The sequence below is a fragment of the Nothobranchius furzeri genome, chromosome 1 (genome assembly GCF_043380555.1).
Source record: "Nothobranchius furzeri strain GRZ-AD chromosome 1, NfurGRZ-RIMD1, whole genome shotgun sequence".
NCBI lineage: Eukaryota > Metazoa > Chordata > Actinopteri > Cyprinodontiformes > Nothobranchiidae > Nothobranchius > Nothobranchius furzeri.
The window spans coordinates 104482611-104554699 of record NC_091741.1 but is presented as its reverse complement, the minus strand read 5'-3'; the positions used below and the strand labels follow the sequence as shown (position 1 = coordinate 104554699).

The window sequence follows — 72089 nt, the reverse complement described above, 5'->3', positions numbered from 1 at the left end:
GGAACACCATTTCCCAATCAAAGCATGTATCTGCATAAACATATAAAAATAAAGAAAAGTCAAGTGCACCTGCATACTTTATTAAAACAAATATAAATTCTCCAAAAATAAATGTTCTCTTAAAACATAAAATGTGCAAAATTTTTAACTTAATGTAGAATGGATCTTTGTTGTAATGCCCTACTTGTATTCACTTTTTACCAAAATAACACATTATATAAACTAAAATAGGCTTCACAAAATTAAATTTTACTCCTCAAACAAGAGCCTGAACATTAGTCTGGAACATAGAGAGAAATTAATCTCTGTAATATCCTCTCCTGGCATGTCACACAGTAACCATCTTTACTGCTTCATCTGAGAAAGCGTAGCATCAATGTGCTTGTCAATGTCTTGAAGAGAAGCTCTTTTTCTTTGGCAGTGCAACGCAAACTGTTTGACTTTGTGATGAAGGTCAGTTTTCCAGTAAATTTGGCTTCTTCAGCATACTCATCAGCTGCCTTCTCCAACGCAGCAATGTCACTTTCTGCTCTGACCTTCTTATATATATATATATATATATATATATATATATATATATATATATATATATATATATATGTATATATATATATATATATATATATATATATATATATATATATATATATATACGTTATTACATACACATTATTAATACGGAAATATTACATATTACATACATTATTAATACGTATTATTATACCGTAAATCCTCTAATATGAGCCTGTATTTAATTAACTGCCGGGTATCATATTTTGGCTGGTGTCGGAGTCGGCGGAGGTTAATAATGACTGTTTTTTTAATTGTGGCCGAGTGGAATGTGGTGACAAACGAGTACGGGGGGCGGTTGTGTCATCCGTCTCACTTTTGATTTGCCAGTGATAGACCGCGAGGGTAACTTTAACCGTGCGGAGATGAAGAGGATGCGAAAATTTGATATCAAGTTCTAAGAGAACGTGCTGATTATGCTGCAGAACACTCTGGGGAGCAGTAGCAGGGGTTGTGTGAACTAGTCCACTTCACTATAGTGACTTTTTATGCCTGTCGTCGATTAGACGCTGTCACGTGATAATGACCGGCAAGATGCAGCCCTCAGAAAAGACAGCAGCCTGCGGTCAGCAGGTGACAAGCTCCTGCGCATCGGGAGGCAACGTGCTGTGCCAGAGCATCGGTACTGACACCCGCCGTAAAATGGACATTTAACCAAATTGTGACGTTTACCCTCTTACAATTTAACCTTCCCCTCACCCCCATCCTAACCTTAACCAGCTTGCGCATGCAAAGCTCTGATTGTTGACGCGCTCCAGACATCTGCATCCTGAGCACGGCCACAGTAACAGTGAATAAACCTTCACCTCTGTGAGGGATTTAAAACCTTGTTTGTTCTTCATGGTTTTATTACTACAGGTTTTCAACAGTAATAGTTCTGCATTAACATTGTAATATTGTGAGATTTTGAGTACTGTGCACAGAAACAACAACTACTGTACTAGATGTTTAATCAGTTGTCTAGATCCCAGGCCTTTCAGCTTATCTTTAATTCATGCTGTCTTCGCAGCGATTATAGCGTGCCTGCATGCCTCTGCAAAACAATGATCCCAACATGAGAAAGCCATTTAAAAATGGAAAAAGTGGGAAAAGAAAATGATTGGTTAGCTCATTTGTAAATCTTTAACAATCTATGAATTAAACATGAATATTAGGCTAGGCAGCTGTATTTATACAGCACATATCATACACAGAGGCAATTCAGTGTGCTTTCTATTAGCAAGAATAGCTAGAACATTATGACCAACATGCCAAAAGTACACAAATTAAATTTTGATTAAAAAAGTAAAGAAAAGTTAGAGGGTGAGCAGTTAAAGTGCAGAACAGTCATTCAAAGGCTGATGAATACATGAAGGTTTCACTGTTACCAGAGCTGGGGCAGATCTGAGGTCACGAGAAGGCGGATTCCATCTGTGAGAAGCACAGTAGCTAAAAGCAGCTTCACAGCTTTTTTGGGAAGACCAGTTAGGAGACCATTGCAATAGTCCAGCTGGCTGAAGAAGAACACATGAATGAGTTTCTCTAGGCCTTATCTGGGTATGAGACCTCTGAGTCTGGTCTAGTTATCGCCCTCCTAGAACTGCATTTTTCTGGACCGAGATGTTTGATGCTGTTCCTGGGATCTGCTTTAGCCACTCCGCCAGTCTGGGGGTCACTGCCCTGAGTGCCCTGATGCCCATGGGCACCATCGATGTCTTCACTCTCCAGGCTTTCTCAAGTTCTTCTTTGAGGCCCTGGTACTTCTCTAGTTTCTCGTGTTCCTGTTTCCTGATTTTGCCTTTAATTAAAAAAAAAATCGTTTTGTTTCTGAACTATGAAAAAAATAGTCAAAAAATATGGGTACTTTTTCAATGAGATGCTAATTTTAGTGGAAAATTAATTAAAAACAAACATAAAAAAATCTAAAATATTACTGGTACTTTTTTCATTCTGTTGTGGAAAACATTGAAAACTCTGCAAAGCTGCTTAAACCTGCATGTTTTTATTATTGTGGGCCTATCTATTATTAAACTGATCAGAGCCACTACAGAGTTATGTTGTGGTAACGTGAGAGGAACTGTGAAACAGTAAAGCTTTTGCTGTATGCTTCTTCATGTTGAATTCAAATAAAATATATACAAGAAATATATGATAATAATAAGAATAATAATGTTGTGTATATGTAACAGTGTAGTTAGGGCCAAAAGGCAGAATATACATTTTGTTTGTTTGTTGTTTTCTCATTAGAACTTCACGTTGTCCCACATTTGGCAAGTTGGGATCTGGTCGCCCTGACACACACGCACGCACGCACACACGCACACGCACGCACGCACGCACACACGCACGCACACACGCACGCACACACACACACACTCACACACACTTTCCAGGATTGCTTCTGCTCCTTGAAACAAGAGCCCCAGAGCTTTTTTCCCACTGAAATGACTCACAATGCATTCAATCACGCTGGAGATCACTGCCCATCTATTGAAGTAACAAGTCTAGGTCCACTTTAAAAAAGACATATGATAGAAGTTTAACTGTGTATGGAGATGTGATTTATTTTGTTTGGATCTTCCAGACAGCACTGTTGAGTTATATTGCATAGGCAGAAACACACACACTTACTGCACTTACACACACACACACACACACACACACACACACAGTTCTTCAAGGCGGTTGATGTGTCTGCATCTTATTTTCCTTGGGTATTGATTTCTTTCCTGGCATCGCATTGCACTCGTCCCTCATCATGATGCCCACTTCACCCAGAACAGAACAAAGTACAGCCAACACAACCACCTGACTGGAGGTTTTATATGCAATAAATAAACAAGAACAGGTTGATGTATCTTAAGGTGAAAATGTTGAAGCAAACTAAAACCTTCCTTATTTACCACTAGCCTCGCACTTCTGCCGCCCCCTCAGTAACCTTATGTACTGTTAAAGGTTCATTGTAGGAACCATAAAGTAGCCATGATTAAAACATTTTCACACCATCAGTAATAAAATCTCTGTACCCTCAGGTCATGTGGGTGGCAGCAGCTCAGGAGGATGGAAGGATCGATACCGGCCCCACCAGAATGCTGCTGTTGTGTCCTTGGTCAAGACCATCGACATATATACTGGACAATTCATTTCCATAGGCTCCAATAACACGTTTCTGTGGGTAAATGGGAGGTGGCCACCACCGCCATTTTGACCGTGTCACAGGTTCCGTCAATCCCAGACAATTTCACAAAAGGGAAGAGAGGTGAAGCTGAGGGTGGGGCTGTAAGGCTGGGATCAACTGACGACACCCGGTCGAACTAGCTACAAGCTAACCTGAAGCTAACGCGGAGGTGGGAGCTAAGCTACAACCGGAGTTAACAGTGCACAACACCAGAGCTTCTGAGTCAGAGATGCGCCGGGCTGACCGCTGCATAAAACCGGGTGGAACACAGAGGTCTCCCGAAAGCTGCTGAAAGCCGGCAGCCCGCGCAGCAGACAGAAGCCGCGATCAGACAGAGATGTGCCAAGCTACGGGGAGGGGAGAAACGGGTGGAAAACATCGGTCTCCCGAGAGCTTTGCAAGCCGATAGTGGGAACCCAGCTCCACCAACATGTTATATTTCAACCCATTTTCTGAAGTGCAGCATTATGTTAAATGCACTGGGTTTTACCCTATTACATTTAAATTTCATGGTTAAACAGTACATGTTAAAATCTAAGCTCAGCTCGGCAGTGACCTAAAATACATAAATATCATTTTACTTACCGATAAAAATGAAGTGGAGACTCCTTGGATGCTCTATTAGTGCAATTAATGCCACAGCAAGTCATTTTGTCCAACAATTGCACTAAGTACTAAAAATCCTGGAACAGTTTCCAGGCCAGACCGAGGCTCTACTGAGGCCTTTCCCCGGAGCTAGCTCTGTGGTCACGTGGGTCTGATGCTCGTTAATTATACAGAATTTTAGGCTTTTAATACACTTAAACAGAAGAGTGAGAAAAAAAAATTCACCCCCTCAGAGTTGTCATGAGTGTAAACTATCTATTAAACCAAAAACATGTTTTGGAACCAGGCTGTAAACATGTTTATTTCTGCTGTGAAATTGGTATTTTTAACATGGGATTCAATGAGGATTTGCTCGCTTCTGACACCAGCCCCCAGCAGATGAGGGTGGAACTGCAATTTTTGGTACTTCCGGGGTGGCCTCAATTTTTGAGCCGCATTGTGGGGGCTTGGTCAAGACACTAAAGACTAATTTATATGTCTCCGTCAGCTCCACGAGGGAGACACGCATAGACGGAGACAAATAACCCTCATACTTCTCTGGGGAGTGTTGCAAAGAAATTCCCCGCCAGGACACCAGAGGGCATAGCACTGTTCTGTGGTGTCCTGTCATGTATCCGGTCAAAGATAGCACGTTTACTGTTGTGTTTACTCATTCTCCTCCATGTCTTCATGCGCTCGCCACCTCTAAACCCAAGTTTCACGCCGTTAACTTCCACGAATAAAACCCTAGCTCCGTATCTTTTCACTCCCCCAGTCACGGGTGAATAAACTTTCATATTTCTAGAGTTTTTCCTCGAGGTATTCTTCAAGATTCTCTGTGTCTGCCGCTAGATATCTTGAGCTCTCTTTATGTTTTAGAGGGCGCAATGGTGGCGCTGTAGACGAAAGTGGCGTCCTGACAAACCACAAGCTTGCGTTCTCCATCTCGACGAACAAATGTTTAGAAAAGAAAGCTTGAATCCATTTGTCCTTGCGAGCCTGTAGGACTGACGATGGTGTTGCGTGCGTCCATCCCGACGCAAAGTGAGACGTATAAATTAGGCTTTAAAGGTTGAATATGGAACATGGACATTCTGGCAACATCTAGTGTTTAGAGGTGGTAGCTGCAACAACAGAAAACATTTTCCAGATGTGGGGTTGTTTCACTGCTGACATGTTAAGTGACCAGTCAGCACCATGGCCATTGACATAGCTAATTTCTAATAATATGTTTATTTTACAACAATATTTACCGTTAGAACATCTTCTGGGCTCAGAATCAGCTGCTTGACTTGTCAAGTCCACCATTTTACACAGTTCCAGCTTCGCCTTGCTGAGCGGACTTTTTAGTGCAACGGTGCCCTCTAGTGGCTGGTAGATGTAAACACAAACAGTGTTGTGCCTGACAAAATAAAATTGAGATTATTTATTTTTTTAAATATAGCTTTTAACAGAAAAACTGTACATTTTCTGCACACCCCTAAATGCCCGGTGGAGGTATTATAAATAAAGTTTTTTTATTCAAATGTGCCATATTCCACCTTTAACCCTCCTTGCCTGCTGATGGTGGTCAGAGGGACCGGTGGCGCCTGTGCTTGGCAGCCTCGCTTCCGGCAGTGCGCCCCAGGACAGCTGTGGCTACAATGCAGCTTGGCTCCACCAGTGTGTGAATGTGTGTGTGCATGGGTGAGCATCTGTTTTTGTTTTAAAGCACCTTGAGGGGTTCTAGGACTGTAGCAGATGCTATATCAAGTTCAATTCAATTCAATTCAAAGATACTGTATTAATCCCAGAGGGAAATTAGAGTTTCAGTACACACAATTCTGAGATCAGACATACAAAGGCAAAGAGACAAGAATTGGTGACTGTGGTCATTCGCAACCCGAGTCGCGCTACCTTAATAGAGACCCGAGGGGTTACATGAGGATTGGATCAGGTGGAGGGAAAAAAAGGCACTTCAGAGTTACCCTCCACAGGGAGGGCAGCTTTGCTATGCAAAAAACAAACAAACAAAAAAAAACACTTCAGGCAGAAATGCAACAGACTTCAGACATTACACAACATAAGTGTCCACTAGGTGGGGTGGTAGGGTTTTAGGGACTCTCCACACGTCAGCTGCAGCAGCCGCGATACACAGCGCTCTTCACCTCAGTCTGGAAAGGGGTGGGAGGTCGTTGGGTTTACAGGGCACAGTGACCCCTGGAACGATTCAGCGGCCTTCACAGCTCGCAGTGCCGCCCAGGCCGGGATAGGGAGACAGAGTTGCCATGGCGACGGCAGCATTCCACGTTTCTTCGGAGTGGGGTGGGGTAGGGGGTGGGGGGGGGGGGGGGGTATTAATTTCAGCCTCACAGGCTCAAGGGCACCAGATTCAGATAAGAAACTGTTTTGGGGCCAGGCAGAGATAATTTCTTCTCTGTCTTAGAGTTCCGTTGGTCCTCAACCTCTCAAAATCCAATAATGGTGTAAATTGATCCATCCCAATCCGTGCTGATTCGTCCACTCGCTCCTTGATCACACCCATCTTTTGTGCCAACGCATGAATCTCAGCCAAAGTTCCAAGCTTACGACTCATCTCAACAATTATATGAGTCTGTGAATTCACAGCGTGGTGCAATCCATCTCTGAGTTCCGGGAGCGAGCCAATATTCCTCGACAGCTTGTTAATTTTCCGGTAAGCCAGGTAACCTCCAAGGCCAAAGAGCAGGAAACCTGACACCAACACCACGAATATCCAGACGTCTTCAGAATCCTCTACAGATAGCTGAGATAGGCAAATCAGGTTCCACTGTTTCCAGGAGTCCATGATGTGCCCAACTGGATCTGTCCTAGAGGGGCACCCGGGAGCCCCTTCTCCTGTTCTCATCGTTGAGAAAATTTTGTCAATCGCGTTGAGTGACCAGCTGACCAGGTCCATTTTTAATAATTTCCAGTTTCCAGAAAAAATGTAGAAGCTCCGTACACCCAAAGACAGACAAAGAGCCTTGGGGATAAGATAGGGAGGAGAGGAGGAAAAAAGCGTCTGCACTCTCCAAGAGCCGGAAGAAGAAGAAATAAATAAATTTAAAAAATCTGGGCCATTTATCATTTATGAACTGTGGCACAGCTTGAAGACACATTTCAGGTGGATTTTCCAGCCACGCCTTCAAATGTGCTGGTGAGAAATACAGATGATGATTGATAGTACAACACTATGTTCAGAGTGTAGGTATGTGGTGAAGTGATGAATAATCATTAACACTGATGCACATTTACCATGACACTGGCGGAGGGAGTTTTTCTTTAAGAAGACGAGTGGCTCTGAGCTGAACCGGATTGGCTTGTGAGTGTCTGAGACACACGGTACACTGTCAACATACCCCTTAGCTACTGGCCATGGCCAGGGGTGGACTGGGACCAAAATTTGGCACTGGCATTTTTATGAAACGTCGGCCCTCGGCAGGGGAGGTTGCTGCTCGCGACTCGTCTATTCCGCCAAATAAGGGAGGAGGGACGCGGTGTTGTGTGTGATGCTCACGGACTTGTCTATATAACCGCATGTGAGACGGGGGCTGGGTTTGGGACAGCCCAAGTTGGGTAAGTGGCCCACTTGGCTAAGCGGCCCACCAGGACAGTGCCAGAATGCCAGATAGGCCAGGCCATGGCCGATTTAAATACAATACTAGGGCCGCACGTTCACATTTTTCACTCCTAGCAACTGGTGCTACAAAGGTTGTAAAACAAAATCTTGTAGCACCAGCATAAAACTTTTGTGACACTTTACAATGAGGGTCCCTTAATTAACCTTAATAAACTTACATACGTACAATGCTTAAAATTAATGTTAGAATTAGGTAATGCATTAATATGCAGACCCCCACCTCGGCATTTTGTCCTATACCCTTGAGGACACTTAATAGTGAACAATATTGGGAATATTAATAAAGGGATCTTTCGTTAATTAACCCTTTGGTGTCTGTGGTATAATTAGTTGTTTTGATATGTTTTAGTGTTAGCTTTTACATTTCACTCTATATTTTATTGTTTATGCCTTGTTTGGTATCATTCTTTTCAGCACAACCTCACCTAATTACATTAAGAGTCCTTTCTTCATTTTGTCATACTCTATTAGCACATTGAATTTGAAAGCACACAAAAAATCTAAATCCAAGTAGAAAATATGACAAACCATTTGTGAGTAAAAAACAAATAAGCTCAAATGTGGCAAAAATTGTTAAATCCAAGTTTTTTGCATGAAAATGGATTGCTACTCACCCCGACTCACGGCAATAGTGCTTTGTGGCGTTAGCGCGTCAGTCGAACAGCCCCCTCCTTTCTGTTTACAGGCATTAGCCTCCAAGTAGCGTTACCCTCCTCTGTCTCGAACTAAAGGAAAACACCCCTCTAAGCGCCGAGTTTTCTCAGCGATTTGTCGACTTTGAATGCCAGAAATTGAGATTTCAGCAGCTCAGTCGTCCGTCCGCTGCTGACATGAAAAGCTCACCAACCAACTTCCAGATGGAGCTGACTGAACTCCAGTTTAGCGACATGCTCAAGTCAGAGTACGACTTTATGGCTGCTGCAGGTTTTACCTCTCCTCCCTGACACACTGACCCAACTCTCCAGATTCAGCAGCACAAACCTGTGTGAGCACCTGTTGTCTGTGATGAAGATGAGCAGAACCACGCAGCTCTTCCTCAGCTCAGAGCCAACCCCACAGGTGCAGGTGTGTGGCTGGAGCAGGTGAGCATCACAGTCAGTCAGAGTGGAGCACACTCAGCTTGGATTATTTTGGTTTTATGAACCTGTATGGCATATTTACTGTGTGCAGGTCCTTGAGACAACTCTGGTCCTGATTTGGCGCTTTATAAATAAACTGAATTGAATTGAATAATTACTCCAGTGAAAATTCCTACTTCAGTGATTTTAGGAAGTATTTGTACGTTAGTTGAAACCCTTGCTACTAATGTTTGTGTATTGTACCAAAATCCTAAATATAAAATAATTCCTGGCTGTGGGAAGCTAGAAGTTATTATAAACCTAACAGTTGTGTCGGGCCGCGTACTGAGACCGTGTCCTCCTGGGGGTCTGGGTTTGGCTGTTTGGGACTGAAAGCTAATGAAATTACCCGGTTAGGATAAAAACTAAACACCACAGGTGTGAACATATTCCTGCTTTTCAGAAATAAAACTTCCTGTTTTCATTATGTTAACAGTCTCGTGCCCGTGTCTGCTGTTCTGCTGTGTGTTTACCTACTAAGTGTCTTTATAATCACTCATCAGGAACGGCATTTAGGCACAAATTACAAAGATGGTTCTATTAGCTCTGGAGTGACTCTGAAGTCATCAAGTAAAGCACCGCTGAGCTGTTTCCTTTGTTTTGCCCAACTTTTCCCAGCAGCTACACAAATGGATGCTGCTGATTCAGAGAAGACTTTTATGTGCTGTCTGAGTTTTAGCTGCTCCACGAAGCTGATATCCACCTGAGTAATGCCTTTTCCTAATGGATGTTTAAGCTACAGTTTTCTGACAATTTGCCCCATGTCGGCATAAACAGTGTGGCTTCAGCAGCTGAATGACTCTAAATCAGCTCTTTCACAGCATTGTGCGGAGTATCATGGGAGCTGCATCTAATCCCACAAGTTCACAAACAACTGAGCCGCACTAAAGTAACGGGACCTTAGATATGCAGAAAAACAGGAAGCTGCTGTTTTTGGAGAGATGTTTAAAGCTAATCTATCAGTGTGTGCAGACAGGGCAGAGACACAGCCCAAGAGCTAATGTCCATCCGTCACCATGGTTACTGTCTCAAACTGCTTTTACATCCTGACGCAATGTTTCAGCTGTGAGTAAAACCAGATGGAAGTGAAACCTTTGGTCCTGGTCTGGTGGGGGCCACTGGGTTCTAACACCACACCAGGACTGTTTTATATGGACTGTGCTGTGACTGATGGCTGTAATGTGGGATTAGACAGATTAGATTAGATTATTCTGTTCTTAGCAGACGTGCTTCATGCAGTGACTGAGAATGGGGGTCAACAAGGGCACAGTGGCAGGGTGGGTGGATGGAGCAGGGTTCAATGACCTTTACATCAGTGATCCCCACCTACCGTCCCCGAGCGTCGGTCCAGCATGTTTTAGATGTTCCCCTAATCCAGCACGCTTTATTCACCTGTTCAGCAGCTCACCGAGCTCTGTGGAACCCAGCTAGTCACCTGCGGATCCAATCAGGTGTGTTGAAGCAGGAAACCATGCTGGATATCGGCCCTCGAGGGAAGGAGTTGGGGGTCACTGCCGGGTTTGTCCTAACGCCATCAACCTGTTCACACTTACTCCAACTGAAGAAGTCAAACAGAAATAAACCACAGCAGACATAACTGGCTTTCTGAGTCAGCTCTGGGGGGGTTCTAATGTTTCTGTGTGCAAATCAAACTAAAGAGTGGTTATTAAACAAAGACATTGATGGTGTCTTCTTTATGTTTCCTAAGTCCAAGTCAAGCTAAAACTATCTGTGAGGGTTTGTGGACTGGAAACACCTCCCATTGGCTGGGTGCACACGGTGCAATGCTAGGGACTCATGACACGTACCGCCATGGCCCCAAAGTAGTCACCACAGAAAAGGCTCACACACTCTAATACTCTGTTGGACCTCCTTTAGCTGTGCCCATAACACACATTCACTGTGGCGTTGCTCCCATGAGCTTCTGCAGCATCACCAGATTTATTTCCATCCAGTGTTGCATTAATGTTCCACCACGATCTTGCATTGATGGTGGTAGAGTCTGACCGCTGCACACAGCCTTCTCCAGCACATCCCAAAGATGGGGACAAGGTCTTGACTCTGTGGTGACCCAACCATGTGTGAAAATGATGTCTCATGCTCCTGACTATCTGAGCCCGATGAATCCTGGCATTGTCATCTCAGAATATGGCCGTGCCATCGGGGAAGAACTAATCCATGGACGGTGTGTTCACGGATTGGGGTTGCAAAGCCATCGCTTGGCCAAATCTTGCCGTTGCTTTAGCAACCCCTAACTACCGCCTGGCTCCGCCCATGATTATTAGTACTTTAGTTGTCGCTGACTGAGGAGGCAGTGCCTCCCCTGCCTCCACTGACTGCATGTCTGCTTAGTTTACGTGTATTTATTTGATTATATTTTCACATTTTTAAAAACAAAACACTATGAAGTCAGCCGGTCACTAGCTGGACACGAAATGCTTGTTTCTGTCTCTGGAAGGAGAGATGACAACAGAAATGATGGAGATGGCTCTTCCTCGTAACCCTTCCTGTGCACACAAGCCCTTAGCTGATATTTGCCGTAGTCTAGAACATTAACATTACTGAGGTGAACTTCTCGTCTGACTGCTTCTTCTGAAGCAGAAAATGAAGTGAAGCCATGGGCTCTTTCTAGTGAGGAACTCCCAGATGACTGCCTGGGGCTCTAAAAGGTGTGTGAGCGAGTGGGTTTTTCTCCAACTGAACTCGGCTCCACGGCTTTTATTTTAGTGTGATTTACACTTAGAGCATGTAAACGGAGAGTATAGAAGGGAGAAAGGTGTAGTTTAAGTTGCACGAATGGATAGAAAGTGAGCATTACCTCTTCTACCTTTGGTAATGGTGATGTCCTCACATGAGTGAAACTTCCCTCCGCGATGCTGCGAGACTTCTGCCTGCAAGCGAATGAACAGAGTGACTAAATGATTTAATTCAGAGTGCACTCATTTAATTAAACATATGGTAATACCTCCGTTAGCGGAGCGACTTTAGCTCTCTGACAGGTTTTCTGGTGTAGCCTGGCTGTGGAACTCTTTGATTTACATGTCCCTCATTCAAAGTGCAGCTCAGAGACAGGGTATGCTCATCAGAAATACTTTGATGTTTCACTGGATCCCACCCTCACTGAAATCCTTGATATTTCCTTAAATATTATATTTTGGATATTCAACCCAAAATAGACATTTTTTTTTCTGCTGACATAGTTCCCAGAGTTAGATAAGTGGTAAAAAACTACTTTGTAACCAGCTCATTCTCCTGACCCGGTTGTACTCCTTTAGCTTTAGCTTAGTTTAAAACACAGTAAGTGAATGGATACCACTAGCATTGTGAGTCTACCTGAGTATTGTTGCTGACCATGTCCATCCCTTTATGACCACAGTGTACCCATCTTCTGATGGCGACTTCCAGCAGGATAATGCACCGTGTCATAAAGCTCCAGTCTTCTCAGACTGGTTTCTGAGTGTGTTTGCAGGAGAGGGAGCGGCAGCTGCACCCTGTCTGCTAATCAGCGGGTCCACTACTTAAGAGGGATGGTGAACACAGCTCGATGCCGGATGATTGCTACTGCTTGGTAGTTTCCAGCCCTCGTTCTAGTCTCCAGGTTTTTTTGGATTACTCTAGTGTATTTTTGGTCTCGTGTGATTTTGTATTTTGGCTCACCCTCCTCAGGTTCTCGATACATCAGGATTACTCACCCAACTCCATTGGACTCCGGACTGTCTCGCTCTGCAACGTTCACCATCCATCCGTCCTGACCGACCCGCTCTCACTCGACCCCACGCTCCCTCTCCAGCCCTGAACACTCCCCTCTTGGATCTACCCCAGCTCACTACCTCCACTCACTCCCCAGTCCCACTCAACCCCAGTAAGTCTTCACTCTGAACTATTCAGTTTAGACTTACTTCCCAGGACTCACCTATCTCTGCTCTCCCCTCCAGACGCTGCATTCCCGTTCCCAGTCCACTGGACTTCCCAGTGTGCCTTTAGTTATCGTTGTTCCAAAATAAAATATTATTTTTCCCATCCATCTGTGTTTGGGTTTGATTCTGCATGTCTTGGGTTAGACACCTCCCCCAGAACATGACAACGATGGGATTTGTGGTCTTTACAGCAAAAAGGACTGGCGGGCCAGTTTTATTATATATTTGATATCTGATCTTGTGGGCCAAATCAGGCCCAAGGGCCTGAGTCTGACACCTGCGCTCTAGAAAACTCTGAAACTTTTCTGTTTCACAGACAGAGGGCCGCTGTGTTGCTGTAGCTGCCAGTGATTCTTCTCTATTTGCACCTTATAACTAGCCTCCATTTGTAAAGTGTCTTCAAGGATTCAACAACCCCCCAAGGTGCTTTACAACACAATCAGCCATTTACAGAGGCAAGTTATAGTTGGAAGAAGAGATTTTCAAGGAAGAAGCTAGAATGGCATCAAGCCTGTGAGTCAATTTATTTTTTACAGCGTGCACCAGAAACATTTTCACAACGATTTAGGAAGCCGCGACTTTCCCAGTTCCTTCCTTTTCCCTTCTCCTCAGACTGTAACTAACGTGGTGGGATATCTGAATGGAGCCACAACACCATGTCCTCGAGCTCAGAGAGGACCATCACCCGCGTGTGTGTGTGTGTGTGTGTGTGTGTGTGTGTGTGTGTGTGTGTGTGTGTGTGTGTGTGTGTGTGTGTGTGTGTGTGTGTGTGTGTGTGTGTGTGTGTGTGCGCGTGCGTGTGTGAATATGCGTGTGTGTGTGTGTGTTTAAATCTTTTATGCAGCTTTGCTGATGTTTTTCTTTGTATTTTTTAAGAATTATGATGATTTAACTGGTAAAAAAAAAGATTCAGACTTGTTAATTTTTGTTTGTTAATTTAATTATTTATTTTGCATTTTATTCTTTACGTTGACATCTTATTGCAGAATTGAGTCATTTTAACCCGGGTATTAGTAATGTAATAACCCAGACTTTTGGGTGTTACTTTCGGGCAGCCTTAGACTGATTCGGTGGGCGGTTTGATTCTGTCATTGTAAACTGACTCTCTAGTGCAGGGGTTCCCAATCCTGGTCCTCGAAGGCCTCCAGCACATTTTAGTTTTAATTCTGCTTCAACACACCTGATTTCAATCAGCAGATGATTAACAGGCTTCTGCAGAGCTTCATGAGATGCTGCACGGGCGATTCAACCAGTTGATCAAGTGTGTTGGAGCAGAAGAACCTCAAAACCTGCTGGATACTGGCCCTCCAGGACCAGGATTGGGCACCCCTGCTCAAGTGAAACCTTCATGAATCCAAAAGTTATATGTGTGGCTGACACGGGTAGCCTAGTGTTTACCATCTTGGCCCACATTAACATTTGCTAACAGTCACTAGGACCTGCAGTCAATACTGAATCATGAGCAGGGATGAACCATATCTGACATGGTCTGCGTCTGTGTCTTCCTTCATGTGTCTTCTGGTGTTTCTCCTTCCCTCTCTAGATTCCCTTCTGTGTCTCATAGCGCCCTCATGTGTCTTTTGTCTGCGTCTCAGTTAAGTGTCTTATGTTGTTACCCTTTTTAATCATTCCTCCCAGGTCAGCTCCAGCCTCTTTGTCCCCAGCTCAGTGTGTGTGTGTGTGTGTGTGTGTGTGTGTGTGTGTGTGTGTGTGTGTGTGTGTATGTGTGTGTGTGTGTGTGTGTGTGTGTGTGTGTGTGTGTGTGTGTGTGTGTGAGTGTGTGTGTGTGTGTGTGTGTGTGTGTGTTATGTCCTCCTCCAACTAGTTTGTGTGAGCCCTTCCCTCTGTCTTTAGATAATTTTTAACCATGAAGAATTACTCACTTCAAACGGGGGTCTTTCCTGCTGCCTTTAAAAGGGCGGTGGTGAGGCCCCTGTTGAAGAAGAGCAATTTAGATTTTAACGAATTAAACAATTATCGACCAGTATCCAACTTACCATTTTTAAGCAAAATTTTAGAAAAGTTGGTTTGAAATCAACTAAATGATTTTATAAACACTAATAATGTCCTAGAGAAATTTCAGTCTGGTTTTAGGGTGAACCACAGCACCGAGACAGCCCTTCTGAAGAGTTTAAATGATTTTAGAGTAAATTATGATAAACAGAAGTTGACAGTGTTGGTCCTACTGGATCTAAGTGCTGCCTTCGATACAGTAGACCACACTATTCTTTTAACTCGTTTACAACTGATCGGCCTCTCTGGTGCTGTACATAGATGGTTCACATCCTACCTCACAGACAGGACTTTCATGGTGAGTTTGGATATCTGTTCCTCTAGGGTCCATGGGATTACATGTGGTGTGCCCCAGGGTTCAATTTTAGGCCCAGTGCTTTTTAATATTTATATGCTCCCTCTTGGCGGAGTCATCAGGAGACACGGGGTTAACTTTCACAGTTATGCTGATGATACACAGTTGTACATCTCTGTGTCTCCGCATGACTCTCGGTCAATGGATGCACTTTTTAACTGTATTTTAGACATCGAATCCTGAATGGCAGAGAACTTTCTCCAGCTCAACCAGGACAAAACTGAAGTTTTAGTCATTGGTCCTGAGGCCCAGAGAGAGAAACTTTTACCAAAATTACAATCTCTGTCTTTTAATCCTTCTGAACAAGTGAAGAACCCGGGTGTGATTTTTGACTCAGAGCTGACTTTTATCCCCCACATTAAAAACATCACAAAAATAGGTTTTTATCATCTAAAGAACATCGCCAGAGTCCGCCCTATTCTCTTATGGACCAATAGTGAGATGCTGATGCATGCTTTTATCACCAGTAGAATAGACTACTGCAATGCCCTGCTTTCTGGTCTTCCCAAAAAGAGCATCTCAGGCTTACAACTTCTACAAAATTCGGCAGCACGTGTCCTGATGAAGACCAGGAGGCGGGAGCACATGACACCGGTTTTAGAATCATTGCATTTGCTCCCCGTATGTTTCAGGATCCATTTTAAGGTTCTCCTAATGGTTTTTAAGTGTCTTAATGGTCTTGGGCCTTCTTATCTATCAGAACTGCTTTTACAATATGAACCCTCGTGGCCTCTGTGCTCCTCTGGCAGGCATCTCCTGGTCATCCCTAAAGTCAGGACACAAACTCACGGCGAGGCGTCCTTCCAGTGTTATGGCCCTCGCCTCTGGAACGAGCTGCCAGAGGACCTCAGGGCCGCAGAGAACGTTCATGTTTTTAAGTCAAGACTCAAGACCCATCTTTTTAGGTTAGCTTTTATCTAAATATTTTCTACAGTTTTATTTCTTGTTTTACATGATTATATTTTATTACTTGCTTTGCATGTTCTTTATGATTATACTTTAGCACAGTTTTATTATTTAAATTATTATTTTACTATCTATATCATTTTATTTATTACTTATTTTCTAATTTTTGTCATTTATATTAGCTCTTTTATTACATTTTTACTCATTTTAATCCAGTGTTTCCTCTGTGGGGGCCCTCTGCCCCGGGGGCGGTGGTCGACTGTAGCTTCCTGGGCGCTCTATAGGTGGGGGTCTATGCTCCCCCTCCACTGAGCGCCCTGACTTAGTGTGGAAGACCTGATGCTGCCAGGACAGACGGCTCCTCTGATGGCGTTTCCTTGCGTTACCATACTTGGCTCATCTGGACTCAGCCTAATAAAATTTTTACTTGTGTGTGTGTGTGAGTCTGTGTGTGTGTGGATGCATATGTTTGTTAATGTTTTTAACCTGTTATGGGAATCTGGGGTCATTTTGTAAAGCACTTTGAATCACACTTTGTTTGAAAAGCACTTTAGAAATAAAATTTGATTGATTGATTGATTGATTGATGATTGATTGATTGATTGATAATTGTTGTTTAGTTTTGTGTTTAGGTATTTGCCCCCCTCTGTTTCTGTTTTCCCCATTTAGATAATTGTTGTCACCTGCCTTCCCTCCAGCCCTCACTCCACACACCTGCTTCCTGTTTCCTTAATTGTTCTCCCTGTGTATTTAAGCCCTGTCTTGTCTCTGTTTGGTGTTGGTCCATTGTTTGTTGTAATTCTGTCAAGTCTTCTCGTGCCTCTTGCATTTTTGGATCTCCAGATCTCTATCTGGATTTTTGGACTGTTGGCTCCCAGCCTTTTGGATTACTTTTGTTACTCCGATAATAAAGGATTTTACTTTACATCTTCCCCAGCCTTGTGTAATCCTGGGTTTCTGCATATTTGGGTCCTAAACACCCCCAAATTGTGACAATATCGAATTGTATCGGCTCAGGGTTTCATCGTATCGTTATTGCATCGTATCGCTGGCAGCGTATGGAGATACAAATCAAATCGGCCTCAGATGTGGAGATTCACATCTCTAACGTAGATGCCCGTGGACTGGCGCTGCCTATTGGAGCTGCCGTAGTGGCCAGCCGCCACTTTAGATGAGTCTCTAATCGCCTCCTGTCCATTCTTTTCTCCTGAGGAAGGCGCTTACACAAGTTAAAGACACACTTTCTTACATTAACATGGAGGATTTTGAAATCTAAGTGCGCATGTGCAACTCACTCTCAGAAAGCCGTGGGGCCCGAACACTCCGGTCCCAAGCCCAGTCTTTAGAATAGCACAAATGACTTTACATCCATGTTCTGTTGGACAACAAGCCTGCAGCATGTGGCACCACGTAGGAAGAAATAATCAAGCCTATTTGTGCTCAGTTTACTTACGTTTGTGAGTCTTTGATGCTTGAATGAAGTGTGATGCTGGACATCTCGTGCTTTGATTCTAGCTCAGTAAAATCCTTTCCATGGGGAAAAGCCCAAAGTAAAGGAAAGATTCGGCCTACTTCTGCTTTCTCATCTTGTGTCGGTAATGAACACAGTCGGGATCTGTGATACTTCTTCATGTCCTCCTGCCATTTGTGATTCCAGCTAAACCTTCTCCATTTGGTTCTTGCTCCATCTCCTTTCTGAGGCGTGTTTCTCTTTCACCTCCTCAGCCTCTCCACAAACAAATCTGTTTTAGACATTCTCTCTCTTATAAATATCCATCAAGTTGATGTTCCAGCGAACAAAGACAGGCAAAGTCCACACGCCAATGCTCATTTCACTCCCTGCAATCAATTTCAAACTAATTAAGGCATGTAAAGCATTTTAATTTCGGATGGGATATTGAATTCTGTCAAGATAAGATCTGCATTAGGTCGTATTTAGAGCCTCAAATCTGATTGGGTGTGTGTGTGGCGTGGGCATGAGCCGGAAAGAAAGAGACCGAGTGAAAGACGGATAGGAAAGAGGCACAGAGGAAGAGGAGCTATGATGCAGAGCAGCTTGATGGTGATGATCATTACGCAGGTATCATGATCATTTAGACCTAATTATTTGATTTTAATTCAAAACAAGTGGTTTAAGTGCATCAACTACGCGTTTAAAAAGAGCCATTTTACATATTCATCTAATAAACTGTGTTTTAGGCGTTCGGCAGGTCAGTAAATATCTAAAGTCAGGATGTTTCCACTAGGTAAAAGGTTCATTGCAGTCCAAATGTCATAGATGTGGTGTACCAGAGGTCAAGTTTTCATCAAAATGAACAGAAATGAACTTTTAGTTTGCAGACACAAACTGCGTCACACATCCAGGGACGTGTTACATCTGTCTGGCCTCCAAACCAGAAAAACAAGGATATACGACGTGCAACTGTCCAAGAAGCCACACCACCTTTACTCAAGGTCTGATGCTGGAGACGAGACCTTTTAATTTCACTCTGAATGAAGTTCATCTTCCTTGAATCCTAACGGACTTTACAACTTCATAGGTTGTTATAATCAGATCAGGTGTTGAATGAACAAGATGTTTCAATCCTGACGTGTGTGAATAATGTGTGCATTCATCAATGATGTGTTCAAATGAATGTTTTTCCTACAATGATTCATTTCAGATGTTAAATTACACCAGATCAGGATGTGCTGACTCAACAAGTTAATCTATCAGTACACTCATACACATTATAATAACATTATTATTAATGTTTAACATTCACGTCTCATAAACGTGTAAAAACATTTGCACTTCACACTAAGAGTGAACCTCTCTGAATATCTGAGGGAAGGAGTGACTTCTGAGGCCTTTTTGGTAATGCTTTTAAACGTGCCAAACTCTGATTTGACAGATTAATCAGCAATGGAGTCGAGAAAACAAGAATTACTTCCTGATCTAGTCGGTTTCCAGCTGCCTCCTGGCTCGACCAAACCGGTCAGCACGTATTTGGAGTCATCATCTCTTTTGACCTCAGGTCGAAACATCCCTCTGCAACGCTACGAGTGGTTCCAGACACGACGGCTCCACACCTCAGACAGACATCTCACCTGCAGGCCCTGGGCGCATCTCATGGCCGATGAAAGCTGAACTCAAAGGGAGGTACGACTCTTTGGGCACTCACGGTCTCGACGTCTGGTGAACTCACCACTCGTGCCGCCTTCGTCGGACTGCCAGGAGCGACACACACACAAGGGTATCGTGGACTCTGCACACTGGTGTCGGATGCTTTTATAAATAAAGTTTAGCTTATTAAGCCATACAGCCAAATATATTTCACAACCCAGACTCCAGCATCTCTCACAGCTACTTCAGAAAGGTTTTGCTAAAACATCTAGTTTCCGTTCCATCATTTCATCCACACCTTGTCATGTACCATCATTAGTTTAGGGAAATAGAAACAAATTCATTTTTACAAATGACAAACTTGACTTTCTGCATTAATATGAAGTGTGTTTATGTTCCCTGAATGAATAAAAGAAATCTTCTGATTAAACATTCAAAGACCAGTCAGACTGATATTTCATGTTCATATGGAATCATCACATCTTATCGGTCATGTGTTACATATGCAGTCAGGCATCAACAGGAACTCCAGTTATGAGGACGTGTATGCCCTAATAAGCCACGAGTTTTCTGTTGTACCAATATATGTTGTTAGAAACACACAATATATTGCTGTTTATTTATAAACCTATAATATTTAGTACATTTTTTGACATACATAGGACGCCATGTTTTCTGCACGCAATGCACTCTGGGGGTGATGACGTACTTTGGTTGCACTTGGAAGAAAAGCCGTTGACGCTAGTGTTTGTTTACGCGCTCACTGTATTAATGATGAAGTAAAAAGCAGCACTGTGCTGCTTTTGGATGTCATTTCCAGTCAGAGGGCAACAAGGGGAGGGATGTGAGTTTACATAGCTTTCCCACTGGCAAGAAGAGGAGAAAGCAGTGGGAAGATGCCTGTGGACGGACACAACTTCCCAAAGATCTGTGGCTGTGTTCCCAACATTTTTCTCCTGATGCGTTTGAAGCTAATAGTGGACCACAACTACTTAAAGAGCTCACCAGAGTGGCTGGGTACAAGAGAAGATGGAAACTAAATGCTTTAGCCACCATTTTCCCACACAAGGAGCCTAAACGCCCTCGGAGAGACGCTGGACGCTCTCCTGAGCCGACAACCCGCTCCTGCAGCCGCCGCTTCTGACACGCCACTCGTGACGGATGAAGCTGAACATTCACCTCTCCCGTCAGTAAAAAAAGCAGTAAGTGTAGCAGCACAGTGTTCTCCACATATATAATATCTGCAAAAATGATTTCAGTCGTTTCACTGAATATCCTAATCATCTATGAAGCACACGACAGCTCTGGATGCTAATGTTCTCCAAAATCATTCATAATTGAATAAGTTTCATCACACGATAGCTTACCGTTAACTTCTGCTGACAAAAATGTAAGCTCTTGACAACAAACACTCCCCCTCTCGGTTACCATGGAGACGCGTTTGCCGCACACGCGCCACCGGTTTTGTCCTGCTCTCGCTTCATCTCGCCCTTCTTGCTCTTCATGTTGATGCTCTTTAGTGAAACATGGTCAGTGATGTCCTCATTAATGTTCCACTCTGGTTCAAGTTGAAAAGGCTGAACAGATGACATGTTTATGTCGTTGAACAGTCACTACAGGGTCCCAAAGCCGCTGGTGCAACCGAGGTACAACCATATGACGTCACTACCTAGAGTGCAGTGCGACGCTTACAACAATGGCGGCCTACGAGTTAAACTATTTTTACAAATTTTATAAAAATGAAGACATCAAGAAGGTTTTTCCCCACTTTAATGTAACTGATACAAACATTTATCTTTTAAGAACCATAAGGTTTTGTAACCTGGGTTCCTTTTAAGGCTGCATAGGGCACTCTGGGATTGTGAACCCTGTTCCTTTAAACCAAAGCCGTTGCACCAGACCTGGTCTCTAATCAACACAATTCTTGGGTTTTTATCGTTACTTTAACAAAATCCTTATTTAAATAAAAACTTTAAGAGGAGTCCTCTAGACCAGCGGTTCCCCGCCTGTTTCACTGAGGACCCCAACCCCACGTCCCACACACCAGATTAATGACCAACTGTCTCCAGACACACAGAGCTACAACTCTTACACAGCTTTGATCATACTATCGGGTGTGCTGTTGGGATTTGATGTGATTTTTACATATTTAATCTTGGTAACCTCACAGCCTCAGCACAGACTCTTGTGGGGTTACAGACCCCGGGTTGGGAACTACTGCTGTTGACGACACCACTGCAGGTGACGATGGGGACCGACACATCAGCCATGAACAGGTACTCCTAAACATTGTAGTTCATGTTAATGTGAAGGGCTCGAAACTACCATGCATCACATTTTAGCTCGGTATATCTGTGTCTTCCAAGGTCTGGCAGCCATCTTGAATGCGACTAACTCCGCAAGTCAATGACAACGAAGGCTGCTTGTGGTGCTTGGAATGTTTTACTTCCAGGCTGGGCTGATTCCAGTAATTCATTCCAATTATATTTGCAAGATATTGAACAACATGTGAGCATGAGCTATGACATCACAACATGTTAGCCCAACATGTGTAGAACTGACTGAGTTATGGGGTGCGGGCAGCTCTGACCGAGACAGGACGAGACTGAACAAGTTTGTTAACAAAGCTAGCTCGGTTCTGAGCTGCCCACTGGATTCAGTTGAGGAGATGGGTGGAAGGAGAATTGTGGGGAAGATGACCTCCATCTTGGAAAACCCCTCCCACCTACCGCATCCCACTGTGGAGACCATGGACAGCTCCTTCAGAGGCAGACTGAGACATCCCAGATGTAAAACAGAACGCTGCCGTAGGTCATTCATCCCCTCTGTGGTGAGAGTGTTGTTGAGGGTCTGACCTCATGAGGAAATTACTGTCCAGTGATTTTCTCCAAAAAGACTGTGCTTAAATTGCTCTGAAAAAGCAGATAATAACATCAGCACCAGAGACTTCATTTTCCATGATGCTTTGCATAGGGAAGCAAGTTGATGACGTCACCACAACAACCAGCTCAAAAACTTTAAGTTTCAGCGAAAAACGAAACTTAACTGTTCTTATGCCCAGTTAGCTGGCTGTAAAGGACACGCTGTTGCTGCTGCTCTGATCAACGTGAGCCAGCGGGAGGCTGGCTGCTGGAGCAGATCGTACACAGAACCGCTGAAAGCAGGACTTGGAAACCCAAAAAGCAACTCCAGCTCCATCAAGCTCGCTGTAAGTTACAAACTCAGCACAAAAGAAACTTTGCTGTCTCTGTCCAGCCCGTGGAGAAACACTCGTGGAGAGAAACAACGGAGGACCATCAGATCTGCAGCGTGAGGAACGAGGGGACGCCTTGGTTCACTAACAAAGGAGTTTGATTTTATTTTATTCATCTTCCTATCTCTCTTCTCCTCTCGTCTCTTCTAGACCACAATAAGCAATTACACCGCGCTATTGCTTCAAAATACCCACGGTTTTTCTCTATCTTCCATATCAAATACGTTAACCTACCGTGAAGTAAGATCTTTTGTTTATTGTTATTTAATCTGGTATTGTCGGTAAGCTGTGGTCAGGCTGCCGACTCTGTTTAGATTAAATAATTTACGAGTGACCTTTGCTGTTTAAGAGTCTAAACTTTTGAAGTGTTGAAGTTGTTTTACTGTGATTTTTAAGCCACTAAGGGCTAATTCTTTTTTTTTTTTTTACTGTGAGAGAGAAGAAAGGAGACACACAACTCATTCCTCCAGCCTTATCAGACACACGCACACACTCACATGCATGCGCGCACCTGGTCTGATTACAAAGCCCATTCATACGCCTTTCACACACACACACACACACACACACACACACACACACACACACACACACACACACACACACACACACACACACACACACACACACACACACACATGGTCTGATTTGATACACACATCTTCAATTATATAAAATTGGTTTGCATTATTAATCTCCTTGTTTAATTAAATGTTATAAAATTCAGATTGGTCTCCAGTAGATTTGTTGTGTCGATGTAAAATCTCTGCTCCTGACGGATTCCACGACTTCAAGAAAGACTGATAAGAGTTTTGGATTCAATTTTCCCCGGTTAAAGGGGTGGTGCCCCGTAGATTCCTAAAGAGTATCTTAATTAATTAATACATCGGTAAATATTCCCATATTTACAGAATTTATTGAAGAATCCAAAAGTAAGTAAAACTTACTAATTATTTGCTCCTAATTACCCCAACAGTGTAGAACTCCCCAGTTCAACTGGTACTGGCATTATCCTGGTACACAATACCACCAATGCAAAACTCAGTATGTGTTCAATACCAGATTTGTATTGCATATGTATGTCTTTTGCAGTACGCTGCAGAGTGTTGGGACCCACATTTTTTATTGTTATTTTGGGGGGGAGGGGGGGCAGTTGAAGGTTACAGTACTAGATTACCACCTATGTGCATACACATGTACCTTTGTTATTATTTCTTTTTTCAAATTATTCTCTAAGTGTTGCTGCTGCTGTAACAGGTGAAATCCCTCACTGTGGGACCAATAAAGTATTTTCTATTCTATTCTATTTCTATATAGATTATGGTTGAGCCTGTCTGGTACCGGGTGGACTCCAAACTTTGGATCGGTTCAAAGTGAACATCTAAATTTCGCCTTCAGAAAAGTTCAAACTCATCCAGAGCTTCAAAAGATTTTTAGCTAATAAAACACAGATGGAGATGTTTCACCTTTTGGCGCCAAACCGTGAAAAACCAAAAATGCAAACCCTACAGGACTTTCCCAGGTTTCATGGTAGCATGTGTGTTTATGTTGGAAACACATTTCTACCTTAAACATGAAGCTCTGATCATCTCATGTGGCTCTCTAATCGGATATAAGGTGGCACTGCAGATGGTAGAAAGTGGGCCTTTGACTTTACCCCCCCCCCCCCACACACACACACACACACACACACACACACTGTCACTCAGAGGATCACTCAGAAGTTGGCTGCCCTGTGCTGACTGATGCTCATTAATGAACACACACCATATATCGCTGCATCTCTCCTCATTTTGGACTGTACCTGTGCTAATGACCGGTTGACCCCAATCAATTAAAAATGCAAATCTGAACAGTAGTGATTAATCACACTAAATGTAGCAATTACAGCTGTGTCACAGGAGTGAGCTGGCCTTTCCGGTCTACTGAGCAGGATCAGTGCGGGAGTCGGCCCAGAAGAACAATTAGGGACTCCTCCACGTTGATCCAGACACTTCTCACATCTTGTTGATTCTTTGACCTTGACCTAGGAACAGTGAGTTGTTGTGCATTCTGAAGGGTTTATTGTATTAATTACTTGTAAAACATTCCTATAAAAAGTAGAAAGAAAAGGTGAGAGGCAAAACATCTTCATGAAACCAGACAAGTCCTTTTGTTTCATTCCAAACCTCCAAAACTAGGTTGTTCAAGCTGAGGTGTCTTCTAGCAGACTCCGTGTTGGAGGGTGAAAGCACAGCTGTAAGTAAGAAAATAAAGATGGTATTTCATGGGAGGACAGACGGACAGATCTTCTGCTAAGTGGTTTTCCTGTTGCCTTTTGATTGAATGATTAGGAGTTGAGAGATCAATCTTTATACCTAATAAATAAAACATACATGATGGTCTTCTGGCTCAGGCGTCACCTTAACTAAAAAGTAAAATGATGGTGAACTGGATTATCGTGATTATCCCATCCTCCTCTGATCCAACATTTTCCTGTCACACACCAGCTCTTTTGTCCTCTAACGCAGTCATGGACTCTTCTGGTTCTATAAATCTGTCTTCAACCAAGTCAGGAGATGCTGCTGCCCCATTTACCTCCCCCTCCCACCTATCTGTCTCTAGAAGTCAGGTGAAGAGGCAGTTGGAGAGACTGAACAGGAACAAGGCTGCAGGTCCAGATGGTGTCAGCCCCAGAGAACTGAAGGCCTGTGCAGAGCAGCTCTGTGGGATTCTGCAGCAGTTCTTCAACCTCAGCCTGGACCAGGAGAAGGTTCCAGTCCTGTGGAAGACATCCTGCCTTGTTCCAGTTCCAAAGAAAACTCGCCCATCAGTCAGTGACGACTACAGACCGGTTGCCCTGACATCCCACATCATGAAGGTCCTGGAGAGACTCCTGCAGTGTTGGGCAAGTTATTTCAAAACTGTTATACATTATTTATTACTTGTTACCCTCATTTTAAAGTAATTCATTACATTACAATATTACTGATTTTAAAATGTAAGGCATTACACTACTTTTGCATTACTCTGTTACTTTCAACAAAACAACTTCAGTATGAGTTTGGTAATCTGATGCCTGGTGAACTCATGACACATCCGGTGGAAGGTGATGTGGTGTCTGAGCTGGGATTGCTGTTAAAAACAGAACTTTAGAAGGATTGTTTATGAAATAAATGAAACAACAATCTGTACTCTCAGCACGCTGCCATCTTAGATTAACTGAGCAGGGAGTGAGGTGGTGGGGGATCCAAGCCTATATTTGCCTTGGTCCCCAAATGCCTTGATACGGCCCTGGATGTGGAACTGACTTCTGGGGTGATCTGATTCTATCACATGTATAAATATTAAATGCTTATTTATTATTGCTTTTCACTGGTAAAAATGAGTATTGGGGATAAATCTACCTACTTTTTGTCTTTTCAATCACTTTGTTTTGTTTTCTTGATTTTATTTGAATAATTTCCTGCCCTTTCTCTCTCTAACCGTCCTGCATGCTGCATGTTTTCTCTGTCTTCCAGAAAAAACAGTTTCCTAGATTTCCTACTTTCTAACTATCAGCCAGAGGGATCTTCACATGCGCTGCGCTCCAGCAGCAATGAGTTAAAATCACCGGGGCCCAGATTAACTCAGATGAGGCAAAGCACATCAGAAAAGTACAGAATACCAGAGAACATGCGCTGATATGAACGATCGCAAGTGAATTATTTTGTTTTAGTGGAGCGATTTTGTGAATGTTACTGCGGCCGCGTGCAGGACGCAGCTGAGCCGTTACCGCTGCGTCCTCTCTGCTCGCAAAGCTGAGTCCATAAATGACATCATATATGTAGATACTGGATCTTTTTTCGGGTTTCCCGCAATTTGAATTTTTAAGGAACACATCTTGATTCTGGGTTTAAAATGCATTGTAATTACTGCGTTACTGACAATTGTACCGAGTAAATATTACCATTTCCTTTCCCTGTGATGCCTTACATTACCACATTACAGCAAAAAGCAATGCATTACAGTAATTAATTACTTCTGTACCGCATTACTCCCAACACTGGACTCCTGTTGGTCCACCTGAATAAGCAAACTAGGACATATCAGGACCCGCTGCAGTTTGCTTATCACCATGGAGTTGGAGTTGAAGATGGCATCATCCAGCTGCTTCACCCAACCCACTGTCATCTGGACAAAGCAGGCAGCACTGTGAGGGTCATGTTCTTTGATTTCTCCAGTGCATTTAACACAATCCAGCCTGATGTACTTTGCCAGAAACTCCCGAAGACACAGGTGGGGGCCTCAACTATCGCCTGGATTAAAGACTGCCTGACAAACAGACCACAGTTTGTGAGGCTGATGAACTGCACATCAAACCAGGCGATCAGTAACATTGGAGCACCACAGGGGACTGTACTCTCACCATTCCTTTTCACCCTGTACACCTCAGACTTCCAGTACAAATCAGAGACCTGTCATCTACAGAAATACTCGGATGACTCTGCAGTCGTCAGGTGTATCAGAGATGGACAGGAAGCTGAGTACAGAGAGCTGGTGGAGCGCTTTGTGGCATGGTGTGGAAACAATCATCTGACCTTGAACGTGAACAAAACAAAGGAGATGATTTTAGACTTCAGAAGAAACAGGGTGGAGTCAAACACTGTTTCCATCATGGGAGAAGAAGTGGAGGTGGTTGAGGAACATAAATACCTTGGAGTTCACCTGGACAACAGACTGGACTGGAGAAAGAACAGCGAAGCCGTTTACAAGAAGGAACACAGCAGACTGCACTTCCTGAGGACGCTTAGGTCCTTCAATGTCTGTAGCAAGATGCTGCAGATCTTCTACAAGTCTGTTGTTGAGAGTGTAATCTCTTCAGCCACCGTCTGTTGGGGTAGTAGTATCTGATGAAGGGACCTGAAAAGGCTCAACAGCCTAATAAAAAAGGCTGGTTCTGTTCTGCGGACGACTGTGGAACCACTGGAGGAGATAATGCAAAGAAGGATTCTCCAGAGAATCAAGAAAATGATGGACAACCCTGAGCATTCTCTTCACAAGACTGTCCGACAACGGAAGAGTGTCTTCAGTCAGAGGCTTCTTCAGTTTGGCTGCAACACTGACCGCTACTGGAGATCCTTCCTGCCAACAGCCATTGTAATATACAACAACTCTTTGATGACTTGATTATTACTATTATTCTGAGCTACTACAGCAATCAATTTCCCTCTGGGATTAATAAAGTATTTTTGAATTGAATTGAATTGAATTGAAATGGGTTTTCCATAAATGGAACAATACCAGCTTAGTGGCCTAGTGGTAAGAGTGTCTGCCCTGGGAAGGGGAGATCGTGGGTTCAAACCCACGGTCAGGTCATACCACAGACGTACATATGGGACACAGCGCCTCCCAGCTTCACACTCTGCTTTTAGAGGTTGGTTTGGAGGCCTAAACCACTAAATGGTTCCACCGCTCCCCCAGGGGATGGGTCCAATGTGGAGAACAGATTTCCCACACCAGTGTGACAACTGGAGGTACATGCCTGATCTCTACATGTTTGTAACTACAGAGGAACTAGAAAGGAGGTAGAACTTCTGCAGGAACCCTCCTACAGGCGCCTTTATGTGTAGTCAAGCATCATATTTTGCATTTTTGCCAACAGATTTGGGACAATGAAATAAAATGGAGGCATGTATTATTGTCTTCTTACTCCCACAGATCTGTTTTATTTCCATCCTGTCTGGGCTCCCTCTTTATGTCCCCAACAGGACAGCAGCTGCCCTGACATTTCAATCAATCCTAAGTAAATACATTTTTGGGGTGTGAGTGCGTGTGTACATCTGTGACTGCTATCAGCATTCTGGTGGTCCTCACTGCCCCGCCGACCCCCCCCCCCCCACACACACACACACACACACACACACACCAAAGATCCAGACAAACAGCAAATATAACCTTTAGTTGTCCAGACGTGCTCACACACGTTCACCAGGCTCACCAGGCTATCACACATCAGACTGCAGAAGAGTCAAAAACCTCTGCAAGATGAGCTCTGACTTTCTTTTTGTGACTACTTTATAAAAGCTAGTCCAGTGTTAGTAACTACCCACGGTGCTAGGGACTGGTGGTCTCTTAGTGCCTACACCCCCAGCAGGTCCCTGAGGTCCAGTGTTAGTAACTACCCATGGTGCTAGGGACTGGTGGTCTCTTAGTGCCTACACCCCCAGCAGGTCCCTGAGGTCCAGTGTTAGAAACTACTCATGATGCTAGAGATGGGGGGTGTTGACTATGTGGTTATGGGAGTATTATGGTTATTCTGGCAGGGATATTGGCATGGATGCAGAGCTTAGAGTAGTGAGTGATCTGGAGTGTAGGAAATGGAGTCCTGCTGGTGTTCTGGGGCCCCCCTCACCAGATGGTGATGCTGTGAGTTGATGGCTTGATGTGTTGGAAGAGAAGAACGATGTTGTGGTCAGAGAAACCAAACCGCAGGTGAGTGGGTGCACTGGTGGCCCTGGAAATGTGTCCATAGCCCAAGTCCAGGATGTTTTCCTTTTCCACTGGGATGGCCACATATTGGTGGAACTCTCTTAACTGCTGAGCCTGCAACTGTTAAAATGCACAAACGCTGGAGCCTTGGGGTGGGCAGTTAGCATTGTATTAGCTATGTCAGCTACTCGTTCTGCTGCCACAGTAGCATTGGCCCTCAGCGGGATGCTAACACAGGTGACAACCACTGTTGGGAATTCGCTAAGAAGGAAGGAAGAACGCAGGCATGCTCAGGCCTGCCTATAATACCCTTTCTGATGAGCAGACACACTCTAATACACCCACCCTCAAACTAAACAGTCTTTCTGCAGAGGTTTTAAGGACACTCATATTGTCACACAGCAGATCATACACTAATGTCCACATTAATAGCCTCTTCATATTAAAAGTTTTTCAGTCGTCCAGCTAATGGTTGTGGAACTGCAGTATGTTAGAGGAAGAGGAGAGCTGCATTAATGCCGTTTTAAATCTATTTTTCATTCCTTTTGATCTGACACCCATGGCCACAGACGGTCATTTACTCGGGACTAATTATAGACGGAGAGACGGACATTCAAATGATTCCAGCTGACTCTTGCGAGCCAGACCTCTGTGTAGATTGTCAGGAGTTATTATGGGATTGTCTGCACTGCAGACAGGGGCGCCGTAAGGCGGTGAAAGATTAGGAAGATTCTAAGGGCCCACAGCTGTCAGGGGCCCAAAAAAGTTTCAAAGTTGAATAAAAAAAATTAAGTTTAAAAATCACAAGTACTTTGCTTTGCAGTATTTTTTCTCATTTAAGAAATTAAATAATCTTTTTGTCTTTATGAAATGTTTTATGCAGCGGTCCCTACTTTATTTTGACTAATTAATTTGACACCCATCCCCCCCCCCCCCCCCAATGGCATAAAATGGTACAGTCCACCTGGCCGAGGGGCGCGTAGCAGGCGAGGCTAGCAGTCAGACAGCAGAGTGCACCGAGGCTGCAGTAAAAATATATCTGCAAAAACAAAGTCTGGGTCACAGAAAAGGAAAGAAAGGAGAAAGAGGACAGGCAGAAGAGAGGGCGTCAGTATGTCACACTTTTTTTTCTCAAAGAAAGGTGGGTTTAGTTAGTGAGTGGTTAAATTCAACCTGTTAGCTAGCTCTGATATCCACAGTGAGAGGAACTATGTTTAATCTAATTATGGTAAATGGGTTGTTGTCCTTGTCCCTACCAGAATCAGCGGCTGATGATATGTCAGCAGGTGTCCCCTCACAACCCAATGAACCTCAAGAAGGTGAGCAATGTAGCATGTTAGCTATCAGCCTCATTTAAGAGGGTCTGTGGGAATCACTTAAGGCTCTCTTCTCTATCAGTACTATTACAAAGGAATATAAAAAGGCTATTTTTGGTGATAAACACATTATTTTTCCACATAATGATAATTATATATATATATCAATCAGTAAAAATGTATAGATTGTTTTGGATGCTGCGCAGGTTGAAGCATTGTTATTTAGTATGTTAATGTAACATAAATTACTGTGATATTATTACAGTGAAGCACCTTTTTGAAGGCACCATACAAGAAATAAACCCTCTTCATCTACTAAACACCTTGAAATGAAATGTTTTGAATCTGACTGAATTATGGGAGGTTTTACAAGATGTAATTTGTTTATGTAGCTTTTAGAAGACAAGCCGAAAATCAGTAATTTCCAAATAATTCATCAGAGAGCAAAAATGAAACAAAAGCCATTAATAATTGTAATAAATAAACTTAATATAACATTGAACACAATTAAATATGAAATCTAGTATTGATTGTTATCGAGTGATAGGTAATTTTAGTGTTATCCCATATTACCTTAAAGGACGACACACACAGAGAGAGAGAGTAATGCGAGAGCTGGGCGCAGAACCCCCCTCCATGGAGCTAACCAGGCCCCTCTGCTCCTGGGGAGAGCCTTCAGCTCACCAGCTCTGCATGCCCGCATCCTCCACCAAGATGTTAGGTAATATTTAATCTCCATAACCCTGGAACCTGAAATAAACACTGATGACAACAAGGGCGACATTTTACCTTGAGTCCCCAAAATAAAGGAGAGTTAACGCAGGGAAAAACCTCCTCCGAGGCTTTTCCCACGTCACTCCCATGTGCTCCCAGTTCGTCAGGGGCTTTATTCACAAAGGATGGAGGAGAAGGCGGGGCCTTCTCAGGTTTTAGAGGTACAGAGGTTTCCTTGGAAATCTACAATCAACATCCTGGAAATCTACAATCAACATCCTTGACTGCAAACGAGCTTCTCTGCTCAACCTTTCATAAACAGCCACAGTTGGCAAACACAGAGATTCATGAAGTGTTAATAACACAAAATGGGCATCTTTTAGGCCTCAAAAAGGTATAATTATAAAAATACCCAACATCGAGCATTATTAATTTTATTACTGTAAATAACAAATCTTGCTGTGTACAATCAAGGCTGAATATATTTTTAGCCGTTTTTTTGCTGTTGGGAAAAATGGGTTTCTAGAGACTTATATACGTATTCATGCAAAGTTATCCAACTTTGAAATTTTATGTAACCCTAACCGCCTCTGGTTTGAACTGTGTGCTTATTCATTTTGTGTCTATGATGAAGACATGGAGACTTAAAAAGAAGTCACCTTATGAGCAGGGAATCCTTAATTTTTGTCAGTCATACAGAAATACTTGATTTCAAGAGGAAAGACAGCTGAAAATGTAGTTATGTAAATCTTTGACACAACATGGAAATTTAATTAGATATCCAAATTTGAATTTTATCATCAAATAAAATTTTAGAATAAACACATTTTAAGGGAGTAAAAGGGAAAAGGAGATTAACACCTTTCAGCGTGTGCGTTTCCTGCTTTTTCCAGCAGTGATATTGCTAATTCTGTTGAAGGAAATTCATTGTTTAATGAGAGACAGCTGGTGAAAATGATATGTAAATAAGTAAGAATGCATGTAGACCTACATAATTAAACAAAACTGAAATACTAATATAGAGTATATATATTATATTTTTTTCTCCCTTCGAATCTGGGAGGGTGGAACCCCAGCTCCAGCTATGGACGAGCCCCCAGGGGGCCCAACTTGATATTTTTTCATGGGACCCAAAATCTCTGGCAGCCCCCCTGACTGCAGAGTAAAGTGGTGATGAGTATACAGGTATCTAGTTAGGACTGGGTCACGGCATATTCTCCCAGTCACAGCAGTGGTGTTAGTGTTTACCTGAGCTGTTGAATACAGATGTGAAACAAACATCAGTATCTTTGGACATCATGTGATCTGCATGTTTTCTATGTTTTCCTGCACTAACAGGCTTACGAAGAAACTCTTTACACGAGGCCTGTTGGAGCAGGACGCTGCTACTGTAGTTTAAAATGTTGAATTATCTATAAACTGTATCTTAAAAACTCTGTTCCATTGAGAAGGTTTTGTTTTCATTATTTTTTACAAATGTTTGATCTGATTGTTCATAGAAACTAGAGTTGCATCTTCTCTAATGTTATGGTATGTTTCTGTTGTGGGGGGCACACAGAGGTTACACTCACACCCAGGCCTGTTATGTCACGGTGAGAGCAGGAGGGAAGGCAGGTGCACGCACTAATCTAAATGGGGGAAAGAAACAAGCAGGAGGGCAGATACACCTTAACCTATAAAACACAGATAACTAAACTTAGAGACTGAGGGTAAATATAAACAACTAATAAGAAGAGGGATGAGGAGGACTAATATAAAACCAAGTAGGGACGAACAAGGAGTGATAGGAGACACATGAGGAGGATGCAGGACGCAGAACATGACTGTTAACTGTTTCCATGGAAATGTTGGTGACGCCTTGCTGCTTCCTGCCTCGAACAGAGAGCTGATGTTAGTATGGAAATGTCTCTTTGCAGCAGTCTTACAGCCAACAGGAGCGAGCGATTTGCGTGTTGCAAGGACTCCCTGACACCTCCACACTTTACATTAAACCTGCCTTCATTAGCATGCATACACTTGCTTCTCGTGAAGTGCTGTTATAAGATAGTTAACTGTTTTATTTTGAAGTAATGCTATCTGACTTCAGCACACGTTGTTGTTACTCTACCCACCTGTTGGTAGGGTTAGGGTTACTATCTGGAGGTGACAGAGTAGAGCATTACTTCCTGTCACAGATTGTGTGATGCTACTCCATACAGATGTGTGCTATACATGCATTCATTCTGAATATTGTGATAAATTAGGCAAAACTATGTGTCTGTCTTCATTTGTGAATTAAGTTGCTTCTAGCACCCTCTGCTGTCTGTATGGAGAATAGCACCCCACAAAGTGGGGTAGGGTGGATTAGTGTGTGTGGTGGTGGGGGTGGGGGGTGTCCAGGTCACTAAATGGGCTAGGACCGCCCCTGATTGTACCAGTGTTATTTTGGTCATTGATTTTAACCTTAACAAACAAAAATGCCTTTAAAGATGCTGGCTGGTATTCATGTGTGGCACATGGTGAACAAAATCACTACAAAATAAAACCTAATGAGGCATTTGCATAATATTGTACATCATGATAAATGGTTATGATAAAAATTATAAAAACGTAAATGACTTAAATTACCAAACGATATGCTAGCATGTTATAAAGCATGTTGACCCAGTCACACCGTCCTTCTGACACCAGTTCTTGTGACGATTCAGAAAACGACAGAAGTACACACGCACACACGCACACACACACACACACACACACACACACACACACACACACACACATGCACACACACACACACACACACACACACACACACACACACACACACACACATGCACACACACACACACACACACACACACACACACACACTCACGCACACACACACACACACACACACACACACACACATGCACACACACACACAAACTCACACACCCACAAACACACACACACACATACACACACACACACCCACACACACACACCCACACACACACTCACGCACATACACACATACTCACACACACACACACACATGCACACACACACACACACACACACACACATGTACACACACACACACACACACACCTGCACACACACACACACACACACACACACACACACACACACACACACACACACACACACACACACACGCGCACACACACACACACACACACACATACTGGTTTTTGTGGTATAGCCAGACATTTCTCTCAAACAGGCCCGGTGGTGGTTTACATGGACCACCCTTTCCGAAGGTCCTAGACCAATGGGATGAAGATAAAACCACTGCAAAAAATCTGAAAAAAATTTAGCTCACTTTAGGTCTTAAATATGACCTACACAACATTTTTTACAGCACCCTGACACTGTTGTGGTTAGTATGGACTTTCTGTTTTGTGGTTTTTAAGGACCAAAATAGAACATTACAAGGACTTTAAAGGGACAATTATGTCACATGTACCGCCCATCTAATTACCATAAACACACAACTGGTTTATGAGAACAAAATAAACATTAAGGGGACTTTAAAGGGACAACTGCATCTCATTTCAAGCCCTTTAAATGGGGATAATTAATCAATCTGACAAACAGAAATCACTGATGACTGTTTATTCATCAGGTAAAAATAGAACATGGTTTAAACCAAATAACAATAATTGAAACAATAATTGCCCTGCCGTATGTCTTAGAAAAAAAAGTAAAGTGCACTCTTTAGAGCATCAGTGTTTACAATCTTTGTAGTGAGCTAATGAAATCTTGTACCACTGAAGAAAGTACAAATGTTGCATTCAGTTTTAACAATCATGAACAAAAAATAAATAAAAAAAATAGGCTAAACAATCTTAGGGAAAAAAATAATGTACACTCTTTGGAGCACCAGGTTTTAGAATCTTTGCATTGAACTAATGAAATTAAATGCTAGCTTAATATTTGTGAACATAATATACCAGCAAGAACCATCTCAATGCAAAAAAAAAAAAAAAAAAAAAAAAAACTTCTGTGACTGATTTATTTTTGCTTCAGGGCTTGCCTCTTGGCAGCTATGCCACGGTTTCTCACAAAGTCCCTTATATTTTGCACAGTTCTGTTGGCTAACACAGGGCCCTCAACCAACTTACAATGGCTGCATTCAGTTTTAGAGGCCAGTTTTCCTTTACTTATGTGATTTTTGAAATGTCGCATTACAGCAACAACTTCAGCAGTAGACCAGGGTTTCTTTGGTCCTCTTCTGAGTTCTTGGTTAGAAGATTTTTCTGCAAAACAAAGGTAAAAGGCATTATTGTCATACAATAAGTAATATACTGCCATTACAAACTACCACAGATTTAGACAAAGACAAACTGATGTCTCTGGCAAAATCACTGTAAATAGAGATAAAAGATATAATATATACAAATGTGCGTTAGGGGATACTCCAAAATAAAGTTTAGGGAGGTTTTGCTCAGACTCGTGAAAAGCCAGTTGCAGTAGCCTAATAGGAGATGAAGGTGTGGATAACAATCTCAAGTTCTCCGCTCACATGATTCCAAGATGGAAGCCCCATCTGCATGACAGAAAATAAATTAAATGGACACAGAGGTGGGAAAGGAGGAAATGCTTCTACTTTTTTTGTTGATGAAGTTTCATTGCCGCTGTCATTTCAAGGTTAGGAAAATATGAGTATGGTGCCTGGAAAGAAGGGCCAGGCAAGGAGTTTATACCATTCAACTTTTAAGAGATGCGCCTTGCAATCCCAGAATGCTTCTGACAGTACCGCCGCCTGGATCCTAAATCCTTCAAGAAGGTAGTAGATATGGTGGGGCCATCAATCCAAAAGGTACCGTTTTGTTTATCTTTCTGACATACAGACAGGGAGCTGCATCTGAATACATCTTTTAATCATGTGAGCAGAGAACACGCTTTGATTGGCCACCAGAATATTTCAATTCAGGCGGCATTTCACGTTGTGTGCACAAGGTGAGTTTCTACTCCCTGTGAAGCGAAAATTATCAAACCGGTTTGATTTTCACCTCAGACAAAAAAACTCAAGAGGAAATTAGGCACACACAGCGAGGTATCTGCTAAGCAAACAGTCATTCGACGCCATTTGCTCAGCATTTTGCCCTTGTGTGCAGCAGGTTTAAGGAAAAACGCGTAATTTGGGAAAGCTATGACACACACACACACAGACATGAGCTAAAAAATGATCCCAATATTTCAACAATAAATCCTCCTGGGACTGGTAGAATTTCCATGCTATCCTGGATTGCAAAGAACGGGTCAAACTAATGAGTTACTCCAGCATCAGGAAGATTAATTCTGTTAAGCTATCGGTTAAATATTTTCCAGAGTTAAAAACATAAACATGCAGCGGTAAAACTAGCAGCAAATTAGTTTATTATCTGTCGATTATTGAATTATATTGAGACAGTATCATGGAGCCAAGACCAGCTGAGAGCTTTTCAGCTTAGAGCACCCAATGGAGCACATAAATGAAATGTTTAACAAAAATAAGCAAACTGCACCGAGTTTGGTTCTGAAGACAAACAGACTCATCCCCGGTGTCCAAACCGGGTCACTGATCTTCTGGGTCAAATGTTTCAAAACATGTCTGCACCTCCGGTAGTGATATCCAGCTAGTAGGGTTGGGAGTTCGGTTGAACTTCTCCGGTAATCTAATATCCGTTCTTTTTGCCATATCACAGAGAAATAAATCCGATTGACCAGCAGAGGCTTCTAAAGCTACATCTGACTGATGACACATTGTCCTCTGCTATAACACTAACACAGAAACACCAGACCTGGGGGTTGTTTTCAATAGCCGTTTTTGCAGACCTCCTTGAACATCACCAGTTGCCCCGGGCTTAGACGTTGCTTAGAAACTAGTTTCTGTTGTTGCCACGCTAGTCAAAAACATCAGATTTTAATTCCAGCTGTGAAAATCCAAAAACATTTTTCACCTGAGATTTTAATACTTATTTACACATGCCATTCAAAGGAATTTTGGTTCTGGCCAGTATCTTTAGCTTGGCAATCTTAGCTTGAGAATTCAAGGATGCAGTCAAAAGATGTCTTGAGAAGCTGGACCGCGGGTAAGTTTGACCTGACTTCATATTGCTTTCTCAATTAGTTCCGGGAATCAATTGTTCTATGAAAATGACACACAAACACAGCTGATACAGTCCTATAACATTATAATTGAAGACCTATTGTCCTTCAAGGCCGCTACAAGACTGATTTTGTTAAACAACTTGGGATTTCCTTTGTCCTAGGACACCAGGTTGGAAAAAATAGGTAACCCTCACATCTCTGTCTGCAGAGTTCTAGGAGATCACAAGATTCTTTAGATGTAGCAGATTGTCGCTGAGACTAGTTTTCTTCCACAGGCGCAAAATGTTTCTGCATTGGCACTTCAGGCTGTTATTAAACCAGGAATTAGGGTTTACTGCAGGAACTGATCTGGTTCTGATAGGAGAGAATGTGGTCCAGAATGGAGAGGCAGTGCTTGTTGAAGTGAGTAGTTAAAGAATCTGGGTCATTATCAAATGAACAAGAAAGCGGCAGGTAATTAGCTAGCTGTGCCCTTAAAAATTGACACAATGTCAGCATTTAGACCCAGGGTAAAAACAAATGGTAAATGGCCTGTATTTAATATAGCGTCTTCTAGTCCTGGAACCCCCCAAGGCGCTATACAACACAATCAGTCATCCCCCCATTCACACACAAATTCACACACTGGTGGGGATGAGTTACGACGTAGCCACAGCTGCCCTGGGGCGCACTAACGGAGGTGAGGCTGCCGTGCACTGGCACCATCGGTCCATCCAACCACCACCAGCAGGCAAGGGAAGGTCAAGTGTCTTGCCCAAGGACACAATGACAGCAACAAACTGAGCAAGCCTCGAACATGCAATCTTCTGATTACAGGGCAAGCACTTAACTCCTGTGCCACCGTCACCCCAAAAACCAAGGTCTGGACAGTGCCCCTTGGTGTGTGTGTGTGTGTGTGTGAAGCCAGAAACATGCTAGTGAGTCCATGATGCTGGAAAAGCTCCTGGCAAGGTTGTCTGAGGCATCATTAATGTGAATGTTATAATCACCAAGAACCACCAGTCTGGACAGCTTTACAATAGAGGATAGGAAGTCACTAAACTCCTGAAAGAACTGTTTGAACTAGATGGACCATAAACTACAGCACAGTAAAACATGTCATGCCCGATTTTAATTAGATGCAGTTCAAAGCAAGAAAAGGGGCCTGAGGTTGTGGAGATACAAGAAGAATTATCTCTAAAAACAATAGCTAGGCCTCCACCTTGACCAGAACCACACAGCTGGCCAAGGAAGGAATAAGCACACGGGCAGGGTTCAATCAGAGCCAGAATAATCAAATGTTTGCTGCTAAACCTTAGTCTAATCAGAAAATCCAGGTTTTTAGAGAGAATCTGATCTTTAACCAGGAAGGACTTATTGTTAATGGAGCAGGTATTTAATAAAGTCATGCTGATGTGGAGAAATCAGCATCTACAGATACAGCTGATGTTGAGTGGATGCAAGTTAGAGTTAGATCTACGGTGTTTGTAATATCCACTCCTGTAGGGAACAGGAAGAGAAACCACTGAAGAATTAAGGTAAACAGCCTCTGTCAGTGCGCCCTAGGGCAGGTGTGGCTACATCGTAGCTCATCCCCACCAGTGTGTGAATGTGTGTGTGAATGGGGGATGACTGATTGTGTTGCGAAGCACCTTGGTGGGTTGCAGAACTCCAAGAGGCACTAGACAAATACAGGCCATTTACCACAGACCTTAGAAAACATGGATGGACAAACTGCCACCTTGCTGCCTGGCGGGAATGAGTAAGTGGTGCTCAGGTCAACAAACAGAGAAGAGGAAGCTAGAAGATCAGGCAATTTTTTTCTAGGCAACCCACGCTTAAAAAGTCTCATTCTCACATGGATTCCTGCTCGTTTACCCCATTTCCTCCAACATTTCCCCTGGATCAGGCAAACATCTCTGGAAACACTTGGGTTAAAATGAGTGTTTGGCTCAGGGCCAGCAGAGTGCATGTAAGCATAATGGAAGATAGATCCTCTGTGCGTCTTGGGTAATCACAGACGAACGCAAGGATAAAGAGAGTCTGGAGATGATATGACATGGTAGTCGGGACACTACTGAAGAGGATTGCACAGACAGGGTTAGTAGAGAAAAGTTTGAAAATGTGGCTGGTAACTGGCTACTCCAAGCACAGGTGCCATCTCGTTACCGGTCAGGGCACTGATCGGCTATAGCGGGATTGCAGAGTGTAGCCTGTAGGTAATGAGTGAAAAGAGAATTTTGGCAACCCACTGAATTTCACTGTGTAGACCATGGAAAGATCATTTAGTGGTAGAATCAGACATCCAATATGGTCTTCTCCTCTGCTTCTTGAAGTGTGCAGATGTTATTTCTTCTCCACCGCTACTCATCTTTTCAAGGCTCTTTGTCGTGTCTGACTGCCATAGCACTTCTTTGCATTTCTAATGAAAACTTCAGATTTTTATAAAGCTATTGATCTGGTGAGCTGGTCTATGAATGAAATTGCTTAAAAAAATTCCACGTTAAGAGCTTTCTTGTGTCTGGATGAAACGCACACGTTGTTGACACATGTTGACAGCATCCCTAATCTCTAAGCAAGTTCAGGAGTTGCTGCTAAGACAGGCAGCGGCAACCCTACTGCCACAGCCTACTCTGACTCAATATTCCTCCAGATGTTTCCAGCATATGTTCATATATCCTTTGAGGAGATTCTGGTATACCATCATTATAAGTCACTTTGGACAAAAGCATCTGCTAAATACATAAAAATAAACAATACATTTAGGCCTGCCAGGTTTGACTGGCATTCTCCCCCAACATCGAACCCAATTCACCACCAGCTATTGGTAAATTGACAGCTCTGCCCCTCTCTTCATGCGAGTGTTTAAGACATGAGACCGCAGATCAAGTGAGTCCACAAATAATTGAAAGGTACCACCGCCTGGAGGTAACTGAACTGCGACCTACGGTTTACTAGTGCCAAGAGCATATATGTAGACTTTTATGCCTGACCATGGTGTTCATCATGAAAGCCAATGATGGCACCGCTCAGATTTAGATCAGGGCGGCCATTCCTCCTAACCATACTTTACAGGTCTCACTGTTGTTGCCCACATGAGCATTGAAGTCCCCCTGGTTGAGGGAGTCACAGGAGGGAGTGCTCAAAGTCAAGGGATAGCTGAAAACAGAACTTCACTGAAAATGTACAGAGCTGTGTTGCTCACTCTGTTTATTTTTGGTTTTAGCAACTGAACAGTTAGCATGACAACAGCTTTAAAATTTGTAAGCACTTTGATTCATACAATCTCTAAACTAAAAGGTGTCTTACCATCCAAAGTTTGGTTGGCATCCTCTATTGAGGATGTTGACACAACTCCTGTCAAGAGAAGATATCAAAACATCAAAAATGCTTGTCCTATAATAGAAACACAGTTCTATTGCATAGATGTAACTTACCAATGTTATCTGTGTCAGGGGTAGTCTGTGGCATCCTCTGTGGCGTCATCTGTGGCATAGTTGGTGTAGAGTCTGCAGCTTCCACAAGTACAGTGTTCCGAAATTCGTGTGCCGATCTCTCAGACTCACTGTCGTCTGATTCACTCTCACTTTCCATCGCTTCAGTGTCACTCAATGCAAGTTCATCTGATAAGATAAAAATTTAAGTGATGAATAACCTGCACTTGTATAGCCCGTTAGAGGACTACAAAGCGTGTTAAAGTCCCATTGTCATCATCACACACTGGTGAAATTAAATCTTTGTATTTGACCTATCCCTATGGGGAGCGATGAGCTGCAGCGGTGGCTGCACTCATGAACCAATGGGTGGTTTAACCCTCGAATCCAACCCTTAAATCTGAGTGTCAAATAGGGAATAATTGGGTCCCATTTTTAAACTCTTTGGAAAAAACTGCTGAATTCTTTGCTGGGATCCGGGATCAGTCATACAAATCCTCCAAATACTTCTTTACCCACTCAACATCCTGAGCTACTTCTGCCCTAAATGTCTTGCATGAAATCAAAATGATGGTCTAAAATTTGAAGCACTACATACAAGACTTCAAAAAGTCCTTAGATATCCGACTAAAGTTAAGGTATCACAAATATAGTATACACTACACGTGTGTGTGTATATAATATATATATATATATATATATATATATATATATATATATATATATATATATATATATATATATTAAAAACAAAACTTTTTTCTTTATTTACATTAAGATATGGTGATTTGGGGTAGGTTTTAATCATTGAAATAAGACACTATTTTCCATAAGATCATTTCATTACCAACCTTCAACATCAATGTCATCAAGAGACTTTCCTTGCAGAGTGGAAAGTTGTCCTTTTTCCATAGACAAAAGCAGCTTGGAAATCTTTGCCAACTGTGTAGTTGGAACTGGTAATCTGTAGAATTCCCTGTGAACACGGATGTCGTGACCCAAGAAGTCTGCAACCTGGTCAAGTTCATTATTTTTTAAGTTCAAGACTTGTGAGAGTGTGGCAACATGTTTCCGGAGGTGTGTTGACCTAAGAAACTCTGGGTGCTTTGCCCCACACTGGTTTGCATAAAAACGCAAACAATCCTGTCCTCTGTAGTGACTCTGTGAGGTAGGTCTTGCAAAAAGGAAGAGGTTTGTGGGACTAACACCACAATCGTCTCTTTTAGTGGTCAGTAGTGACAAAGCATCCACCACCTTTGGTGTGAGAAGAATTGCAACCTTCCGGCCTCTCTTTCCCATGATTTCCACTCTACTGAAATAGTTGCAGAGCTTCTGTTCAACCTTGGACAACCCCATGGCAACATCTTCATGGAGCTTTGTGTCATCTCTCTTCTGAAAACCTTGCAAGTGCATTTTTGAAACTTCTCCTGCTCGTCTACGATTGAACACAATCACCTGTGCAAGAGTAACCTTTGCAAGTTCTCCATAAGTCTTGGGAGTGGCCTTCTCAGACAAGTTGCAAAAGGCGGTTTCTCCAGCTTTTTTAAGGTACTGATGAAGACATTGAACATCTTCTGTGAATGGCAAGGTAAGTGGCTTATTGTACTTGGCCTGACTCAGAGTGTTCAAGGCAGTATGGGACACTAACTCAGACCATTTGGAGTTGTATAGTTTTTTGAAAACCTCTGTAGATCTGATCAGTTCTTCACTTTCTGCTATTAGCGCTCGACAATGGATGATGTCACAGACTTTCTGCAATGTATGTCCTAGTTTCAATGCAAGGCTTGGTATTTGGTATGAACATGTTTCTTCATTGAATCCTGCCACAGTCTTTATTGCCTGCACAACTTTCTGAAAGTTTGCAGGTTTCACAGCATCCTCTAGATTATGTATAGAGAATTCGGTGCGCAGACATAACAAGAGACGTCCAACTTCACGAAGTTTCTGTCGTATGTACTCATACTTGGTAGGGTCTTTTCCATGTTTGTTGTAGAGTGACTGGGCAAACTGAATGATAGTAAGGTCATTTCTCACAACTGATGCTACATCATCCTGGTTCATGACACTGAGGAGTTTCCAAACTCCCTCTGAAATCTGCTGACACATTGTCGATTCTTGAGCCATAGCCAAAGCCAGTACTTTGGTTCTTCCACATTTTTCATTAGGATCTTCATTTACTGGCTTACAGGGACATCTACGGACATGTCTCCACAAATCCTTTCGAATGTACATACCCTGGCAGTACATGCAATGAATAAACTTTTTAGACTCCACTTTAGCTTTTGGCATTCGCTTTACTTTCAAAGGTCCTTGTCCAGCTTGTAAAACCTTTGTGTTATGTCTAAAATTACCCTTGTTTCGCATTTTTCCTACAAGGACTTTGCGTTTTTTGGAATCATCAGGCAGCGAAAAGGCATAAGCTATTTCAGCATGATCTTTGTGGGTTCTTAAATGACGAGAGATTTTGCTTTGTGGCTTACCACAAACAAAGCAAAAGTTTTTGTTACTCATTTGTAGAGTGGATTCCTGCTTGTCTTGACCCTCCAGTTTTTTCTGTGAGACTCTGTCTTCAAGAGAAGTGGCTGGGCCTAATGTTCCAGCTGCGTTGTCACCCATTTTATCTCTGCAAATAGGAGGCCAACATTGTGATGGGCTTGGTACAGGTTCTGAAATTGTGTGACACTCCTCAATCATATTAGTATCAAGTATTGCCAGGTTTCTTTCTTTTTGTCCAACAGTAGACTGTTTAGACAAAAGTGAAACTTTTGAATCTTCATCTTCATCTTCAGAATCTGGTATATAGTCCTCATCTGAATTACACTGATCGTCTGAGATGTCATGCGATTCTGGCAGTACTTCTGTGTCCTTGTCTGATGAGTGGCCAGCTGAATATTCAAATAGCTCCTTTTCCTGGAATTATAAAACAAGAAAATTATGTACTTAGTGACACTAGGCCAGAGCGAGATTTAAAAAAATGTGATGTGGATAATAACCTGGGATGAATGCTGGAGTTGGTCTTGAATATTTTTTTTTAATCGTTTAAGGCAGTAGGCATGCCAGACTGTTGAACAAACTACATACATAAAACATAAATACATTTAGAAATAAACAAAGCATAACATCAAAATGTAACAGCAAAATGTTCTTGGGCAAGAAATGTTATGGCCTAGTACAAACAAAATAACTTACATTTGCACTGATATCCAAGCCATTTCATGGAAGAAACCGGTCCCACACATTGAGCACACTTGTCCAATGATGACAAAGTTGCACAAACTAGGTAATGTTTTTGACACTGTGGGAGGAAAACACATTCATGTAATTTAGAGTAAAACATCTGTTTGCTTAGGAAATATTTAAATTGTCAGATAATCAAAAGCCTGTTTCTACTAAATGTAGACCTATTTTAAACTCCCATTCATCTTCCAGATCTTGGAAAAGGTTGTGGCTAGAGCTCATTAGACTCGAACAGCTTTTTTAGGTTCTCTAATGACCTTCTGACCCACAGTGATGCAGAGGACAGTTCTGTTCTGGTTCTGCTGGAATTAATCTGTCTGAGCATTCCTTCTCTATAGCCATCTCCAAATTACGGTCCTCCACCTCCCTTGCCCATGGTGTCCCACAAAGGTCCTGTGCTGGGGTGTCCACTTGTCATTAAAACATAAGAAGCTGGAAGCCATCCATGCTCTAACCTCCTTGAGGCAGTCCAGGAGTAGCTTGACTGAACTTGCATAACTCTGTCTCAAGGGAAAATTGATTTGCAGGTCATTCAGGTCAGAGGATTGCCAGAGAGCTGGGACCAAAGTTTCAATGGCTACCATCAGTATTACACTACACAGCCAGGGACTCAAACATGCAGTGCCAGATGCATCCCCCTGCTTAAACCAGTACACGTGCAGGGCCCATCTGAAGTCTGCTTGAGAGAGTTTGGATGATCCAGAAGAGGATTGTGAGAATGTTATTTGGTCAAGTGAAACCAAAATATAACTTGTTAAAAACTCTACTCGCCACATTTGGAGGAGAAATAATGCTGGGTTGCATCAAAAGAACACAAATGCTCCTGTGAAGCATGGGTGTGAAAACATGCTTTGGGGCAGTTTTTCTGCAAAAGGGCCAGGATAACTGATCTGTATATAAAGGAAACAATGAATGGGGCCATGTAACAACTGAGTGAAAACCTCATTCCATCAGCAATGGAATGGAAAATAAAACATGGCTGGGTCTTTCAGCATGACAATGATCACAAACATACCACCCGGATAACAAAAGGAGTGGCTTTGTAAGAAGCATTTCAAGATCTTGGAGTGGCCTAGCCAGTCTCCAGATCTCAAACCCCTTGAAAAATGTTTGGAGAGAGTTGAGAGTCCCTGTTGCTCAGCGACAGCCCCAAAACACCCCATAAGAGATATGCATGGAGGAATGGTCCAAAATACTGGCAACAATGTGTGAAAACCTTGTGAACTTAAAACGTTTGACCTCTGTCATCACCAACAAAGGGTATATAGCAAAGTATTGACATGGACTTTGCTCTAGACCAAATACTTATTTTCCATAATAAACAAAACAAAAATTAAATTACAGTCATTTTCTATATTTTAGTTTCTCATTCTGTCTCATATTTGATGTATACATATGAAAATTACAGGTCTCTCATCTTTTTAAGTGGGAGAACTTGCACAATTGGGGGACGACTAAGTACTTATTTTACCCCATTGTAAAAACAGGAATAATTTTTGTCTCATTATGGGAATCCAATTTTTCTGTAAGATGTACCTGTTCCACGTTGCAAGCTGATGAAAGGAAAGTGGTTTCTTCACTCAGATCCTGCAAAAAGATGAAACAATTTTCTGTTGAGATGCTTTTAAATGACATTAATAATGCAGATATAATACGTCAAATTAAAACTAACAGACACTATTTTGTCTAGTTTACATCTAAACATTGAGATTTTCAAACAGCATCCATACTGTATTTGTAAGTTTCATTTAATTTACAAAAAGACACCCTCCAATTTATTTCATGATGCCTTCTCCCAAATGTCATTTATTAAAAATTATGAGTTAAAAAAGGTATGGCATCTGACTCTGGATTGCCTCAGGTGAGACCTGCATCAGACAAGCATCAGCTAATCAATACAAGTTAGTGACGAACTGCTGTTCCTATACTGTTTTGTTTTTTATACATTTACACTATATATGAAAACGTGTAGAAAATTCTTAATGCATTGGACTGTAAACACACTGCCTTGCCTAAAAAATAAGTTGCCACCTGGATTTAACTAAACAAACAGATAGGAGCCTGGCTGGGCGATAATCTTTCAACTCGTAACAAGTTATTTAACCCCAACTGGTGCAATCAGTTGCTTCTCATTTCTTAAACAGCCATGTAGAAAAACACATCTGGTGGCCGTGTAAAAGATGTTCGTCTGTTTTGAGAAGGGTCAAATGATTAGCAGGCATCAAGCAGTGAAAACATCTAAGGAGATTGCAACGACTAAAATTGGCTTAAGAATGGTCAATGAATTATTAGAAACTGGAAGCATAGTGGGGACCAATCATCTTTGAGGAAGAAATGTGGCCGAAAATAAAATCCAGAATGATTGTGATTGGTGATCACTTAAACGTTTGGCGGAATCAAATCAAAGAAAAACAGCAGAACTCAAAGCTGTGTTTAATAGTGAAAACAAAAGCATTTCCACAGGCACAATCCAAAGGGAACTCATGGGATTTGGACCAAACACATGTGTAACCATAAGAAAACCACTGATGACTGAAGCAAACTTGGAAAAAAGGCTTCAAGTTGCTAGAGAGTATAAAGATTGGACTCTGAAGCAATGGAAGAGTGCCATGTCGTCTGATGAGTCCAGATGGACCCTGTTCCAGAATGAAGGTGCATCAGGGTAAGAAGAGAGGCAGATGAAGTGATGCACCCATCATGCCTAGTGCTGCCTACTGTTCAAACCTGTGAGGGCAGTGCTATGATCAGAGCTGCTGCAGTTGGTCAGGTCTAGCAGGGTTCCCACTTTTTTTTTTTTTTTACATGATTTTCCAGGACATTTTCAAGACTTTCAGTTGCTGCAGTATGGGTCAAGTTATTACAACTAGGGCTGGGTGATATTTTCATATCACGATGTATTTTGAAAACATATGATACTGTACTGTATCGATTTTATAGTTGTTCAAAGATTGTTGTCTTTCACTATAGGGACCGTAAGTCTCCACCCTTTCCGGTCGGCTCATGGATCCCCGGAAGAAGAAAAAAAAATATGCAAATCAACAGGGCTTAAAGAGCTATTTTCTAATTGTACCGTCCAGAAATTGTCAGTTTTTCATGTACAGTTTGACATCTTCAGTATCCGATATGGAGACAGGAGTCTACAGGTGCTGGCCAGTAAATTAGAATATCATCAAAAGGTTGAAAATATTTCAGTAATTCCATTCAAAACGTGAAACTTGTACATTATATTCATGCAATGCACACAGACCAATGTATTTCCGATGTTTATTACGTTTAATTTTGATATTTATAGGTGACAACCAATGAAAACATCAAATCTGGTATCTCAGAAAATTAGAATATTCTAAAGGCCAATGAAAAAATGTTTGTTTCTCTAATGTTGGCCAACTGAAAAGAATGAACATGAAAAGAATGTGCATGTATAGCACTCAATACTTAGTCGGGGCTCCTTTTGCCTCAATAACTGCAGTAATGTGGCGTGGCATGGACTCGATCAGTCTGTGGCACTGCTCAGGTGTTATGAGAGCCCAGGTTGCTCTGATAGTCGTCTTCAGCTCCTCTGCATTGTTGGGTCTAGCGTATTGCATCCTCCGCTTCACAATACCCCATAGATTTTCTATGGGGTTAAGGTCAGGCGAGTTTGCTGGCCAATCAAGGACAGGGATACCATGGTCCTTGAACCAGGTGCTGGTGGTTTTGGCACTGTGTGCAGGTGCCAAGTCCTGTTGAAAGGTGAAGTCTGCATCCCCATAAAGTTGGTCAGCAGCAGGAAGCATGAAGTGCTCTAAAACTTCCTGGTAGACGGCTGCATTGACCCTGGACCTCAGGAAACAGAGTGGGCCAACACCGGCAGATGACATGGCACCCCACACCATCACTGACGGTGGAAACTTTACACTGGACCTCATGCAACGTGGATTCTGTGCTTCTCCGCTCTTCCTCCAGACTCTGGGTCCTTGATTTCCAAAGGAAATGCAGAACTTGCTTTCATCAGAAAACATAACTTTGGACCACTCAGCATCAGTCCAGTCCTTTTTGTCCTTGGCCCAGGCGAGACGCTTCTTGCGCCGTTTCATGTTCAAGAGTGGCTTGACACACGGAATGCGACACCTGAATCCCATGTCTTTCATGAGTCTCCTCGTGGTGGTTCTTGAAGCGCTGACTCCAGCTGCAGTCCACTCTTTGTGGATCTCCCCCACATTTTTGAATTGGTTTGTCGTCACAATTCTCTGCAGGGTGCGGTTATCCCTAGAGCTTGTACACTTTTTTCTACCACATTTTTTCCGTCCCTTCGCCTGTCTGTTAATGTGCTTGGACACAGAGCTCTGCGAACAGCCAGCTTCTTTAGCAATCACCTTTTGTGTCTTGCCCTCCTTGTGCAAGGTGTCAATGATTGTCTTTTGGACAGCTGTTAAGTCAGAAGTCTTCCCCATGATTGTGGTGCCTTCAAAACAAGACTGAGGGACCTTTTAAAGGCCTTTGCAGGTGTTTTGAGTAAATCAGCTGATTAGAGTGGCAGCAGGTGTCTTCTATATTCAGCCTTTCCAGAATATTCTAATTTTTTGAGATACCAAATTTGGAGTTTTCATTAGTTGTCACTTATGAATATCAAATTTAAATGTAATGAACATTGGAAATACATTGGTCTGTGTGCATTGCATGAATATAATGTACAAGTTTCACATTTTGAATGGAATTACTGAAATATTTTCAACCTTTTGATGATATTCTAATTTACTGGCCAGCACCTGTATATTTGTTGCCTTTAATCTGCCGGATCCTGCCATTCCATCAGCTGGAGTCCGGGCCTCTGCAGCTCTGAACACATGATAACGTATTGTCAACAAACTGTTCCCGTTTCAAGGCCTTAAGCTTCCCCTTATCACTTCTACAGGATTCCTCCGGCCTCTGAATAAATTTTCAGCTCATATGAGTTAATTAATCATGAAATGAAATAAACAATATGGTAAATTGAAATGTTTTGATTATTCTGTGCCAAAGTTAATAAGGTTGAAATGAATATTGTCCAACAATGATCCATTTGTCTGATAACCAGCGTACGTGACTTGACAAGCTAATCAGCCATACACTTAATACACATGACGAGATGATAAAGTTAAAGTAATTTCATGCACATAGATATGTTCTTACCCACAAATCAGAGAACCTTCTATCTGAAAGAAGGTGTGATGTTCTGAGGGTTGTTAACTCTTAACATGGCATGTCCCGATTGGCCAGGTAATCATAATATGGGAATATTAAAACAGAAACTTGCTGAGTGATTCAGTTAGTTTATGAGCAGAACTCCGGACTGGCCACCGAGGGAAAACTAACCACCGCATCTCTTGACAAGCTCTCAAAACCTACACTCTACAGCTGACACAGAAAAACGGTTCCTTCAGCTATTCAGAAACAACTGTTCTAGACGCAAACGATTTCATCTATCTGTTGTAATCCGGGAGATGACTCTGGACCGATCTGCAGTCTTTTCTATGAACTTCAGTACCTTGGGGTCACCCGACACCCCCGACATCTCGGATCTGAAAGAGAGTCTCCTCAGGGGTACGTAGAACACAGCAAGATTGAGTCTGATGCCGTTTGATAAGAACCAACTACATAGTTTAATTCATACCAAATTCTTTTCACAACCAGAACATGGTTTCTTCTAGATACAAGGTGTCTGATAAACACACACCATTCAATCATCATACATCAAATTCATCATATTTAACTCGTCTTGTTTTTAATTTGTTTAGAAAATAAATGTCTTACTTTTTATAAACCTGACTGTCTGAATTAATATGAAGTGTGTTTGATCACTGAAAAATCAAATAATCCTAGAATCTTCTGATTAAACATTCAAAGACTAATAAAATTTATATCCTATATATATAGAATATCACAGCTTATTGGTGTAGCGTTGATGAACTACATATTTAGGAACTAAGGGCTGTTACTGTCAGCTTATGTTTTAGGTCCCAAGAAAGATCAAACAAATTATATAATGGAATTTGCATGCATATATACATATACGGATAGATATATTTAATAGATATAAATTCATACACCAACTTGCTTGGTCTACGTTTAATCAAAAGAGTAATATTTAATTTTAAAGATTTAATTTAATAGCAGAGGTTATTTGTTAATTCAGAAGATCAAAAGATCTTTGCTCGTTCAGTGATCAATATACACACTCTGTTTATTTCAATGAAGAGTCAAGTTTAAAAAGTTAAGAAATGTATTACTAACAATTTAAACATGACAATTTATGAGACAATTTATAAAAGCTTTGGTATTAAATAGCAACCCTGTGTTTGGATGGATCTAAGGTGAAGTGTGTTTGTTTGCAGGTGAATGTAATGTATCAGAACGTGTATCTTGGAGAGAGGAGCGTTCTGGGTGGAAAATAATTTGGTTTGCGAATAACTAAGTTGTTATCAAAAAGCATTCAGACCCAATCTGTGTTTACCTCACCGTTCAGACGACCCTCTGGTGGATCCGGAGGTCAAGGGAGGATGTTGTTTAGCCTCAGGGTACTCGGTCCGATAGGAAGACCAGTGGTACCACCTCTCTGGTCCAAGAGATGCCACAGGCACACAGGTGAATTTGGTTGGCGTCTGAGCAGATTCTTAAGGAATCTCGTAGCGTCATCTTTGTTCTGCAGGTGTCGCTGTGTCTGAGCAATTCTGCCAGGGTGACAGAAATCGCTTGTTGGTTAAAGAGCGTGTGGGCGGCCGTCCCACTTCTCTAGAACTCACTCGCAAAATGCTGAGTGTTCTGTTTTATAAGATGGGCATTTCCTATTCTAACGAATCAGGTTTTGACATGTAGAGGAAGATTTAACATACCTCAGAGGCACGCCTTCCCCAAGATAGAAAGCTCTGGTGTCATGGGACAAGAATCGTGTGAGTGCAGTTAACCTTAACCTGATTACTGGTCCTGTATGATTGTGTATAAGTGCAGATGATCTTCTTGTCACTGTTAAACATTACTGATTATCATAAATAATAATTATTAACCAAAGAATAAATTCATTTCAGTAATTAAACTGTTATAATGAACCATGATGATTATTTATGAACATTGTAATATACAGTGAAAAGAGTTTATTAAAAATTAGTCTTTTAAAAAAAGTGTCCTTCTCTTCCTGTGAATGGAATCAGTCAGATAAGGGCTGGCAATCAGATTAAAGGGGTGGTAGACTGACTCAGTCTCCTGTGAGGAAAACACTGTAGATCGGAGTAGTAGCCAGGATCAAGGTGACCCAGGCTGTGTCTCTGACCTGAGGGTCAAGAATCAGGCCCTTCAGTGACGCTACATTGGTCATAAGTAAAGATAATATATTAAGCTTAAAAGCAACATATTCACCCCCTTCTACATAATCAACTTTCCCTTACGTGCTGAATCTCAATTCTGTACTGCAATTTAAATGAAAAGTAATGTGTGTTTCAACCACGCCAGTCACACACTTTGAGATTTATCAGCTTGTAAAAGTTCGTAATTAGCATGAGTATAACTTGGACCTTGGCACGTCGCATATATGACATCACTACAGAATATCTTCTTCTCTAGCATAGCTGCTACTCATCACATGGCCAAATGTATGGTGGTTCTTTCCTCCTGAAGGAAGGATTTGAAGTTCGCTAAACTTATAGCCCTTTTCCCTCCGTTTTTGTCCATGTCTAGTTCGATGACGTCACTTTTGTGATGCGCATTTGTAGTCCTGGACTTTTTTTCCACACAAAACCTAAAATAACGTTTCCCCCAGTTGGAAAATAAGTGCTTTCTTGGTATCAAAATGAGTCTCTAAAATTCATGGACATAAACGTGAATACCATGGCACATAACAAGCGGAATAAGAAAATTGTGTTTTTAGCCCCATTGACTTGCATTCATTTTTTTTTGTTCTTCTGGGGACACATGGTCCAGAAGCAGATGGGCGTGACTTCGGCTCCCTATGCCACATGCTTTCCTTTATTTGCAATGTAACAAAACAAAAACAGAAGTGATTCACTACTTTAGTTCATACACTGCTATTTTACATACTGATATCAGTTTAAAAGTCCAAACTCTCACATTCAAGCTGTATTTGCAATCAGTCACTAACTTTAGAAAATATGACAAAACTTTCAAATTAATTGTATTTGCTCATACCAACAGGCATGACTTACATAATGGAATAAATTGATGAATTATGTGTTTGGGACTGAAATATTTATACAAATCTTTAACTGTTTTTTGTTTGTCAATTATATTGCTGAAATGGATATACATTTCCGAACTTGCATAAAAGTCCCGCCTCCTAGTTTGATTGATGGCAATGGGCAGCTTTCTCCTCAGTTTATTTGTCAGACTTAAACTCAAAATGGGAGACCACCAATAATGCGGAACATGAGTTTCAATTTAGAGGACATAAGAAAGTCATAAGGATGCAGGACTCTCCTGTTCTGGTCACCATAGTGACTAAACACAGACAGCGGGAGGAAAAACCTCTCACTCGATATACGGCAATACAGCAGCACTCAATCTGAGAGTCGCTAGCTTTGGCCCTTCTTCAGCTGAAAACAAAAATTCATGGGTAAAATGTATACCCATTTGTATTTATTCACAAAGAGGGAACATAATTTTCCAGGACAACTCAAACATTTCCAAGGACATTTTCCTTTTTTTAGCATTTTCCATGTGTTTTCCATGACTGGAAAATTGGTCCACCATCTTCCAGGACGGGTGGGAACCCTGTCTAGGTTCAGCAGCAGGATGTGCTCTAAAAATTAGGTCAGCTGACTACTTGAATATACTGAATCACCAGGTTCAAATAGTGAAAGAGTGGTTCAAGGAGCATGAGACATCATGTTCACACATGGTTTGGCCAGCAGAGTCCAGACCTTAACCCCTTTGAGAATCCTTGGGATGCACTGGAGAAGGCTTTGTGCAGCGGTCAGACTCAACCATCAATGCAAGATCTTGGTGAGACATTAATGCAACACTGGATAGAAATAAATCTGGTGACGTTGGAGAAGCTTATAAAAACCATGCTACAGCAAATGTGTGCTGTAATAAAACTAAAGGCAGTCCAAACAAGTATTAGATTGTGTGACTAGGCTTGGGCGGCGTTACCGCCGGTGTTAAAAAAAAAGCAATAGTGTCAGTTCCAATAGTCATAAAAACAGTGCACGTACGAGATGAGGATAAAAAAATTAAGATGAACATTTTTAATATATAAAAAACAGAAGCATGCCTGAATTTTTTGTAGTATTTAAATAATTTAAAATGTTTTGTCCAATTTTTAGAGATATTCCATGAAGTTTATGAACGCGATGTTGTCAATCGACAGCTCGGAGGACGGCTCACCGAGAGAAAAATGACAGCTCGTGCACCAGCTGATTTGGTGTCTAAAAGCTCGTGCACCAGCTGATTTGGTGTCTAAAAGCTCGTGCACCAGCTGATTTGGTGTCTAAAAGCTCGCGCACCAGCTGATTTGGTGTCTAAAAGCTCGTGCACCAGCTGATTTGGTGTCTAAAAGCTCGTGCACCAGCTGATTTGGTGTCTAAAAGCTCGCGCACCATCTGATTTGGTGTCTAAAAGCAACACAAGTTCTGCAGTTTGGGAGTATTTTGGGTTTGAAGCAAACTTTAAAGGAGAGCAGGTAAACACTAATGATGCAATTTGTGAAAACAAAAGATGACGGCGAAAGATGCACGCCCCGTCAGAACAGCAGAGGAGTGAACCGTAGCTGGAAGAGCAGATCTGTCTGGAGCCTGTTATTAAAAATGATGAAAACGCACTTTGCTGGTGAAAAATAAGCTGCCAGGCTTCCCTAGATGTCAAGACTAACCACGAAGTAAATGGGTGTCGGCCACAAGCTCAAAGCAAGTTTTCAGCAGTTGGAGGTTGAATTCCGGTTTTTCAGAAGAAAATATTTTATAAGCTGCATTTCCTTAAGTTGTTAATATTATGTGTGTTATGTTGTTATTGTTTTAGTAATAGTGTTTGTTATTCAGGTTCTGAACGATGAAGGTCCAAACTAACAGCTCAGTAATTCCACTTGAGGCTTACATCATCATTTTTAAATCAGTCCCGGTATTACCGTACACCAAGGTGTGGAGGAAGCTGGCCGGTGTTAAAATTTGGACACCATCCAAGCATATGTGTGACTTTTTCTTTTGGTGGTGACATTTTTTGGGCTGGACAATGTATAATGCCACTGAACCTACGAAGGTCCACATAAACACTATGGTCCTCCTAAACAACAATAGGATAGAAAGCTACTAAACACACACACACCCCCACACACAGATGGCTTACTAAAATGAAAACCTCTGTTTGGGACTGTCCTGACAAACCAGTGTCCATGTAAATCACATAACACTCAGATACACTTACACACTAATTACAAGAGTGGTTGACTAACATCTTACAACAAGTTACATATATCATCTAATTATTAAATAGAAATCACCTCTGCATTCCTGTTGGTAGAAATCAGGTTGGGATCAGTCTGCTTCAGGTTGTCTTCCGGCATCTGACTCTGGATTGCCTCAGGTGAGACCTGCATCAGACAAGCATCAGCTACTCAATACAAGTTAGTGACAAACTGCTGTTCCCATATTGTAGCTTTGTTTTTTATACATTTACACTATATATAAAAACGTCTAGAAAATTTTTACTGCATTAGAATGCAAACACACTGCCTTGCCTAAAAAAGAAGTTGCCACCTAGATTTATTTAAGCAAACAGAGAGGAGCCTCCTATTGGATAATTACTGCATGGGCGATAATCTTTCAACTGGCAACAAGTTATTTAACTCCAACTGCTGCAGTGAGTTGCTTCTCATTTCTTAAACAGCCATGTAGAAAAACACATCTGGTGGTCGTGTAAAAGATGTTCATCTGTTTTGAGAAGGGTCAAATGATTAGCATGAATAGGGCAGTGAAAACATCTAAGGAACTAAATATGACTTAAGAACTGTCAGTAGCCACATTTACATGGGCACAATTAAATTGCAACGCCCAATCAGATAAAAAAATTCTACATGTAAACATGTAAATCGAAGTGTTATGATCCAATTCGGCCCATCAGAATGAAGTTTCAATCCAATTGAGAGGTGGTTTTGTCCGATCATCATTCCAACTGACGTGCATGTACACAGCCATTTGGATTATTTGAGTAAAATATTGCCCACTGCGCATAAGTGCAACAGCTAGCTTTTTCTTTTGGTGGTGAAATTTTTTGGGCTGGACAATGTATAATTCCACTGAACCTACGAAGGTCCACATAAACCCAATGGTCCTCCTAAACAACAATAGGATAGAAAGCTACTAAACACACACACACCCCCACAGACAGATGGCTTACTAAAATGAAAACCTCTGTTTGGGACTGTCCTGACAAACCAGTGTCCATGTAAATCACATAACACTCAGATACACTTACACACTAATTACAAGAGTGGTTGACTAACATCTTACAACAAGTTACATATATCATCTAATTATTAAATAGAAATCACCTCTGCATTCCTGTTGGTAGAAATCAGGTTGGGATCAGTCTGCTTCAGGTTGTCTTCCGGCATCTGACTCTGGATTGCCTCAGGTGAGACCTGCATCAGACAAGCATCAGCTACTCAATACAAGTTAGTGACAAACTGCTGTTCCCATATTGTAGCTTTGTTTTTTATACATTTACGCTATATATAAAAACGTGTAGAAAATTCTTACTGCATTAGAATGCAAACACACTGCCTTGCCTAAAAAAGAAGTTGCCACCTAGATTTATTTAAGCAAACAGAGAGGAGCCTCCTATTGGATAATTACTGCATGGGCGATAATCTTTCAACTGGCAACAAGTTATTTAACTCCAACTGCTGCAGTGAGTTGCTTCTCATTTCTTAAACAGCTATGTAGAAAAACATCTGGTGGTCGTGTAAAAGATGTTCATCTGTTTTGAGAAGGGTCAAATGATTAGCATGAATAGGGCAGTGAAAACATTTACGGAGATTGCAGAAACAACTAAAATTGGCTTAAGAACTGTCAGTAGCCACATTTACATGGGCACAACTATTCAGATTGAACGCCCAATCAGATCAAAAATTCTACATGTAAACATGTCAATCGAAATGTTCTGATCCAATTCAGCCCGATCAGAATGAAGTTTCAATCCAATTGAGAGGTGGTTTTGTCCGATCATCATCCCAACTGACGTGCATGTACACAGCCATTTGGATTATTTGAGTAAAATATTGCCCACTGCGCATAAGTGCAACAGCTAGCTTTTTCTTTTGGTGGTGACATTTTTTGGGCTAGACAATGTATAATTCCACTGAACCTACGAAGGTCCACATGAACACTACAGGCCTTCCATTTTGTAAAACACTGCTTTTATTGTGTTGGTTGGTTATGTTCTGGTGACATATAGAACTTGGGAGTGCAGGCTGCTGCCTGAGAGGTGGTAGAAGACGGAGTGTCTCCATGATGCTTTGTTTGGTCCCTTATGTGTGAGGCGAGTGGTGTTACGATCCTTCCTGGGGAGTTTAGCTCGTGTGCAAAAAGGAAGGGACAATAACGGGATTTAAAAGTTAAAATGATGATCAGGTTTATTTACAAAAAACCTAAATCTTTCCATCCACAGGTTGGGAATAATAAAACTAATTCTGCCTGTGGGGAATTAAAACAAAAGTACAAATAACCTGGGATGTCCCACTGGGCAAAGATTACAGGGTTCTGGACCAAAATAAGGATCTCCAAAGGTCCAAATTCTAAACTGGGAGGTTAAACCAAACTTAAGGTGATATTTTAAACTAAACCGAAAACCAACAACACTCTAAATGTAATAAAAGGGAGATCTGCACCACAAAAACGATGAACTCTAAACCAAAACATAACAGCTTATCCAAATGCAATGGTGATGGTGATGCCTCCAAGATGGCGCCGAGTATGGCTGCCTCGTCGCGAGCTCCACCAAGCAACAGTTGTTTTTTGTGTTTACTACTTTTTCTTTCTTTATTTTTTCACGAGTAGCACATGTATCCTTGTGTACGACTGACAAACCTTACTGGACATAAAAGACAGAGTTTCTCATTGCTTCCCGGAGTTCAGGTCTTTCATCACGGACCCGCCGTTTGCAGATCCCCCATTCATCTCACCTGAGACGCCTTTGTTCTGGGCCCGTGGAGGCCGCAAGCGCCGACGCAGAGGGAGAAGATCTGGCGTTCTGCTTCGACTAAGACGGCGCACTAACAGACCACCATTACCCAGTTTACTACTGGCTAATGTGCAGTCCCTGGAGAACAAGCTGTGCGAGCTTCGGGCTCGGATCTCATTCCAGCGAGAGATGCGGGACTGCAGCGCGATCTGTCTCATAGAAACCTGGCTATCGGACAAAGTACCGGATCCCGCAGCACAACTACCGGGGTTCTCCGTGCACCGCGCGGACAGGTCACAGGAGCTTACTGGGAAAAGCAGAGGTGGTGGTGTGTGTTTCATGATCAACAACAGCTGGTGTGATTATGCGAACGTGCACCCGGTCAAATCCTTCTGCTCTCCGGACCTAGAGTACCTGATGATTAAGTGCCGGCCATTCTGGCAACCGAGAGAATTCACAGCGGTGGTTATGACGGCTGTTTATATTCCCCCACAAGCCGACACTGACCGAGCACTCAGAGAACTGTACAGCGCGATCAGCAATGAGGAAACCGCACACCCAGAGGCGGCGTTTATTACGATCGGGGACTTTAATAAGGGTAACCTGAAGAAAGTCTCACCAAAACTACACCAACACATCCATTTCAATAAACGTGGAGATCGGCTACTCGACCACTGCTACACCTCTTTCCGAGATGCGTACAAAGCCCTCCCCCGCGCCCCATTCGGCCAATCAGATCACCGCTCCATCCTGCTTATACCTGCCTACAGACAGAAGCTGAAACGGGAAGCTCCAACCCTGAGGGCGGTGCATTGTTGGTCGGACCAATCGGAGTCTACACTGCAGGATTGTTTTGATAACGCGGACTGGGAAATGTTTCACGCAGCTGCTAGAGACATTGATGAGTACACAGACTCAGTCTGCAGATTTATCAGGAAATGCGTGGAAGATGTTGTCCCATCCAGAACAGTTAAACCCTTCCCAAATCAAAAACCCTGGATTAATGGAGGTGTGCGAACGGCGCGGAGCACCACCTTTGCCTCCGCGAACACATCAGACTACAAACACGCACATTACCAACTCCGGAAGACGATCAAAGCAGCCAAACGTGAGTACAGAGACAGGGTGGAGCAACAGTTTGAGAACCCCCGGAGTATGTGGCAGGGACTAAACACAATCACAGACTTTAGAGGGAGAACCAGAACACCGCAGACCACGGCCTCTCTGTGTGAGGATCTAAACGCATTCTATGCCAGATTCGACACAGCGAACTCCATGAGACCGGACAGTGAGCGCACCGCGGATGACGTCAGTGCGCACACTGTGTCTGAAGAGGGTGTGCGGAGGTGGTTCAGGAGGGTGAACGCACGCAAAGCTACTGGTCCGGTCGGGATTCCCGGCCGCGTCCTAAGGTCATGCGCGGGTCAGCTGGCTGGAGTGTTTACACACATCTTCAACCTTTCCCTCTCTCTGTCTGTAGTCCCAGCCTGCTTCAAAATGGCCACCATTGTCCCTGTACCCAAATCCTCCACCATCTCCTCACTGAATGACTGGCGACCTGTAGCCCTGACCCCCATCGTGAGCAAATGCTTCGAGAAGTTGGTCAGGGACTTCATCTGCTCTGCACTGCCCGATTCACTGGGCCCTCTACAGTTTGCATATCGCCACAACAGGTCCACTGATGACGCCATAGCCCTGACACTTCATGCTGCCCTGTCACACCTGGAGAAGAGAGACACGTATGTGAGAATGCTGTTTGTAGATTACAGCTCAGCATTCAACACCATTGTTCCCTCGAAGCTGGACAGGAAACTGCAGGATCTAGGACTGAGCAGCTCCCTCTGCAGCTGGATCCTTAACTTTCTGTCTGACAGACGCCAGGTGGTCAGACTGGGCAGCACCACCTCATCCACCGTCACACTGAACACTGGTGCTCCGCAGGGGTGTGTGCTGAGCCCTCTCCTGTACTCACTCTACACCTACGACTGCACGGCCACGAGAAACTCCAACATCATTGTGAAGTATGGGACGACACCACAGTGGTAGGTCTCATCACCAACGACGATAAGACGGCCTACAGGGAGGAGATCAGCTCCCTGACCCACTGGTGTCAGGACAACAGTCTCACCCTCAACGTCACAAAGACAAAGGAGATGATAATGGACTTCCGGACGAGCAGAGGAATACACACCCCCATCACCATCAACGGCGACGCTGTGGAGAGGGTGAGCAGTTTCCGTTTCCTTGGAGTTCATCTGGCAGAGGATCTTACGTGGTCATGCACACGGAAAGTAAAGTGAAGAAGGCACAGCAGCGCCTCTTCTTTCTCAGAAGACTGAAAAGATTTGGCATGAGCTGCCGCATCCTCAGGACCTTCTATCGCTGTGCCATTGAGAGCATCCTCACTGGATGCATCTCCGCCTGGTATGGCAACAGCACCGCTTACAACCGCAAAGCTCTCCAGAGAGTAGTGCGGTGTGCAGAAAGGATTATTGGAGGTGAGCTTCCCTCCCTCCAGGACATCTATAAGAAGCGGTGCCTGAGGAAAGCGGGGAGGATCATCAAGGACTCAAGTCACCCCAGCCATAAACTGTTCAGACTACTTCCATCAGGAAGGAGGTTCTGCAGCATCCGGTCCAGAACCAGCAGACTGAGAGACAGCTTTTTCCATCAGGCCATCAGACTGCTGAACACGGCGCAGACACCTCACCCTCACTACTGAAACTCCAACATTACACACTCCATACTGTACATTAATGCCACTGTTTTGCACATACCAACCTCTGTATATTTTATATCTCTTATGTTATTGTTTACTTTATTCATTTGTATATTTAGATTAGCCATTTTTATATTTTACTTGTTTTTACATTACTGTATTTTTGCACAACTCTGTTGCTGTGAAGCTCGCACACAAGAATTTCACTCGCATGTACTGTACCAGTGTACCTGCACATGTGACGTGACAATAAAAGTGATTTGATTTGATTTGAAATGCAAGAAGCTGTTAACGAATATGCTAACAGTAGCTTTACCAACGTTAAGTTCAAGTTACCAAGTTTAAATTAACCAAAAACACCCAGCAACAAACAGACCAGCATGGAGGAGAGTGCTACCACCAAAACAGCTTTCCTAATGTCTGAATGAAGCTCCTTAATGAAGGGAGAAACGCTCTCGGTGATTTTCGACATCTGCGATAGAGATGAATTAGCGCATTTGACCCCGGAAGTTGCTGTCCGTTGCCGGGGGGCGAAGGCGGGCAAAACAGGAAAGGAATCTCGTAGCGGACGGACATTGTTCCGGGTCTTCGGTATTTGGCGGAGAAGAGGGCGAACTAGAGGAAAAACAGGCAGATTCCTCCTCTATTTACAAACTCCTGGGGATATAACAAGTGGGCGTGGTGCGTCGACTACCGGATCTGACATCGATGAATTTTTAGAATCGAGCCGTCGACGTCATTGATGCGTCGCCACAGCTCTAGTTACATATGTCATCTAATTATTAAATAGAAATCACCTCTGCATTCCTGTTGGTAGAAATCAGGTTGGGATCAGTCTGCTTCAGGTTGTCTTCCGGCATCTGACTCTGGATTGCCTCAGGTGAGACCTGCATCAGACAAGCATCAGCTACTCAATACAAGTTAGTGACAAACTGCTGTTCCCATATTGTTGCTTTGTTTTTTATACATTTACACTATATATAAAAACGTGTAGAAAATTCTTACTGCATTAGAATGCAAACACACTGCCTTGCCTAAAAAAGAAGTTGCCACCTAGATTTATTTAAGCAAACAGAGAGGAGCCTCCTATTGGATAATTACTGCATGGGCGATAATCTTTCAACTGGCAACAAGTTATTTAACTCCAACTGCTGCAGTGAGTTGCTTCTCATTTCTTAAACAGCTATGTAGAAAAACATCTGGTGGTCGTGTAAAAGATGTTCATCTGTTTTGAGAAGGGTCAAATGATTAGCATGAATAGGGCAGTGAAAACATCTAAGGAACTAAATATGACTTAAGAACTGTCAGTAGCCACATTTACATGGGCACAATTAAATTGAACGCCCAATCAGATAAAAAATTCTACATGTAAACATGTAAATCGAAGTGTTATGATCCAATTCGGCCCGATCGGAATGAAGTTTCAATCCAATTGAGAGGTGGTTTTGTCCGATCATCATTCCAACTGACGTGCATGTACACAGCCATTTGGATTATTTGAGTAAAATATTGCCCACTGCGCATAAGTGCAACAGCTAGCTTTTTCTTTTGGTGGTGACATTTTTTGGGCTAGACAATGTATAATGCCACTGAACCTACGAATGTCCACATAAACCCAATGGTCCTCCTAAACAACAATAGGATAGAAAGCTACTAAACACACACACACCCCCACACACAGATGGCTTACTAAAATGAAAACCTCTGTTTGGGACTGTCCTGACAAACCAGTGTCCATGTAAATCACATAACACTCAGATACACTTACACACTAATTACAAGAGTGGTTGACTAACATCTTACAACAAGTTACATATATCATCTAATTATTAAATAGAAATCACCTCTGCATTCCTGTTGGTAGAAATCAGGTTGGGATCAGTCTGCTTCAGGTTGTCTTCCGGCATCTGACTCTGGATTGCCTCAGGTGAGACCTGCATCAGACAAGCATCAGCTACTCAATACAAGTTAGTGACAAACTGCTGTTCCCATATTGTAGCTTTGTTTTTTATACATTTACACTATATATAAAAACGTGTAGAAAATTCTTACTGCATTAGAATGCAAACACACTGCCTTGCCTAAAAAAGAAGTTGCCACCTAGATTTATTTAAGCAAACAGAGAGGAGCCTCCTATTGGATAATTACTGCATGGGCGATAATCTTTCAACTGGCAACAAGTTATTTAACTCCAACTGCTGCAGTGAGTTGCTTCTCATTTCTTAAACAGCTATGTAGAAAAACATCTGGTGGTCGTGTAAAAGATGTTCATCTGTTTTGAGAAGGGTCAAATGATTAGCATGAATAGGGCAGTGAAAACATATAAGGAACTAAATATGACTTAAGAACTGTCAGTAGCCACATTTACATGGGCACAATTAAATTGAACGCCCAATCAGATAAAAAATTCTACATGTAAACATGTAAATCGAAGTGTTATGATCCAATTCGGCCCGATCGGAATGAAGTTTCAATCCAATTGAGAGGTGGTTTTGTCCGATCATCATTCCAACTGACGTGCATGTACACAGCCATTTGGATTATTTGAGTAAAATATTGCCCACTGCGCATAAGTGCAACAGCTAGCTTTTTCTTTTGGTGGTGACATTTTTTGGGCTGGACAATGTATAATGCCACTGAACCTACGAAGGTCCACATAAACCCAATGGTCCTCCTAAACAACAATAGGATAGAAAGCTACTAAACACACACACACCCCCACAGACAGATGGCTTACTAAAATGAAAACCTCTGTTTGGGACTGTCCTGACAAACCAGTGTCCATGTAAATCACATAACACTCAGATACACTTACACACTAATTACAAGAGTGGTTGACTAACATCTTACAACAAGTTACATATATCATCTAATTATTAAATAGAAATCACCTCTGCATTCCTGTTGGTAGAAATCAGGTTGGGATCAGTCTGCTTCAGGTTGTCTTCCGGCATCTGACTCTGGATTGCCTCAGGTGAGACCTGCATCAGACAAGCATCAGCTACTCAATACAAGTTAGTGACAAACTGCTGTTCCCATATTGTAGCTTTGTTTTTTATACATTTACACTATATATAAAAACGTGTAGAAAATTCTTACTGCATTAGAATGCAAACACACTGCCTTGCCTAAAAAAGAAGTTGCCACCTAGATTTATTTAAGCAAACAGAGAGGAGCCTCCTATTGGATAATTACTGCATGGGCGATAATCTTTCAACTGGCAACAAGTTATTTAACTCCAACTGCTGCAGTGAGTTGCTTCTCATTTCTTAAACAGCCATGTAGAAAAACACATCTGGTGGTCGTGTAAAAGATGTTCGTCTGTTTTGAGAAGGGTCAAATGATTAGCATGAATAGGGCAGTGAAAACATCTAAGGAACTAAATATGACTTAAGAACTGTCAGTAGCCACATTTACATGGGCACAATTAAATTGAACGCCCAATCAGATAAAAAATTCTACATGTAAACATGTAAATCGAAGTGTTATGATCCAATTCGGCCCATCGGAATGAAGTTTCAATCCAATTGAGAGGTGGTTTTGTCCGATCATCATTCCAACTGACGTGCATGTACACAGCCATTTGGATTATTTGAGTAAAATATTGCCCACTGCGCATAAGTGCAACAGCTAGCTTTTTCTTTTGGTGGTGACATTTTTTGGGCTGGACAATGTATAATGCCACTGAACCTACGAAGGTCCACATAAACCCAATGGTCCTCCTAAACAACAATAGGATAGAAAGCTACTAAACACACACACACCCCCACAGACAGATGGCTTACTAAAATGAAAACCTCTGTTTGGGACTGTCCTGACAAACCAGTGTCCATGTAAATCACATAACACTCAGATACACTTACACACTAATTACAAGAGTGGTTGACTAACATCTTACAACAAGTTACATATATCATCTAATTATTAAATAGAAATCACCTCTGCATTCCTGTTGGTAGAAATCAGGTTGGGATCAGTCTGCTTCAGGTTGTCTTCCGGCATCTGACTCTGGATTGCCTCAGGTGAGACCTGCATCAGACAAGCATCAGCTACTCAATACAAGTTAGTGACAAACTGCTGTTCCCATATTGTAGCTTTGTTTTTTATACATTTACACTATATATAAAAACGTGTAGAAAATTCTTACTGCATTAGAATGCAAACACACTGCCTTGCCTAAAAAAGAAGTTGCCACCTAGATTTATTTAAGCAAACAGAGAGGAGCCTCCTATTGGATAATTACTGCATGGGCGATAATCTTTCAACTGGCAACAAGTTATTTAACTCCAACTGCTGCAGTGAGTTGCTTCTCATTTCTTAAACAGCCATGTAGAAAAACACATCTGGTGGTCGTGTAAAAGATGTTCGTCTGTTTTGAGAAGGGTCAAATGATTAGCATGAATAGGGCAGTGAAAACATCTAAGGAACTAAATATGACTTAAGAACTGTCAGTAGCCACATTTACATGGGCACAATTAAATTGAACGCCCAATCAGATAAAAAATTCTACATGTAAACATGTAAATCGAAGTGTTATGATCCAATTCGGCCCATCGGAATGAAGTTTCAATCCAATTGAGAGGTGGTTTTGTCCGATCATCATTCCAACTGACGTGCATGTACACAGCCATTTGGATTATTTGAGTAAAATATTGCCCACTGCGCATAAGTGCAACAGCTAGCTTTTTCTTTTGGTGGTGACATTTTTTGGGCTGGACAATGTATAATTCCACTGAACCTACGAAGGTCCACATAAACCCTATGGTCCTCCTAAACAACAATAGGATAGAACGCAACTAAACACACACACACACACACACACAGATGGCTTACTAAAATGAAAACCTCTGTTGAGATTGTCCTGACAAACCAGTGTCCATGTAAAGCACATAACACTCAGATACACTTACACACTAATTACAAGAGTGGTTGACTAACATCTTACAACAAGTTGCATATATCATCTAATTATTAAATAGAAATCACCTCTGCATTCCTGTTGGTAGAAATCAGGTTGGGATCAGTCTGCTTCAGGTTGTCTTCTGGCATCTGACTCTGGATTGCCTCAGGTGAGACCTGCATCAGACAAGCATCAGCTACTCAATACAAGTTAGTGACAAACTAAATTTAGACAATTCTTGAAGAAATTCAATATTTGTTTAGGACATAGTGTCAAAAAAATCTCCCCAGGAAAATTTAAATTGAGGACATGGATCCATGTCTTGTGCAGCTTGCCTGTCTACTTGTTTGTAAAAGGCATGTATTTGTATAGCAGTGGACTGCAAATTAACTGCCAGTCTCTGGCTTTTTGTCAAACTCTGACCCTGACTCTACTCCATCTACTCCACCTAACCTATAAACTGCTGCAGGCAGAAAGCTCTGGAACAACTAGTGACTCCACACCCTAGCCAAATCAGAGACAGTCAGTCTCTTACATAGTATTTTTAGACTTGGTCAGCATGCTAAGAACCACAACCAATCAGGTACTGAAAATTTGGGTGAAAATACTGAACCATGTCTTTGGAAAAGGCAGTAAAATTGAACCACACCCATCCAAGTCACACGGAGTAGTACTGTTGGAAAACCCATATTAGAAGTAGCATAATTTAAGTGAACAATAAAAATAGACTACCTCTGCACTTCTATGGAGCGGCTCAAGGTCTGGATCAGTTTGGTTTGCGTTGTTTGCTGCCACCTTACTATGCCTCTTTTCAGTCCTTATCTGCATCAGAAAATGAATAAAAGTTAGTGATAGTCTTAATTCATACCACTCAAGTAACATCAAAGGAAAGCTGAAAATTATTAGGATGAAAAAAAAACATGCTTTGTCTTTCATAAAAATATTGTACACGTGTTAAAAATGATTGGATTTTATACTGTAAATAAACATTAACTTGTTTCTTCCATAGGCAAATTTCATAGGCATTCAAAATTTAATGACTCAATTGTCAGTCACCTTGCATCTCCATGGCCAGTCTGAGTCACCGTAATTATAGGTTACCTCTTCTCCCTGGCTTATTTCTCGAATAGCAAACAAGCACAAATGGGGCTTCCCTTGCACAGTCAGGTACTTCATTTTGGCATTAGGACAGACATGATCATCATTGACAAGTCTTCCAAGTGACCCATCTTCTTTTGCTGCATCAACACTAAAACATTAATGCATCAATTATTACATCATAAATTGTCTTGTGACTTCCAGTGACAGCACATTCAGCCATTTCTAATTTGATTGTATAATCATACTCACCACCACAGCTTTCCGTCAAAGTAGAATTCAAACAGAAACACTTTAAGTGTATCATGATAAACTCTTTGTCTCCTCTCACATTCCTCCTTACTGATCAGTTCTCCTCTATATTCCAACAGAAAGTCTCCTTTTTGAAAAGAGGTAGTTACAAAGACACCACGGCCTTGTTGAGGGAGGGAGGGAGGGGGGGAGGAGGGGAGGGGAGAGAGAGAGAGAGAGAGAGAATTGTCAATGTAGAGTTCAGGTTATATTTTTATTAAACTACCAGAAAATAATTATACCTTTGTAGGCACTGATGGATTTTACGTCAAATCCCACTTTGTCCTTTCCATTCTCAATGTGATATTTAGCATCTCCTTTTGGGTTAATGCGTCTTTGCCTCTCCATGTTTTACTGGCATCTGTAAAGTTAAAGTCCCATAGTCATCATCACACACGTGTGAAATTACATCTCCACACTTGACCCATCCCCACAGGGAGCTGTGAGCTACAGCAGTGGCTGTGCTCGAGAACCATTTGGTGGTTTAAACCCAAATCCAACCCATTGAAGCCGAGTGTCAAGAAGGGAGGCGTGGGGTCCCGTAAGTCTGGTCGCCTTATGACCCAACTGGGAATTGACCTCCCAGTCCCAAGGCGGGCACTAAATAATAGCAAGAGTTAAATCTTAAGGAAAGCTACAGGAAGGGTAACAAAATGATAATTCCAAGTTTCAAATAATGATAATTCTGACGTTACGTTCATGCTGCAGGTCCTGATGCTCAATTCCGAAAATCCTAATATTTTTGTGTGGTTGTTTACATTTTGACTGAAATGTGACATCAAACTCTCTCCAGTGTGAACGCTTTATGGCCCCAAAGTGACCTGCATGCGCAGAGGACAAGAAGTCACACTCACCAGAGTTGTAACTAGGAGAGGCAGAGTTGTGATGTGAAAGCCTTCACTGACAGTTCATTCACAGAATCAGGATCACACCTGTCAAGTCTCCAGTTTAGGGATGTTTTAAATACTGTAAACTATTTTATTCCTTGTTCCTGCCGTCTTCCCAAATTATTATTTACCAAAAATGTTCCAGTATAGACCCTTTTACTGTTTGTAAACAATATGACTTCAGCGAGAATGCGCGCAGCTTGGCAACAGAGAATGGCGTTGTTTCAGGCTTTATCAAGCTACGCTGCTGGGTTATCACCAGCAAATCTTGAATGTTGTATTATTAAACTCACTTTAACGAATGGCGACAGACTCCCGGATCCCTGTGGCATTACGGAATGGGTGTAAGATGTAGGTGCGTGGCCAGATATCCAGTGGCCCGATATGTACACGTTTTTAGTGGAGAGGCCCAGTAAGTACACAAGTGAGAAGCTACGGGCATACAAATCGTTAGATGCATACAACTATGTTGTCTGTGGCCACGTACAGAAAGTAAAATATCACGACATAGACTCTGAGTTTTGCGTCTTGAAGGCAGAAGTCCTTCCTAGCCAAAGACAAGGACTGCTATGTATGAGGCTTGGGTCATAGTAAACAAACCAGAGAACTACGTCTTCACAGCCAACTGTGCCTGCATGGCAGGGTGAGTATAGCATAGGTTTCTTTTTTTAGCGTGCTCAGAGTACAATCGTGTAAATTTTAGAGAAATACAGTTTATACTAATATGCAGTGGGAAAATACAGATGAATTAGAATGAAATGTTAATTTGAAGCATGAAATAAAGCGTATAAATTTGTTTAATTCTGTCATTTTGATGTTCCAGACTTGGGTCATGCTGCAGCCATGCAGCAGCAATTTGATTCAAAGTTGAGTTTGTGTTAGGATGGGAAAAACAGGAAAGGCTGCAGTTACACTTTTGATGGCCTGCAGCCACAGACGCCTCCGATTTTGTTCAAATGGATGTGCTCCCTTCGGAATTCTGTAAAGTTTCAGTCCACTGCTTGAAGAGAAGCGATTCTGGCATCCATACACGCAACAACCCGACTTTTTTTAAGTGCTCAGAACTTCAAAACAAAAGGTTTCAAACGCTGTTTTAGTATCGAATGTGAATGAGGAAGCCTTCACTCTCGTTGCCAGGCTGCGCGCGCAACTTTTGATGACGTAGGTAGTAAAAGGGTCTATTATGCTCATTCACAGAGAACCATCTTTAATTATTCTACAGGTTATTGTTCACCCTTCTGACGCTCAAACACACACACACACACACACACACACACACACGAGTGTTGGTGAGTGGCTGCGTCTGACTGCTGACGCTCCGTGTGCGTTTTTATTTCTGCAGTGAGACAAACTCACCTCACACCGTCCAGAGTTTGTTCTTTAAAGCTTCTATTAAATCCACCATGTTGACTTATATTAACAAGTTTCCTCTGCAGAAATTAAAAGTTTACATTACAAAGTAAAAGTTCGGCAGGCGTGTTTGTTTATATCTGTACGATTCTGGGAAAAACTAACAGTTGCTCCCGATTCTTGATGCCATGGCAGCCCTTAACACAACAGGAGTGTACCATTTTCTGCAGGTTTATAAGCTCACTACCAATCCCATGATGCAATGTGCTACAGCACCAAGCTAATGCTAAACTAGCAGCTGTAGCTTCACAAATTCAATAAATGTAACCAAAAACTGTAAGATTCACAACCTTTCATTAGTTTTCCAACTATATAAAACTAATTTGAAAACGTTGCTACAAGCCAGGGCTTTCCCTATCCCCCCCCCCACACTCCCCACCCTCATCAGGGACAACGCACGGTACCGAATCCATCCATACACTCACCCCCACCTCCCCAGTTATCACGTTCGACGCACGGTACCGAATCTATCCATACGCTCACCCCCACCTCCCCAGTTATCACGTTCGACGCACGGTACCGAATCTATCCATACGCTCACCCCCACCTCCCCACGTTATCACGTTCGACGCACGGTACCGAATCTTTCCATGCGCTCACCCCCACCTCCCCACGTTATCACGTTCGACGCACGGTACCGAATCTATCCATACGCTCACCCCCACCTCCCCACGTTATCACGTTCGACGCACGGTACCGAATCTTTCCATGCGCTCACCCCCACCTCACCCCGCTATCACGGATGACGCACGGTACCGAATCTATCCATACGCTCACCCCCACCTCCCCACGTTATCACGTTCGACGCACGGTACCGAATCTATCCATACGCTCACCCCCACCTCCCCACGTTATCACGTTCGACGCACGGTACCGAATCTTTCCATGCGCTCACCCCCACCTCACCCCGCTATCACGGATGACGCACGGTACCGAATCTATCCATACGCTCACCCCCACCTCCCCAGTTATCACGTTCGACGCACGGTACCGAATCTATCCATACGCTCACCCCCACCTCACCCCGCTCTCACGGATGACGCACGGTACCGAATATATCCGTGCGCTCACCCCCACCTCCCCAAGTTATCACGGACGACGAACGGTAGCGATTCTATCAGTCCAGCTCCCCCCCCCCCCCCATCACGGATGACGCACGGTACCGAATCTACCCGTGCGCTCACCCCACCTCCCCCCCGTTATCACGGACGACGAACGGAAGCGAATCTTATAAACGTGCTCTTCCACCAGCCTCGCTACAACGCCTGGGCTTCTCTACCGCCAGGCTTAAGTTTTCTGGAGGACACCCTGCAAGCTAATGCTAAGCTAGCTAGCAACTCACTGCTAACCAAACGAACTGCATTGCATTCTCTAAATACTTGCTACAAGTCTATTGTTACATCAAAGAAACATTAAAACTAGAAAATAACCGAAATGTATTAATACTATTGCTTACCTGTGAAGTTTAATCCACGGGGACCTCCATTTTGAGTGCTGCAGCTTTGAAGGCATTTAAAATTTAAAGGCACGTCTTCAGGAAGTAGCTTTGAGGGGTTGGGCTTTATGTCCCGCCCACAGCCAATCACAAAAGGGACACCCCAAAACCCCGCGAAGTGTATAAATGTGTATAAAAGTGCAATAAATACACAACATCCAGGGGCGCTGTGTTATACACATAAATACACAAAAATCATATTGAGTGGTATAGATGGACAAATTAATAAACTGAAAATAAAAGCTGTTTATATATTATTAAGTGTCAAAACACAATCCAAACTATAAAGCCACTTGTAAAGTATAGGTTTTGCCCAAAATCCATGAGAAAAAATTATTTTTAAGTACTTAAAAAAGCAAATACATACCATGATTTAGGCGGACCTTGGCCTAGTCCTCCTAAGACACAAAGGTCCTTGTAATGTCGGTACGTGTTCAGGTCAAAAGTCCAGATATGCCACAAAAACACACGCACACACACACACACACACACACACACACACACACACACACTCACGCACATACACACATACTCACGCACACACACACACACACACACACACATGCACACACACAAACACACCTGCACAACACACACACACACACACACACACACACACACACACACACACACACACACACACACACACACATACACACACACACACACACACACACACACACACACACATACACACACACACACACACATACACACACACACACACACACACACACACACACACATACACACACACACACACACACACACACACACACACACACACACACACATACACACACAGAGGGAGACAAACGTGTAATTCTACATAGAGATTGTGAAAGGAACCAGCATGGAGGTAGCAGCAGAGGTGATGTCTGTTCAAAATAAAATCTAGAAGAGAGCGGTGGATTCGTTGTCCTCGCTGTGTTTTCTACCTGCATCTCCTCACAAACACCTGTGTCTACCTTATTTCTCTGGTTCATCAGCTCCTTTATGTGAGGAGAGGAGAGGAGGCGGCATGCAGCAGAATCCCCAGGGCACATAAACAGCATCAGCTGTATGTCAAGAGCAGGAAAGCCAAGGAGAGGAAGATGAAACTCAAATGGAGAGGGAATGTGGGCAAACACTGCTGGGCCCTGGGAGGATGTGCAAACTACTCTTCACAACATCACACTGCACAGAGGACGGGAAGCCCCTCGCAGACAGCAGCTCAGTCTGATCACTTTGATATGAAACCGAGAGAATGAAGGAAACAGAGTGATCCCACCGCAGGCTGAAGCGGGAACGCACAGAGGCGTCAGGAGCAGTTTCCTGTTCAGCTCAGAGGCTCCCAACAAAAGCAACAGCCAACTTTCTTCTTGTCTGCTGAAGCAGACAGACATCTATCCCAGGATCTGTCCTTTCTTCCTCGCCTGTTTGAGATGGCTCTGTGAACAACCTCAGCTCAGAGAAACAGAGAGTCTTCCTGAAACAGACAAGCTAATGGTTAGTCACCGTGAGACTAAACTGGATGTCTAATTCTTGGAAACGTCTCCAGTCTTTAAACAGTCGATGCAAACATTGTTTTCTACGGTTTACTTGGCTTTTGGCAGAAGCAGCGCTCGCTCAGCATCTCCGCGACACCCCACGTAGGTACAAAAGAAGCATAAACCACATTCTTATAATGATTCATCTCCACAAGGGACACCGACGCACTCTGCTCTCTCCTCCCTGTAGGCGGTGGGCGGGGCCATGAATGCTAGTGTCCTCTCTAGAAGACACCTCATCGGTTCCCGTCTGGGGCTGACGGAAGACATGGGGGTGGAGGACATTTTCATGTGCAGCTCAGAGACCAGTCATGTTTCAGAAAGAACCAGTAGGACACGGTTACTGTGGGAACCAAACCTGTAGAGGTATCAGCATGAGCACGACTTGCGGAGCTGAAGGGTGTCTCACCCTGACAGCGACCTAACTCAAGCAGCATCAGCTGTTTGGACTATCTGACCCTAAGCTGTGGGAGACAGGAGACGTCCATCTTTTCTGTCTCGTGCTGACCCATTGCTGTGTGACATCACTAGTGAGTTACACGATTTTGGTAACAGTCTTTCATTCAAACACAGAAAGATTCATTTTATCTACACCACAATGTGCATTTCTGGCTAGGAGAGAGTTTTTAATGGGGACGCATTTCAACAGAACACCATGGAGGGAAACATAAACCGCTCAATGGAGCCGCGGGTCCCGATGGCTCAACTAGACCGCCCAGCACCATTAAAGCTGTTAATATTAATTCTTGCTGCTTGACTGGTGTAACACAACATCCCCAGTGG

General features: G+C 42.6%; 1 protein-coding gene across 1 annotated transcript; it reads right to left on the bottom strand.

Annotated features, from left to right (window-relative positions):
• Window positions 1–34966: 34966 nt before the first annotated feature.
• On the bottom strand, window positions 34967–69856 carry LOC129167185 (uncharacterized). Its single transcript, XM_070552855.1, has 19 exons — window positions 69739–69856; window positions 66228–66346; window positions 65947–66109; window positions 65653–65845; window positions 65329–65418; window positions 64683–64772; window positions 63636–63725; window positions 62588–62677; window positions 61541–61630; window positions 60494–60583; window positions 55347–55436; window positions 54297–54386; window positions 45371–45421; window positions 43787–43892; window positions 43591–43670; window positions 41449–43507; window positions 40601–40786; window positions 40473–40520; window positions 34967–35347 (listed from the first exon to the last, which is right to left on the bottom strand). The coding sequence occupies exons 2-19, from the start codon at window positions 66331–66333 to the stop codon at window positions 35103–35105; spliced, it is 3957 nt and encodes a 1318-aa protein (XP_070408956.1). The 5' UTR covers window positions 66334–66346; window positions 69739–69856; the 3' UTR covers window positions 34967–35102.
• Between the last annotated feature and the right edge of the window lie 2233 nt (window positions 69857–72089).

Excerpts from the sequence above, each read along its gene's own strand:
- LOC129167185 (XM_070552855.1), bottom strand. The coding sequence starts at position 66,333 with ATGGAGAGGCAAAGACGCATTAACCCAAAAGGAGATGCTAAATATCAC. Across the intron at positions 65,419-65,652 it reads ACTGGCCATGGAGATGCAAG|ATAAGGACTGAAAAGAGGCA; the intron begins GTGACTGACAAT and ends TTTCTGATGCAG. Across the intron at positions 45,422-54,296 it reads CTACCAACAGGAATGCAGAG|GATCTGAGTGAAGAAACCAC; the intron begins GTGATTTCTATT and ends ATCTTTTTGCAG.